Source organism: Quercus robur, chromosome 1 (genome assembly GCF_932294415.1).
Source record: "Quercus robur chromosome 1, dhQueRobu3.1, whole genome shotgun sequence".
Classification (NCBI taxonomy): Eukaryota; Viridiplantae; Streptophyta; class Magnoliopsida; order Fagales; family Fagaceae; genus Quercus; species Quercus robur.
This window is the reverse complement of record NC_065534.1, coordinates 37,845,488-37,917,576: the sequence shown is the minus strand read 5'-3', so window position 1 is coordinate 37,917,576 and position 72,089 is coordinate 37,845,488. Positions and strand designations below refer to the sequence as shown.

The 72,089-nt window shown below is 36.3% G+C and overlaps 3 protein-coding genes across 7 annotated transcripts; 1 reads left to right on the top strand and 2 right to left on the bottom strand.

The window, feature by feature from the left end:
• Positions 1–24,226: 24,226 nt before the first annotated feature.
• On the bottom strand, positions 24,227–38,122 carry LOC126689054 (gibberellin 2-beta-dioxygenase 8). The gene is made up of 3 exons (XM_050384082.1): positions 37,530–38,122; positions 24,678–24,999; positions 24,227–24,568 (listed from the first exon to the last, which is right to left on the bottom strand). The coding sequence occupies exons 1-3, from the start codon at positions 37,997–37,999 to the stop codon at positions 24,338–24,340; spliced, it is 1,023 nt and encodes a 340-aa protein (XP_050240039.1). The 5' UTR covers positions 38,000–38,122; the 3' UTR covers positions 24,227–24,337.
• Positions 38,123–44,145: 6,023 nt separating this feature from the next.
• LOC126689034 (PHD finger-like domain-containing protein 5A) lies at positions 44,146–48,056 on the top strand. Of its 5 annotated transcripts, none has more exons than XM_050384062.1 (4): positions 44,214–44,256; positions 46,705–46,810; positions 47,033–47,178; positions 47,512–48,056. In XM_050384062.1, the coding sequence occupies exon 4, from the start codon at positions 47,537–47,539 to the stop codon at positions 47,867–47,869; it is 333 nt and encodes a 110-aa protein (XP_050240019.1). In that variant the 5' UTR covers positions 44,214–44,256; positions 46,705–46,810; positions 47,033–47,178; positions 47,512–47,536; the 3' UTR covers positions 47,870–48,056. The 5 variants fall into 5 exon arrangements, with proteins under 5 accessions (XP_050240027.1, XP_050240004.1, XP_050240019.1 ...); XM_050384038.1 differs by adding an exon at positions 46,900–46,943 and having other exon boundaries at positions 47,033–48,056; XM_050384054.1 differs by lacking the exon at positions 47,033–47,178.
• Positions 48,057–51,853: 3,797 nt separating this feature from the next.
• LOC126707446 (uncharacterized) lies at positions 51,854–52,531 on the bottom strand. Its single transcript, XM_050407126.1, has 2 exons — positions 52,290–52,531; positions 51,854–52,205 (listed from the first exon to the last, which is right to left on the bottom strand). Exons 1-2 carry the CDS (start codon positions 52,529–52,531, stop codon positions 51,854–51,856), a joined length of 594 nt encoding a protein of 197 aa, XP_050263083.1.
• Positions 52,532–72,089: the final 19,558 nt, after the last annotated feature.

The following is a 72,089-nucleotide window of genomic DNA, read 5'->3' as shown; positions in this document are numbered from 1 at the left end:
ACATTCTACAAGCATTTATACTTGTAGAGTGACCACCGCACTAAGGGTGCGCGATGGTAGCCCAACTCATATATATATATATATATATATATATTGTAAGGATTGAAATTGGATTGGACCCAAAACAGGGTTAGGCTCAAACCCAAGCGGCCCAAACAATAAATTTGTAGAGCGTGGATGAAAGAACTAGATCTATTCCAGAAGAAAAACGATTAAATTTGGTAGTTTAAGACTATTAGACACAAGTAAGATTAGAAAATCTATCCTCAGAATAATTCAAGGAGTCTGTATTATATTGTCTTGTTGAACAATAAAGTTGTAGGGGCAAAGGCCCAAGATCATACAATGGGCCTTGGATCCCGTATGGGAAATTCAACCACGTCCGAGGAGAATGCGTGGGTACTAAAAGGGCTCCAGGCCCAATTCTTGTGGGCCTAAAAATGTTTAAAAGGCGGTCTGAGGAGACGAGTCTCCTCGAACGTACCAAATATGGCTCAAACGTGCACTCTGCCTGCTAGAAGGGTCCACCCCAACAAGCATTAATAACAAGGATGAGTCCCACAAGCCCGTAAGAAGGAAGAAAGCGTAGGATGCCAAGGGTAATGATTAGGCTGCAGCTGCCACATTAAATGCATGACAGCTACTTTTTTGGCTACATTAATGTGGAGAGGACTTGTGAACAGTGTTGCCTTGGCCACCACAACTCACAGAAAGACGGGGAGGATGTCCGATAGGACAGGCACTCAAGTGAAGGTCCAGATGATCAACAAGTGTAAGGCCCTGATGACTTCAAGAGGGCTATATAAGAGAGGGGAGTCCCCATGAAGAAGGGGACACAGAAAAACAGTGTTAGAACCATACCTTTTGAGCAGGAATCGATATACATCCCCCACGTCTCCTCGGACTGAATATCTAATGGACATGAAGGGGATTTTCTTACTTTCAATTGTTGCACGGCCCTATCTTAGCTAGAGTACACTTCGTTAAGGCCTAGTTCTGTAATCCACTCTCTATAAATTCATTGTTTCGGGCTCCTTGGACCAGAACCCCATACCTGTTGGGCTTGGGCCCAGAATCGTGACCCTACAAAAGTTATACAAGAGTCACAGTCCTATTCTTAGATAATCCTTTATTTTTTCTGATCCCGCCCTCTTTAATACATCTTTTCATGTTATATATTCTAGTCTTGGTGTCACCCCTACCACACACATGTAGGTTAGATTTAGGGAACTTCTTCCTGTCCTATCCAGCCTTTCCCAGAACTATCAACTAGTAGCTGTAAGGCTGCTTGATCACTGTTTAGGCATCATTTCCACATTAATACGGCCAGAGAGTTAGTTGGGAGTTATTTAATGTGGAGGTAGCAGCTTTTTGAAGATATTTGTTGCCCTTCTCCCTTCTTATCCCTTGTCTGACGTCTAACATTTAGTGATGATGTAACTTTGAAGTAAGTCCATGATGATATGACACTCGTATGGACCTCGGACACTTGTTGCCGAGATGACTTTTATCCTTGGACGCTCGGTGGACTTATCTCATATTATCTCTACTCCTCTCTTCACTCTGTTCTCCTTATAATCTTATCTGGATCTCCTCGGATGGTCTAACGTCCTCGGATCGGACCATAAGCCCAGTTAGTACTGCCTTAACAGTACTTCCTGATTAACTGGCCCCCACATATATATATATATATATTGAGAATTTTGTTCAATAGTAAATTTGGAAACCTTTTTTTTTTTTTAATTAAATACTAATTTTCTTCTTTTCTTATTAAATTTCCTAAAATAAATAAATAAATAAAAACACAACACATCCCTACCGGCTACCATCACTAGTCCACCATCATCAACCTTGGCTGACAACACTAGCAAAAGATTGCGGAAGTCATTAATACCGCCAGTCACAACCATACTCCACAACCGTACACCGCCACCTGATACACACCACTACCACCTTGTCTTCATACCCATAAATGTGTATTAATTTATGTTTGGTTCTAGTGAAAACTGAAGAAAGGAAACAGAGTGAAAGTGCTATTTTAGATTACAGTTCAGAGGCATTGTTGCACTAAGAAAATTTAGATGTCGTGACTTAATTCTTGAACTTGATTTACAGAGACCCATCTTGGTTAGAAGTTATAGTTTGATTGCTTGAAATTTTTTTGTTATTGGGGGTTTAATGAATACAGAGGTGGGAATAGGTTAATTGAGTTTAATTTATGCTTAGAAGTTATGAGAAGTTGTTTGAAGATGGGGCCAAATTGAAAAATTCTAGCTCCAGTTTTGTCTACTCTATAACCGTTATAAATGCGTGATAATGCTTTGGCTATTTGGAGATCCTCATGCAATCCTTTTCTTTTTTCTTTTTTTTCTTTTTTTCCAGTGTACCACAAATTGGTTTGTGTGGATTTGGTGGCCAAAAATTGGACGATTGGATTTCGTGGCGGTGTTTGGCTGTTGATTACGTTGGCAATTTAGTGGTGGTGATAGGTAATGGTGGCCTGTGGGACGTGTATGGTTATTTATTTATTTTGGACAAAATGGGTTTTTTCTCTTTTCGGGCAAATTAATTAGCTTTATACCCCCTTTTCCAAACTAAGTAGGGAAATGCCCCTCTTTTAAAATTCAATTTCTGATAAATTGAGTTAGGCCCTATAGTGGCGTTTTAAGGAGCCTATAGTGACGTTTTTTAAGACCTATAGTGACGTTTTTTAACTCGACCTCAATGAAATCGAGTTATAGGTAAAAAAATTGCCTATAACTCGATTTCATTGAAGTCAAGTTAAAAAATGTCACTATAGGTCTTAAAAACGTCACTATAGGCTCATTAAAACGCCACTATAGGGCTTCAAAAATATTTTTTTTTCTAACTCGATTTATCATAAATCGAGTTTTAAAAGAGGGACATTTCCCTACTTAGTTTGGGAAATGGGGTATAAAGCTAATTAATTTGCCTGAAAAGGCCAAAAGCCCCTTTTGTCCATTTATTTTAGGAAACTTAAATAGGAAAAGGCAGAAAATTAGCATTTATTCAAATAGATGAGCATGTAACAAATTTTTATTTGTAGAGCATAGAGTAAAACGGGGAAAATAGAATATAAGATTTGAACTCTTTACATTGTTTACGTTGCTTTTTTTTTTTTTGGTAATATACATTTGCCCTTTATTATCTTTAACATAAACAATTTCATTAGATACTAACAACAAAAATTACCTTTGTTGACAATTTGAGTAGCAATGTAGTTAAGCCCATGAGAGAGAAAAACCAAAAGGAGATGGGATTCACAAAACAAAAGTAAGACAACCTAAGCTAACCCTCCCATGTGTCATTGACAAAGTACAGTTTCATGCATGAGGATTGCTCTTCGTAAATACAAGCCAAGGGCGTTTTAGCTTTATAAAAATGGAGAAGGATTTGTTATATACAAGTATGTAGCAATTGCTGCATTCAGGGGTATGTGGCAACAAAAGAAAATGGACGAGAGTTTAAGGTCTACCTAGTCATATGCATTGTACATGACCCTTAAATACATGTCTTTTTTTTTTTACTGTCACATACCTTATATGTAGCAATTGCTTCATACAAGTATATACTAATACAAGTATGCAACAAAACCTTTCCCTAATAAAAATTATGTGGGTTTGGTTTAGTATTTTTTTTTTTTTTGGAGTTTATTTAGTTTATATATATATATATATATATAAGTCAAAGCTGAGAGAAAATCCAATTAAATTTCAATTTAAGTCTAATTTTTCCCTACATATATATCCAATCCAAGTGAATTATTTGTTATGAAAATCGAAAAATCCAAATCCAATTAGATTCTAAATAAGATTTTAATTGGAATCCAATTTTGCACCACATGTTTTATCTAGTTTTTTATTTTTTGTGGCAATTGAATTATTGGGTGCAAAAACTAAAGAGTCCAAATCCAATTTTTTGTAACAAGTAAATATATATAAACTAAGAAAACATTACATATTTAAAAAAAATATGGCTTAAAAAATGTTTAAGCTATAACTCTTATACCAAATATAATTTAAACCCAAATTTATGTGTGTAATTATGATTATTTTTAATTGTAGTTGTGCATATGCACAAAATAATAGACTAGTTGATTAATTAAAATTTACAACAGTACAAGTCGTATTTGTTCATAGTTGCCAAAAAACAACACGAGATATGAAAAATGTCCTTCACTCCTAACTAAGGGTGTCAAATGGGTGGGTTTGGGGTGGGCATAATTGGGTTGGGTATATAAAACTCATTTACCCATTAAAATCCATTTAACTAATTGCTTCTAACCTAAATCCAACCCAACCCAATTATTATGGGTAAACCCCAACTCACTCAATTACCCAATTATCAAAATTACCAAAATGCCATTAAAGTGAAAACCCCAACACTTTTTTGGATTCCCTTTTCCTCTCTCTCTAGTCTCCATTATTGGGATTAAAAAATTTCACATAAGCACATCCATATCAGCAATTATATTAAAAATCCAAATAAAAAAATTTTTCTTTTCTTTTCTATTTTCTCTCACTTTCTTGGCAACCAAACAGTGCAAGAAATACAAAGCCATGTCATTTCAAGCACTACACAGTGAATCCTCTCTCCCTCAAAACCATGAATGCAGTCTTCCCTTTAGCGCGGATCCTCTGCGCGCAACCCTGCACCAGCACATACTGGTCCTTCAACGGCTTAGCCAACTTGCCAATCTCGATCCAGACCCTGGTACCGGGAGCGACCTTTGACTGGAGGTCCAAAATTGGAACTTCGCCATAATTATCGGTGAACGGATCCTTCATCGAAAGCGACTAAACGCCGGAGGCCACGACGGCTTCCTGGCAGCGCTTTAGCTTCTCAAGCTTCACAGCTTCTTTCTTGCTTTGAGGTTTGGAGGATTCATCTTCTTCTTCTTCTTCTTGTTCTGGTTGTGGTTTTGGTAGCTGGGGTTCAAAGGACGACATGGATGTAGAAGCATAGAGAGAAAGAAAGGGTTTTGGTTTGAATGGGTTTGATAGAGAAGTGTTTGGAAGCCGAGAAAGAAAATGAAAACAACGTCTGAAGGTTTTTTTTTTTTTTTTTTTTTTTTTTTTTTTTTTTTTTTTTTACGGAAAGTGCTAGGTTGAATTTAGGTATTGATGGGATAGGGATAGTGAAAATTACATCTCATGTTCGTCCATATGGCTCGTCCATGAGCCTTGAGCCAAATGTTCAAATGGATCATCTGAGCAAAGGAGTCGTCCACGGGCAAAGCACATGGACAATTCACATAACACTTCGTCTATGAACAAAAGAGTCGTCCATGCATAAAGCGCATGGACGACCACATGACACTTAGAAATCCTCAGGTATAGATTCACTCATGTGTGTGGAAGACTCGAGCCACAAAATCTTGGAGCGGTTACCAAAGCCATATTCATCGCCACAGATTCCTCCTAAGTACGTAACTTCCATCAGCGGTTGTAATTCCTATAGCCGTTGAGGAAGTTATGTCTAGACTCACTAATTTCCATGAATCTTGGGGAAGTTACTAAGCCAATAATCGCTCCAAGATTCTCTATATAAGGACCAGTCTGAATCAAATCAAGGAAAGTGTGCTTTTTGAGATTTTACATCCGATAAAGTTGGAATTCCATTTCTTATGAGAAACTAACTTAGCCATCGAAGGGTGTTTGGCCGGTCCACTCCGGTCCCCTTTTGATTGTGTATTCATCATTGTAGGCCTTCCATAACCACTAGTAGCCCACCGAAGCTGGAGCATTCAACCTACTGATCCTGTGCAGCATCAGTTGGCGCCGTCTGTGAGAAGGCGATTTGTATTTTTGCACTTTGTCTTTCTATGACAAAAGGTTGAATGGTTTGAACCAGATCAAAGGCTACTAGCCCGAGCCATTAGGAGAGTAAGGATGCTTCAAGCAATCCCCATCACGATCGTCAATCAGCCCTAGTGATGCAACAGCCCTCTGTTCAACACATGCAATTTATGGCAGCCGCCATGGCGGAGTTAACCTGTCAGAATCAAGAATTGACCAGGGAGATTAATTTGAGGAAGCAACGTTACGAGACGTTACACTAAAGGTCAAGCCCAAAATCAGGAAGATAAGGGAAACGTTGAGCCTAAAAGCCAATCAAGGGGTACCACGTCAAGAAGGGTGCCACATTTGGAGAAGGAAATGGACTAGATGAGGAAGGTTATGGCAGAGATGAGGGAGAACATGAGGAGGGCAAATCCAGTAGAGGATCTAGTCCACCGAACAGATTCCCCTTTCACAGCTTCCATCAACGGACACCCCTTGCCTCCAAAGTTCAAGATACCTTCATTGGATTCGTATGATGGAGCACGTGACCCATTTGATCATATTGCTACTTTCAAGACTACCATGCACCTTTAAGAAGTCCCAGATGAGATTATGTGTAGAGCCTTCCCTACCACTCTCAAAGGACCGGCATAAGTGTGGTTCAGCAAAATACCCCCAAACACAGTGAGTTCTTTTGAAGAATTAAGTAAGTTATTTGTCAATAATTTCATTGGAGGGCAAAGGCACAAACGTTCTTCGTCCAGCTTGTTAACCATAGAACAAGGGGAGAATGAAAGCCTATGCTCCTTCATCACTTGTTTTAACAGGGAAGCCTTGACCGTGGATGAGGTAGATGACAAGCTACTCTTGGCGGCCTTCCATAATGGGGTTAATTCTGATTTATTCATCCACAAGCTTTATGAGAAGGAGTCTCAATCCATGGCCAAACTCGTCCATTCGGCCCAAAAATTTATGAATGTAAAAGACGCAATCATAGCTAAGAAAAGGAAGAGAGCTGAGAGGATGGAAGCAAACCCCGTACGACACTCTGAGCAAGGTCCTTATCCAAAGAAGGGACGAACAGAAGATAAGAAATAATAGGAAGATAGGCCCCCCAGCAAGGAATCAGAATTATACACCCTTAAATGCCCCACTCGATCAAGTGCTCATGCAGATTAAGGATGATCCTTCCTTGAAGTGGCCAGAGAAGATGAAAGGAGATCCTCACAAGCGCAATAAGAATAAATACTGTCACTTCCATAGAGATCATGGGCATGACACGGATGAGTGTTACGACTTGAAGCAGCAGATTGAGAATCTCATTAGATAAGGAAAGTTGAGGCATTTCATTGGAAGGGATCATAAAAATGAGAAGTTGAAGGGAAAGATGGAAGAATCATCACGGCCCCCACTTGGAGAGATAAGGGTTATCATAGGAGGGACTTCAGCAGGATAGTTTTCCAAGTCAAAGAAAACATATCTCAAAGTGGTGCAAAATGTCCAACTCTTTGGACGATCACCAAGGACGAGAGGGACCAACGAGTCAACTATCTCATTCACTGACGAAGAAGCTGAAAGGATCCATCATCCACATAATGATGCCATTGTCATCACTTTACTCATTGTAGATTATACAACCAGGAGAGTGTTGGTGGATAACGGAAGCTCAGCAGACATATTGTACTACCCTGCCTTCCAACAGATAAGGCTTGGGTGAGAACAATTTCGTTTAGTGTGTTCACAATTGATAGGGTTTGGAGGAATGAAGGTGCAGCCTGTGGGCACCATTACGTTACCTGTAGTTGTGGGATCATACCCACAGCAGATAACTAAGGAAGTCAATTTCCTTATGGTGGATTGTTCATCCTCATACAATGCTATTATTGAAAGACCAACTCTGAACAGTTGGAAGACAGTAACATCTACCTACTATCTATCAATCAAATTCCCTACAGAGTATGGGATAGGACAAGCACAAGGAGGTCAGTTAGTAGCTAGAGAATGTTATTTAGCCATGATGGCTTTGGACGAGCAAGTGCAGGCAATGAGTATTAAGGAGAGAAGGGTTGTTGCAGAGCTCACTGAAGTACTGGAAGATGTTCTTTTGCAAGAAGATGATCCTGAAAAATTCACCAGAAATGGAACAAGTATGAAGGAGAAAGCGAAAAAAGACCTCATCCAGTTCCTAAGGAAGAGTATCGATGTTTTTGCGTGGAGTCATGACGACATGCCAGGAATCGATCCAAGTGTAATTACTCATTGATTGAATGTGTACCCATCTTCTAAGCTTGTTCGTCAGAAGAAGAAGGTGTTTGCTCCTGAACGAGATAAGGCAATTAAGGAAGAGGTTCAGAAACTGACTACAGCACAATTTATCCGGGAAGTCTATTACCCAAATTGGTTAGCCAATGTGGTGATGGTGAAGAGGGTAAATGGCAAGTAGATGATGTGCGTAAACTTCACTAACTTGAACAAGGCTTGCCCTAAGGATAGTTATCCTTTGCCACGCATTGATCAATTGGTGGATTCTACAGTTGGCCATCAGTTGTTGAGCTTCATGGGCGCCTTCTCAGGATATAATCAAATAAAGATAGACGAGGCTGACCAGGAAAAGACCTCCTTTATTACCAGTCAAGGTTATTTTTGTTATAAGGTGATGTCCCTCGGTCTAAAGAACGCAGGGGCAACTTATCAAAGATTGGTGAATCACATGTTCCCCTCCACAGATTGGACGGAATGTGGAGGTGTACGTTGACGACATGCTTGTGAAGAGCTTAGACAAGGGAAGCCATTTGGACGATCTACAAGAAACCTTTGAAACACTTAGGCGATATAAGATGAAACTGAACCCAATTAAATGCGCATTCAGAGTATCGTCAGGAAAGTTTCTGGGATTCATGGTTTCATAAAGAGGAATTGAAGCAAATCCAGACAAGATCCAAGCCATATTGAACATGGAACCACTGAAGAACATCAAGGAAGTCCAGTCCTTCACTGGGCAAGTTACTGCTTTGAACAGGTTTGTTTTGAAAGCCACAGACAAGTGTTTACCCTTCTTCAAAGTCCTCAGGAAGGCATTCGAATGAACGAACGAGTGTCAAAAGGCCTTCCAAGATCTAAAGGACTATCTTACCACGGCTCCATTATTAAGTCCGTCCGTGCAAGGAGAGGAACTGTATCTGTACTTAGCAGTGTCCCTACATGCCGTGAATTCAACGCTGATCAGGGAGGAAGGAAAGGTGCAAAAGCCTGTGTATTACACTAGCCGAGCACTCAGAGGAGCAAAAGGAAAGTACCCACTGATAGAGAAGTTAGCTTTTGCACTAATAACAGCTTCTAGGAAGTTAAGACATTACTTCCAAGTTCATGTCATCAATGTTATGATGGACCATCTGCTCAAGAAGGCAATGAACAAGCTGGAAGCTGCAGGTTGACTGATTCAATAGGCAGTTGAGCTTAGTGAATTTGACATTCAGTATCAACCGAGAAATGCAATAAAGGCTCAAGCCCTAGCAGATTTCATTGCAAAGTTCACTCCAAGTTATGAGGACTTAGGCGGAAGAGAAGACAATAAAAAATGGGTTGTCCATGTAGATGGATTGTCTACACTGCATGCTGGAGATATAGGAGTTGTTTTGCAGTCATCAGAAGGAGAAAAATTAAAGCACAAGGTTCGCTTGCAATACCAAACAACTAACAATGAAGTGGAGTATGAAGCCCTTCTTAAAGGGTTGGAGTTGGCTAAATCTGTAGAAGCAGACTCAATACTCGTCTTGGGAGACTCTCAATTGGTCATAGGCCAAGTAAATAGGACATGTGAAGTCAAGGAAGACAGAATGAAGAGATATTTAAAGAAGGTGGTACGCCTTGTGAAGAAATTCAAAGAAGTTGATTTTGTTCAAATCCCAAGGGAAGAAAACGTAGAAGCAAATACTCTAGCAAAAGAAGCCTCCGCAAATGAAGCAATGGACGAGTTTAATGAAATACGATACATGCCAAGCATAGACCTCCCAGAAATGTTGTAGATAGAAGGTAAGGAAAATTGGATAACCCCGATAGTATCATACCTGAAGGACGGAAGGCTTTTAGAGGGGAAGGACGAAGCCAGAAAAATCGGGGTTAAATCAGTCAGGTACATCCTTATGGACGAAGTGTTATACAAAAGAGGTTTTTCCCAGCCTTTCCTAAGGTGTTTAGCTCCGGAAGAGGCGAACTACGTATTGATGGAGGTTCATGAAGGAGCATGAAGTAACCACTCAGGAGCCAAATCACTCGTCCACAAGGTCGTCCGTGCAAGATACTATTGGCCAACCATCCAAGCTGATGCTAAGGCATATGTTAAGGTATGTGATCAATGTCAACGTTTCAGTAATATTCCTAAACAGCCATCAGAGTATCTTATCCCAATGATAGCCCCTTGGCCTTTCGCACAATGGGGATTCAATATTTTGGGCCCCTTTCCAACCTAAACTAGGCAAATGAAATTTTTGGTGGTGGGAATAGATTATTTCACTAAATGGGTGGAAGCCGAACCCTTAGTAAAAATTGCAAAACAGAATTTTAAGAACTTCGTCTGGAAGAACATTTTATGCAGGTTTGGGGCACCTAGGGTATTAGTGTCTGACAATGGACAATAGTTCGACAACACACCTTTCAGGGATTTTTGTGAACAATTGGGAATCAAGAATCATTACTTCTCACCCTTCCACCCACAGGCCAACGGGCAGGCAGAAGTAGAAAACCTATCCTTGTTGAAAATCATCAAGACTCGCTTGAAGGGGCAAAAGGAGTATGGCCAGATGAATTACCAGGTGTTTTGTGGGCTTACAGAACAACAGTGAGGACCCCCATAGGGGAAACTCCTTTTAAGCTAGCCTATGGAAGTGAGGCAGTTATACCTGCAGAAGTGCACATGGCTAGCCACAGGGTGATGAAATATCAAGATGAAGAAAACAAGGAACAGCTTCGTCTAAACCTCGATCTTATAGACAAGGTGAGGATGGACGTGAAGCAGAGAACAGCGAGGTAAAAAAAATTTATGGCAAAGCAGTATGATGCCATGGGGAAAACCAAGCGCTTCAACATTGGGGATCTCGTCCTTAAAAGGATTTCTTTGGCCACCAAAAACCCGACCCATGGGAAGTTAGGACCAAATTGGGAAGGACCTTACAGGGTCATCAATTGCAAGAGGCAAGGATCCTACTACTTGGAAGCCCTGGATGGACGGAAGCTAGAGCACCCTTGGAATGTTGAACACCTAAGAACATACTATCAATAAAGGGTGACCATGGATGAACATTGCCACGGACGAGATCCTTGGACGTTTGAAGTGATGTGTTAAGTGTTATTTTCTTGTGTTTGCTTATTACTACTTTGTGTTTTAGATGTATAAGTATTTTGTGTTGCTCATGGACGAAGTTGTGTTGTATAAGTATTTTTAATTCCCTAAAGGCACTAGCTCTCAAGCATGTGCCATGACTGTGGACGAATGTTTACATAGTTTGGATTTCTAAATAAATAAATATATATATATATATATATATGATATATTTCCAAGTATATACATGATTATGTGGGAATCCTTCATCTTTGCAAATTCATTCAAAATAATCCACATAAGGCAAATAGCCAAAGATGAATAAAATCCTTGGACGCAAGGATGTGCTGTCTATGAGCTTTCCTCAAAATAAGGATAAAGCAAAGAAAATAAACCTAAGGTATATCCTTCTAAAGTTTAAGACGAGATTAAACCTAAGGAATAATCGTCTAAGCCATGGACGAATAACGTGTGTAAAAACACAAGTCCACAGACGAGTCTAACCAGCCTAACAATCCAGTACATGGACGAGCAATTGCTGGGAACGATTTAGCTAAGGACGAGTAAATGATCGTCCCAAATTTGGATAACGGATAAAGCCAGCGAAAAGGCACATCATTCATGAACGGTCTGTATTTAAATGGCGAACATGAAGAATTCATTTTACACTATTTTGGTGATGTAAGAAGAAATTCACCCATATACTCAAGACGAGGTAAAATGATTTCCTAAGTGGACGAACCACATAGCCATAGAAATGATATGGACAATGTAAATAAAGTTCATACATAAAGCTTTAGACATATTCAAACATAATGAAAGGTGAATGAAAAACATTAATCCATTCATTCATTCATTCATAGAATTTAAAGAAGGGTGGACGACCAACGTCCAAAAAACCCCTAAAAGTTATGTAAAGATAATATAACTGATTGTATATAAGGCTCATCCATAACCTTAGACGAGATAATTGTACTTTAATAATAAAATCAAATTAAGAAAAGGAGCAAAAACAAAGCCCAAAACAACGGGCACCTCCAAGAAAGATAAAATAAATTTTCTAAGGAAAATATAAAATTACTTGGATAAACCACTAGGGGCATTGCCCCCAAACTTGGGATAACCCTGGGTCACTTCGTTGTTAGCGTCGTCCATTATGTTGACGTCCTCAGAACTCGTCTGCAACAAGGAGCTTTCAGTAGCAAGGGGAAGCTTGAAAGAATCAAAGTCCAAGTCGGGAAATGTTTCCTTGGCATCAGCACGAAAGTCCTCATTGCTAGCTGCATAGTGACTGTCTAGATGATTCTTGTACTCATTAGACTTCTTGAAGGCTGCTATGGCTTCCTCACGTGCTTTCTCTAAGGACGAGACAAATCCAGAAACTTGTCCCTCGAGATAAACGATGCGAGTATCTTTTTCGATGTTATCAGCCTTAAGCTCTTCCACCTCGTTTTTTAGCTTCGTCTCACTTCCTTGTAGACGATTGATGTCTTCAGTCAACCTAAGCATGTCTTCAGTCAACCTAAGCACCTCTCCCTTTTTCAGCAGAATCTCATTGTTCAGCTCCTTAGCCTTATCCTTAGAGGTCTTAGCCTCTGAAGCGAGCTCCTTAGCCTGGCAGGTCGCTGTGTAAAATTTTGACATAGCCTGTGTATGGATGAAGGGAAGTTAGACATTTTATTTTGAAAACTTACTGAAAACACACGAGGACGAATGAAACTCATACCTTAAAGAGGTCATGGATACCAGAGCGTTCAAACTCCTTCACTGACATATTGTAGCATTCATTGACTTCATTATCAGTGACTATTCCTTTGAACGTCCTCCATGTGTAGCTCTCATCCAGCACCAAGTTAGAAGGATGCTCAAATGGCTCTGACAGATGAGGCTTACGAGGAGTCTTGGCTGGAGGGGGAGTAGGATCAGTCTGGACGGGATGAACTGTTTGGACGGGCTCCATATTGACTGGAGGTTCGTCCAGCTCTACTGTCGGGGGTGTAAACTTGGGAACCTTGGGAAGAGAAGCCTTGCCAGGTTTTTTCTTTTTAGGACCTCGATGATTGGAAAGGTCGTCCAGATCCACAGCACTAGATATAGACTTAGATTTTCTCTTCCCTATCTGGACGGAAGTTTTCTAAACGACTAGTGGTGCGATGGCATCCTCGTCCCCACTAGTTATGGTTTTTTCCTTGTTCTCCCTCATTGTAGTTATTCCTGCAACGAGGAAAATCAAGTTTTTTTAAAAATTAAAAAAAAAAAAAAAAAAAAAATGGATGATGCTTACTTCAACGAATGGTTTCCTCATGACCAAGATTCTGAGCAATAGGTACTAGGCCAAGTCCCCACGTAGCTAGACGACTGAGAGTCACTAGATCATGAAAAATTCTCCCAGGGAAGGCACGTACTTGGTCAATTCGATCCAAGTAAAAGTTTTCCAAGCGTGGACAAACAATAGCTGCATCAATAAAGAAAAAATGTTAGACGACTGAAAGTTTGAAAATATGTAGAGAAATGAAATAAAATGGAAAAGAAACATACCCTCAGGACGAAGGCGACCTAGAAGGCTGGTAAAAGGTGGGAAGGGGGCATCACCCACATCTACTGGGTCCCCAGCCCAATCTCCGGAAATAATAAAATATTCTGTTTTCCAGAGCCTGTCAGACAAGTTACGACCCTTTATTAAACTATAGTAAGAGCCCCTGGACGAGAACCGGTAGAAACCAGCAAACTTCTTTATCTCAGAGGGCTTATAACAGTAAATGAACTCGTCCACTGTGATAGGACAGTCCCCTTCTAATGCCTCACGCCACAACACTTGCATGGCAACTATTGTCCTCTATCCATTAAGGTTGAGCTGGTTAGGTCCAATACCCAACCTATGGAGAAAACCTCGACAAAAAGAATTTAGAGGAAACCTAAGGCTAGCTAAGAGATAAGAGGTGTATACTCCTAAACCAGAAGAAGGAGAACAACACCATTCTCCTTCCATGGGTAGATGAGGCTTAAGCTCTTTAGGGATCTGGTATCTATCTACAAGGGTTTTCAACTTAGTAGCATCTAAAATGGACGCTACTTCAGGGGCACAACTATAAATAATATTTTCTTCCTCCTCCTCGTCTTGAGGAGGGCTAGGTGGTTGTCTAGACGAGATAACCTCAGATCCAGAAGCCACCCTACGTTGTAATTCCTGGAATTCCTCCAAGGGAATACCAGGAATGCCAGACGAATAGTGCTCGTCTGAAGAATTACTGCTGGTTGTACTATTTTCACTACTCTCATAACTACCCTCACTCCCAGAAGAAACATCATGGTACTCGTCTATCTCCTTTTCTAAACTACTACTAGACGAAGACATGACTGAAATGAAGAAAGATTAAGATGAAAACCTAAGAAAGAAGAGGAAATACCTGACAGAACTAGGAAGAGGGCTAGACAAGGCTCTTGGACGAGATAGCAGAGAATTTTGAGAATTGTGAAGGGCAAGAGAAGGAATGCACCTATTTATAGGGCCCAGAAATGGGGTCAACGAAGCAACGCCAACCATTCAAAAGAAGACACGTGGCGATACTTTTGAAAAACGCAATCGACTCGATAGGTCAACCAACGAAGTCGCGACACGTGGCCCAAACTAGGCCTGTTCAGGTACCGACCGGCACCGATAAAACCAGCCGCGCCGAACCGATCCGACCGCTTCACAAGCCCACCATAGGTGTCCGATGCGGTGGTCGGCGGTGATTTGAACAAACCGAGGGCATCCGGTGCAGTGAGCGGTGGCTGTTTTGCACTTCAACAAGAAACCACATCGCACCGGTATATATATAAATACACACTATAATTTAACATATATGTATCAATGTTTACAGTTTTTTATTTTTATGTTTCAGTAGATTGAAGAAAAACTAGAGAAGTTAAGAAAGCAAATGTAAGGAACAGGAAGAAGAAGAAAACGGCACTGGCTTAAGGATAGGTTTTCTTTTTTATATATATACTAGTCGTTAACCCGTGCGATGCACGGGAAAACTATTAGAAAATAATAAAGCATGCATATATTAAAAGACAATTTAAGTTCATGTGTGCTTGCAAGAGATACATACCTAAATAGTAGTAATATATAAATCTCTTAAAACCTAAACCTAAACCTAAACATAAGGACTAAATATATAAACAAACTAACCTTACAAAAGCTGAACTTTATAAGCTAAAATCTATACTGTGAGTTGTAGATCTTGAATGCTATACCGTGCGTTTAGGGCTTCCTACATCTGGAGAGAGAGAGAGTTTGCAGAAATCAAAGAAAATCTCTCTATAGCTTAAGAAACACAATATACTAAAATCAAAGAGATAAAATTTTCAGAGGACAAAATATTATAGATAATTTAAAAGAATTTTGGTTTAATTCTTGAACACCGCAACTCCATAAAATTCATACTAATAATAATATTTTATGATAGTGCAGTTAGAATTTTGGTTTAATTCTTGAACACTGAATTGGAAATTGATTATATAACTATTCAATGGTGAACAAAGTACTATGTATTAATTAATATATAAACAAAACTAACCTTACAAAAATTGAACTTTATAAGCTAAAATCTATACCATGCATTGTAGATCTTGAATGCTTTAGGGCTTCCTACGTCTGGAGAAAGAGAGTTTGCAGAAACCGTGACTTTATATTTCTTAACTTGAGAGAGGGGTAAGGTTGCTAGGGTTTTGTAGATCTTGAATGCTTTAGGGCTTCCTACGTTTGAAGAAAGAGAGAGTTTGCAGAAACCGTGGCTTTATATTTCTTAACTTGAGAGAGAGGTAAGGTTGCTAGGGTTTTAAGGAGTTATAATTTTTATTTATTTTTTATTTTTTAAATATTGTGCTGACGTGGAAAATTGTGGTGCCAGCAAAGGCTTCGGTTTTATATATATATATATATATATATATAGATAAAATCTGGCACTGAAACTACGTCGTTTTAGGACCTGATATTAAATTCTAATATCAGCCCCAAAACAACATAGTTTTATCATTAGATCTAAAAAATAAAAAAATAAAACCCTAAATTTATTTACCCACCCTCTCCGTATCTCTAACTCTCATCCGCCTGCCTCCTCCAGTCCCAACCACAAAAGTCTTCACCTCTCCTCTCTCTCTCTCTCTCTCTCTCCCCTCAACGTCCACCGCTTGCTGCCGCCACAATCTAGTGCTTGATGCCGGGTTTTTTGGAGTTTCACCCTCTCCTCTCTCCTCTTTGTCACAACACAAAACCCACTACCATTTCAGCTTTTTATCTTCAAGCACCTCTGTTTTTGCTGCCACCCAGGTCAACTCTTCAAGTTGCTGTCTCTGCCTCCATTGCCTGGTGGCCAATTACTCTATTAGACTTTGCAAGTGAGTCAATCGATGGTTAGATTCAAGAATGTTGAGCTTGTTTGGGTTTTAATATTTTGGTTTGTAATGAATTTTGAATCTTTTGATATTTAGATTTGATCTAAGTTTTGATTTGTGGTTTGAATCCTTGAGTTTTCTGGGTTTGATTTGGGTTTTAGATCTCTCTTCCTCTGTGTGTGTGTGATAGACAGGTGGACACCGACCACTATGTCGACTAGAACTGCCATTGATGCTGCCGGAGAACCGTTCCGCAGGCATGGCGGTGGCTTGGGATTTTAGGAAACTGAAGATTTCGGTGCGGTGTAGAAACGGCCACAAAAACCTGCCGCACCACACCGTGTACAGCCCTAGCCCTAGCCCAGACTAAAAAAAAAATTGGTCAAAACCACAAGGCTGTGCATTAAATCCCAATAATGTCTTTGGACGAGGGGGCAACTGATGGGATAGGGATAGTGAAAATTACATCTCATGTTCGTCCATACGGCTCGTCCATGAGCCTTGAGCCAAATGTTCAAATGAACCGTCTGAGCAAAGGAGTCGTCCATGGGCAAAGCACATGGACAATTCACATAACACTCCGTCTGTGAACAAAAGAGTCGTCCATGCACAAAGCGCATGGACGACCACATAACACTTAGAAATCCTCAGGTTTAGATTCACTCACATGTGTGGAAGACTCGAGCCACAAAATCTTGGAGTGGTTACCAAAGCCATATTCATCGCCACAGATTCCTCCTAAGTACATAACTTCCATCAGCGGTTGTAATTCCTATAGTCGTTGAGGAAGTTATGTCTGGACTCACCAATTTCCACGAATCTTGGGGAAGTTACTAAGCCAATAACCGCTCCAAGATTCTCTATATAAGGACCTGTCTGAATCAAATCAAGGTAAGTGTGCTTTCTGAGATTTTACATCCAATGAAGTTGGAATTCCATTTCTTGTGAGAAACTAATTTAGCCATCGGAGGGTGTTTGGCCGGTCCACTCCAGTCCCCTTTTGATTGTGTATTCATCATTGTAGGCCTTCCACAACCACTAGTAGCCCACCAAAGCCTGAGCATTCAGCCTACTGATCCTGTGCAGCATCAGGTATATTGTTTTTGGGTTAAATGGGGCTCAATGGGTTTTTAGTTAAAACCGAATAATTACTGGGTCTAATTGGGTTGATGCCCATTTAACCCAACTAATAATTGGGTAAATTTGGGTTCAATTAGAGTGGGTGGGTTTGGGTGGGCAAATGAGTTTGGGCTTATTTTGCCACCCCTACTCCTAACAGATTTCAATCCTACCCTTACACAATTAACCAACTATGTTATGATAGCTGTCCATTAATGAAGCATGTGAGTGGACATGATTTTCTTGTGCTTATACATCAATTAGTCGATGTCTTGTGCAAATGCAATGTATGGAAAAGTTTAACATAATATTTTTTTTTCTATGTTTTTTCTAAATGTGAAGTTCAATAGTTATAATAGTTATTAATAGACATTTATTTTATGATTAGATTTGTATATGAAATTATATATTCTAGTATTAGACATTTTTTATAATTATGTTTGCTTATGAAACTATATATTGTACTATTTAAAGAAAATATAGAAAATATAATATGTTAAGATTCTAATGGAATAGAAGTTTAAATTTAATTAAAATAATTACATGTAAAATTGTAAAGCCTTAAAAACTTATGTGTTACAATTAAGGATGGCAATGGGGAAGGGCAGGGCTGAAAGATGGGATCTTCACCTCGCTTCACATGGTTTTGTCTTGCCCCATCTCCGCCTTGCCCCGTATAAGGGGGAAAACTTTCTTGCCTCTTCTTCATCCCTTAGGGCCTCAACCCGACCTATAAAATTCTAATTCATGTTAATTTGTCCCACAAATATTACATTTTTTTTTTTAATAAAACATGTTTCACTAATATAAATATATTTGAAATTACACCTAAATTTATCTCATCAAATCAAACTAATTTTTAACTAGAATTGTGGGAGGACAAGAATTCGAGAATATGGACAAATTGGGACAAGACCAATGTCAGGAGAACAAACCTCGGAAAACTAGGAAGAGAACAAGACAGATAAAGCATCCATCACCTCCACATTGAATGCTTTGAACCCACTTAACTGGCCGCATTAATGAGAAAATGACCCTTGAATGGTGACAACACAACTCATAACCTGGTGCAGAAGCCTTCTAGTATGGCCCTAATGGGACAAGTATTGAGGGAAATAAACCCTAACCCTCCAAGTGGAGGGCTAAGATGCAACTTAGGCAACTATATAAGGCAAAAAATCCTCTATGAGAAGGGGGATCACCATTGTAACCTGAGAGCAATTGTAATCACTTTCTCGGACCAAACCCAAGGAGTATAATATAAGCCCTCTGAGGCTATCTTTAACAAATTTTCGCACAAGTATACTTAATGTTAATTTTACCAATTCGGGTTAGTACTTTTCATCTAAATGGGGGCATTTAAGGCATCCCACCTCTAAAAATTAATTGTGTGAGCAAAAGTAACAAACTTGACACATTTTTGCTTTGACTTATTTTTGCCCCCCCCCCCCCCCCCACCCCAAGAACTTAATAACATTATCCAAGTGTTTAACAAGACAATATCACAATGAAAACAAAAATCATAATATTCGTGCATCTAAATAAGCGAGTATTGATTTGTTTGTTTAAATGTAGGGATTTAGGGTATGAAAAATTTACAATTATAGCCCTTATTAACATGAGGCAAGGCAGGGATAGGGTGGGGAGGAGCAAGGCGTGGTTAAAATATCTAAACTCATCCCCACCCCGCTTCATGACATGAGCTAAAATCTTCCCCCATCCCACCACTTTTACAAGGTAAGGAAAATTTGTGCTGGGCGAAGCAAAGCTGCGCAAAATTGCCATCCCCAGCACAATATTATAATGCCAACCAAAAGTCAAATATCTTTGCTATATGTAGATATGATTTTAATTGAAAATTGGCTCTACACCACAAGACACTTCATCTTCTTGATCTTGATTTGTCATCTTTAACATTCCCTCAAGGTAAGGAGTACAATTTTCTTTTCTTTTATTTATTTATTTTATTTTATTTTTTGTTGAGGAAAAGGAGTACAAATTATGGATTCCCATCTTGCTAACAAGAACCGAAAATAGAAGAAACCCCAAGGTTTTGGTCATTATATTTGCTATTTGCAGTGGTGGCTCTAGGAATTTTTGTTAGAGTATTCCTTAAGAAACATAAATTACACAATCTAATAAAAAGTGAAATTCATATATTGACAACAACAACAACAACAACAAAAAAAAAAAAAAAACGTAAATACATAAAGTTTACAATTTCCTTCTACGAGTTTTCATATTTTGAAATCGTTGCATGATAGTCTCATTATCAATGCTACAAGCTACATCTCTTTCAATATACACAACCAAGCAATCATTCATCCACTGATCTCCCATTCGATTACACAGTTCATTCTTTATATATTTCATTGCTGAAAAACTTCTTTCTACTGTTGCAGTAGCGACAGGAATGGTCAAAACTAACTTCACAAGCAAAGAGAGTAATGGATAAATCTCATGCATTCCTATGTTCACTAAATTTTTAGCAAGTTCACTAACTCCTTGAAGCTCTAAAAAAAAGTCATTGCTGCGTATATCAAAAATGTAATTCTGAAGTTGAGAGTCAAGTACCAAGATATTTGTCCCAAGAAAACCAAATGGATAGAACTTTGCTAGACGTATCAATTTTTCCTTATCAAAAATCACAAATGAATTACTTAGATTCAAGAAACCATACAAAGTAGCAAATCAGTATTTGCCTCTAAAAAATAGTTGTTAAGCTCTCGAAATTGCATATCTATGACTGTGTAGAATAACTTAACACGATAATGATGTAAATTTGTATTTTGTTGGGTGTTGTGTCGCGGCCTCCCACTAACTACAAATATTTCATCCATGTTCAAGATAGGAATATCATGTGTGGTACAAAATGAAAACACTTTAGTCAATAAAGATATCCATTCATCATCTCTCATCACTTGCAATCATTCCTTAGACACTTTAACAAGATCTATAGCATTTACTATATCTTTTTTTTTTTTTTGCAAAGCTATTAACAACTCATCAAGTGTAGAGCAAAGACAAATTCAAAAGATAGAATTAACCTCATAATAGATCGAGCTTCAACTTTTTGGTTGAAAATGCCATCTTCTTCAATAATCTCAAGTACATCAATAACAACAGAGAACATCAAAATCAAGTTGAGAATAGTCCCATAATATGATCCCCAATGTGTATCACTAGGACGTTTAAGATTTGTCTCTTGATTCAAACCTTGCCCACTTCTACGTACATCATTCTCTAATTCTTCTTTAATTTTGGCAAATTGTGCATCTCGAAGAGTATCTCGTCTCTTACAAGAGCCTCTAACAACAGTTACTAAATTACTAACCACATAAAAAAATTCAGCAATGTTAATGTGATTTTTAGCAATGGCAATAAGTGTTAATTGAAGTTGATGAGCCAAATAATGGACATAAAATGCTGACTTATTCTCTTTCAAAATTAAAGTTTTGAGACCATTGATATCACCTTGCATATTACTAGCCCCGTCATAACCTTACCCACGTAGTTTCGATAAACTCAAATAATGTTCACAAAGTAAATATTCGATAGCATATTTGAGTGACAAAGCGGTGGTACTTGCTACATGTACAATACCAAGAAACCACTCTATAATAATTCATTTTTTTTCACATAACGAAGAACGAGTGCCATTTGCTCTTTCACTGAGATATCACGTGACTCATCAACTAATATTGAAAAAAAAAAAACCCATTGTCAAGATCCTTGATGATGGCTTTGGATGTTTCACGTGCAATTGCATTCACATTGTCTTTTTGAATTTCATGGTGAGTAAGTTTGCAATTTTTTGGAGCTTTTTGCAACACTTCATTGATAGATTCATTATGATCCCCTAAAAATTGTAGAAGTTCAAGAAAATTTCCTTTATCACTTGAACCTTGAGATTCATCGTGACCACGAAAAGCTAATCCCTGGCATAAAAAGAATTTTATGCAATCAACTATTGCATTTAATTGAACCCGATATTCAATTTTATCTTGATTTGATTGCTTAACCAAAACACTATGAATGTGTTGCTTTTCCGTCATTAGATCTTCACTCTTCTTGACAGCTTGGTTATGAGCACTATTAACTCCTCCAACATAGGAATTTAACTTCTCTTTCTAATTCCAAAGTTTGAATCCCTTCATTACAAAAGTCTCACCTCCTCCTTGCTTACAACATCTTGCCCAAATAAGTAGCAATATAAACAAAATACTACATCCGTGTCTATACTATATTCCAACTACTTTCTATTTACATACCGTTCGGATCTAAATCGATGAGACTTTCTAGAAAAATCTGTTAGAGGGTAATCATCGTTTTGGAAAGCAGGTTGACAAGGGCCTTTTTGTAAATAATATCTTCTTATTTCATCATGATTATTAGGATGATATGATGATATCTTTTCTCTTAGCCCAGGATCTGAAGGAAGATTTTCTAAGTTAAAGCCAACACGAATTCGCTTAGAAGATGAAGATGAATCTTGGGTATGTGGTTTTCTTATCAAATATTTGTCCATAATTCTAGTAAAAGAATAAATAATAAACTATAAGTTCATTTGAAATATTAATAAAATTATTAATTATTATTGTTTAGTTGTTTTATTAATTTGTTGGTCTTTTATAAACTATAATTTGTTATATTATTGTTTCATTAATTGTATTATTAATTGTTGTTTAGCCTAGCATAATTTAATTTGTTTGTCTTTTATAATGTATTTGTTAATTAAATTATTAATTATTGTTTATTAGTTGCTTCCCCCAATTAATTATTACTTAATTAAATAATTGTTTATTAGTTGCACTAGCACACACCCCATGTGCATTTACTTCCCCCAATTCAAATATCTCACCCCGACCCCATGCCCCCATCCACCCCCACTCAACACACAAGCCCCATGGCCTCCAATCACAAGAGTCAATCAAATAAATTCACAATCATAAATCACAATACACTAAAAGACAATTAATTGTATCTCACAAACACCAACACCAACGGATAAAGCCAAAAACAGGGGAAAATATTAATAAAGTTATAGAGTAAAGCTAAGCAATCAGCCAATCATAGTTCAAAGAGATTCAGATAAAGTCTAAAAGAGAGAGACAGGGTCTCATTTCATTTCACTTTCATTCTTCAAATAAAGAGAGAGAGACTGAGATAGAGAGAAACCCATTAACCCAATAACATGTATATGTAAGAGAGAAAAAGAGAGAGAAGTTAAGTGTAAAGATAAAATACCTTGAGGTTGAGGGAGTAGGGAGGCCTAAGGCTGAGGGGCAGCACCGTCGGGCAGCACGTTGAGGCGAGGAAGACCGATCTCCAATCTGATCGGACCAATCTCCGATCTTCGATGTTTGATGTGTTCTGGTCCTTTTGGAGCTCAAGTTTGAAGCCCGATGTGATGACCGATGTGCTTTGTTACTTGAGGCAGAGGCGTTGTCCGTTGATTGTTGTTGTCCGTTGGTTTCAGATTTTAGTATATTGGGTTAGGTTTTTTTCTTTAGGTTAGGTTTCTTTCTTTCTTTCAACATCTATTAGTGTTTGGTTGCACCCTCCATTGGTTTCTAATTTTAGTATATTGGTTTTTGGTTGGTTTGTTTGTTTATTTGTTTGTTTGTTTGTTTTTTTTTTTGAGAATCCGTGTGTTTGCTGCCATCTGTAATCTGTTGGGTTTGCTTTACCTTTTTTTTTTCTTTCTTTAGATTGAGTTTGCTTTACCATCTGTTGTTTAGGATTGATGTTGGGCTTTTTTTTTTTCCTGGTGGATTTGCTCTGCTACAATTTTTTTTTTTTTTTTTTCAAATTTTAGTTCAAAATTTTTTTTTTGGGCTTTTTTTTTTTTTGCTTGAAAGTAGAACAAATAAAATTTTTTTTTATTTGAGGGTGTTCCTAATTTTTTTTAAAGGGTAAACAAATAAAAAAAATTAATTATTATATATAATTTTTTTTTTCTAGGTCAGAGTATTCATGGGAACACCCTAGACTGAACGTGGCGCCACCACTGGCTATTTGATTGGAGCAAGAAACATGCAACGTTCGAATAATTCCCTCTTGAATTTTGTCCATGACCAAATGACAATCCATCTCAATATACGGCGCTCCCTCGTGAAACACAAGGTTATAGCTGCTATGTGAAAGGCAACTTGATTGTCACAGAACAACAAAACAGTCCATGACTGTAGAGGTGTGATATAGACAAGTCAGGAACTAGATATAATAACCAAATTCACTCACAAATAGTTAAAGTCATTGCTCTATACTTCACTTCTGCAAATGACCATAACACTATTTTGCTTCTTGGATTTCCAAGATATAAGAAAATTGCTCATGAAAGACACAGTACCCGGTGATGGACCTCCTCGTCTTAGGGACAACTGACCCAAACCCAATCTTAAGTCAGAAAAGGCTTTGAGCTACAATTTGGATAAAAAAAAAAAAGGGAAATAATGATCCTTGACCTGGATTTCCTTTGATGTACTGTAAAATTTGATTAACAGCTCGAATGTGGGGTTCCCTTGGTTGGTCTCATTGGCTTATTTAATTTAGAAAATAAATTGTATAACCCAAAAACATAAAGAATTAAGGCAACTTATCCATGTAAACCAAAAAAGTAAAAAGTAAATAGAAATGGAAATTAATTTTGTTTTCAACAAAGAGAAGAAAAAAAAAATTAGAGCTCACAAACAAGGATTTTTGAAGCCCATTATACTTACAAAGCCTCAGAAAGCTTGAAACTTTCAAGGCCTAACTTAAACCCGTGGGTTTTAATGTCTTCTTGTACTTGTGCCCGGAAATCATTGTAAGTAAAAGGTTTGTATTTTGAGCTCCGAATCACGCTATCTTCATCTGGGAACACAAAGTAGCATATTGAAATCCGTTCTTTATGTTTGTTCAGCTTAACTCTGTGTTTCACGCTCTTGTAATTGTCATTGCTTATTGCCTACAATCAATTTAGTCATCAATGAAAACTGAAGAAATATATGTACATATAATGAATAGAATGAACGAGTGTAATTTGTATATAATATCTGAATTAATGCAATAAGGACCTGCATCATATCTCCAAGATTGACAATTAATGCGTTGCAAATAGGTTTTACTTGGAACCATTCATCGTCTCTGAGGACTTCAAGTCCACCCACTTCACATTCGTACAATATGGACAATACCGAGCTGTCTGTGTGCACATCAATTCCCCATGCAGTGTCTGGTATAGAGCAGCTTGGATAACGGTAAACACGTATGTTACCAGTGGATTCTGATAGATTGGACTTGGATTGTTCTTCATCTAGTTTGAGCTTCATTGCCATTGCTTCGTATATGGTCTTAGCAAGTCTAGCCAAGTGCTTTCCATAATCTTCTAGTAGCAGTCTTGTGAAGCACACAAAAATAACTCAAAAATATAAATAAATACATACAAAAAAAAAAATTACGTAAATGAGTTAACTACATTAAATATATATATATATATATATATATATATATATAGAGTATTGTTATGTTCACAACAAATCATAAATAACAAATTGTTATTGATCGCATTAGTTCAATTAAACCAAAAAAGAAAAAGAAAAAATGTTTATTGAGATTTTTTTTTTTTTAATAAATATCAAGGTTTTCTAATTGAATTCCAATTTGAAATCTAATTGGACTCTCTCTCTCATCAAATCGTGAAAATCAAAAGAAAGAAAAAGCAAAATTAAATTGGGTCATTTAAAATAATTAGAACCTAAATCTTACAAACTTTTGATTCTTTGGTTTATACAATAATAAAGTAACTCAACAATTTTCAATAACAAACTCACAACAAATAATATGAATGTTTATTTATTGTGCAATGCATTCAAATGAATAATATACAACAATAAATATTTATAAATATTTGGTCAACTATGAATCTTCAACAAATTAATTAGAGTCATTCATATATATGTATTTTTCTCTATCATCCTATCATATCCAAAAATATACGCTTTGTTACCTTTGTAACTAACATTTGTTTTTTCAATACTTATACTAGTGTTTTTTTCTTTTTCTTTTTCTTTTCTGATGGGAATACTTATACTAGTGTTATTTTAGGTCTTTCTATACCTCTCTCTTCGGTCACCTGATTTGAATCAAATCACTCTTCCTCATGAGAACATTAATTTCAATTGCACCAAAACACCCTAAGCAACTCTCTCCCATCTTAAATGGATAATAAAGTAAATATGGTAAGTAAAATTAAATTCATGATATATAGTAAATTAATAAGATATATATCGCTAATATATGGCTTAGTTAAGGCACATATATTTTAATTTCTTTAAAGCATTTTGTGCCACCATGATAGAATATTTAACATACCGTCTCAATCGGAGCAACAGTCTCACTAATGTGCCACCACAATAAACAAAAGAGTCCAGACATGGATATTCCATAGGCTATATGGGTCTACAATATACTATAAATTGCAAAAGCTTCATCAACAGATAAACGCCCTTCGTTCCCCCATCTTCGTCCAAAAAAAAAAAATTATAACATACCCGAGACATCCACACATAAATCCTATCTATCTCTTTAAAACTGTGTGTTCATTTGAATAAAATCCTAAATACACATTCAAGAGCGGTAGGATTCCTGGAAGAAGGGATTGAACCTGAGTTTAGGCAATTGAGGACTGCCTTTGATACATCCTCACCAATAGATGGCCAAAATTTTTGGTAGAACAAAGGAGGTAAGCCATCTGGTCCAGGTGCCTTTAGTGGTGCCATTTGTTGAATTGCTTCCTCCACCTCTGCCTGGATAAACTCTGCATCTAACATTGCATTTTGGTCCTCCGTAATAACTGTGGGGACTGTCATCAGAACTTCTTCCAAGTTTGATGGTGAGGCCAAGGTAAAAAGGTTCTGGTAGTAATCTATCAAAATCCTTGATATCTCCTCCTCATCTGTGCATACCCTTCCCGCCTCATTCTTCAATTCTTCAATTCTATTCCTCTTATATCTATGTGAGGCCTTATTATGGAAAAATTTTGTGTTTTGATCACCCTCTTGTAACCACAAAGCCCTTGACCTTTGTTTCCACATCTTTTCCTCCTTTATCAACAAGCCATTTATCTCCCATTTCAACCGATTCACCGTTTCCATTGTACCCTCCCTGATTACTCTCTGTTCTGCCTGCCGGAGCTGCTGCTTCTTTTCTTTTAGTGCATTGGTAATATTCCCAAAGGAGGTCCGGCTCCACTGTTTAAGCTTTGCTTGACACACCTTTATTTTACCTTCCACTTGGACCATCAGGTTACCTGGACAAACCCTCCTCCAAGCAAGATCCACAACCTCACCACACCTCTCATCCTCCAACCACATGTGCTCAAACCTCCATGGTTTTTGTGCTTCATTTGGACCCCTTTTAGAAGGATGATCAATGGCTTATGATCGGAGGAGCCACATTCTAAGTGCACAACCTTTGTTGCCGGAAACTTTTCTATCCAATCAATGGTAGCAACTGCACGATCAAGCCTTTCCCATATTGTATTGCCCCCTCTAGAGCCTCTATACCACGTGTACTTCCCTCCCACATAACCCAAATCCTTAAACTCGCATTCATCAAGAACCTCCCTAAAAGCTTCCATCTGTCTAATTGGCCTAAGCCTTCCACCCAATTTTTCATCTGCCTACAAAATTTCATTAAAGTCACCCGCGCACAACCATGGAAGGGTGAATTTGTTTTTTAATCTCCTCAGTTTATCCCAAGACTCATTGCGAATTCTAGTATCTGGCTCTCCATAAAACCCAGTAAACCTCCATTCATCTTCCATCCCTTTATTCAAGATCACATCAATGTGGTTAGGGGAGTATGTGTCTAGGGAGATATTACACTCCTCTTTCCAAAAAAAGGCACCCCCCCTCCTCGACTTATTCTTGAGACTTCTATCAACCCTTTAAATTTGTATCGAACTTTTATTTCCTCCAGCCTAACTTTGTCAAGCCATGTTTCGGCTAGGAACACGACTAAGGGATCTTGTGCCCGGATTAAGTCACCAAGCTCTTGATCTGTCTGTGGGTTCCCAAGCCCACGACAGTTCCAACATAAGATGCTCATTGCCTCTAGCAGGGCTGAACATCAAACCCCGCCAATTCAATTGTAGTAACTTGATCATCATGAGAAACCTGCTTCTTCTTTTTGGTTAACTCAAGATTCACCAAATCAGTACCTGGACGTTTCAGAGATTTCAATGGAGGAAGCACAACTAGGCTATTTGTTTTCTTGCGCACTACTCTCTTCCACGTAGAGCTTGCACTCACGGCCACCCCAGACAAACTTTCCTGCTCCTTATTTTTTTCATCTATCACGTGAGATTCAAAACTATTAGGGTTTTCTTCATTAAGTGCCACGTGCTGCACTTCTTCCTTCAATTTTCCACACGCCTCCTGCTCCTGGAAATAGTTATCTGTCATAATCCCACAATAATTGGACTTTCCCTTAATAACACTATCCGTTTCCCCAAGTATCACTGAACCAGTAGTAGATTCCTTCTCCAAGTCAAACTTATTTAATTCCAAATCAATCTCACGTAATTTTTCATTAAATAGTTCCCCTTGAAAACCGGCACCCTTCCCCAACTGAAATAATTCTGCCTCATCACCCGTTGAACCTACAGCAATCTCACATAATTTTTCATTAAATAATTTCCCTTGAAAGCCGGCACCCTTCCCCAACTGAATTGATTCTGCCTCATCACCCGTTGAACCTTCTTTATGAGTAACGTCCATAACGTCTTCATCCATAATTTGTGCATTTACTGCCTTCATCTTGCTCCCCAGCGCCTCCTCCACCGGAATTCTTCCTTGCTCCGCCGCACCTACCTTTCCACATGCTTCACCGAGATTGCCACTGGAAAAATTCTCCTTCTGTTTCTTGTTCCTGTCTAATTCCTTCTTCTTTGCTTCGTAGAACCCCGGGACTACTAGCACGGAGTTGTTGTGTGCCGGTAAAGATGATGCACGCAACCATGAGCCATACTCCTGATCTTCCTTCATTAGAGTGCCACTGCTCTATATCCAACGGTCGCAATCTCTATCAACGTGATTCAACCGACCACACCAATAGCAAACATTTGGCAACCGCTCATACTTGAAGGTTACCCAGCCCCTTGATCCATTGCCAAGTTTAAAAATTCGTCCACGGCAGAGAGGAAGGTTTACATCAACCTTTACTCGCACCCGCATGATAGTACCACGATCCACCTCACCTAGGCTAGTCTCCTTGTCTACTACACCCACCGCTTCACAGAGTTTCTCAAACACCTCTCTACTCAAGTATTTGGCTGGAATGTCATGAACTTGCACCCACAAAGAAACATGATCAAAAGCCAAGTCCTGTATTGGGATGCTATAGTCATATCGTTTTAGCATCACTAGATGTTTGTCGAAGCCCCAAGGTTCACCCTCTATAATTTTCTCCACCTCCTCTTCATTGTCAAAAATAAAAAGGATGATGTGATCTCCTACCCTCCGTACCTTAAACCCGTTCTTTGGTCTCTAGATATGATTAAAAGTTCTCACAACAGATTCTGTGTTCAGAGCTCGTTTTGTCAAGAATTTTGCTGCAATGGTTACGTTATTCGAGCTCTTATTGTCGTCGAGTTGGACCTCTCTGCCTTCCCTATCATCCAAGGATAAATTCCCCCATTTTATGAACAGATTTTCCATGATTCTTCTCCTAGCCTCCGTAATCCCCGACTCACACAGTGTTTCCCAAAACCCCCGAAAAAACAACCCACAAAACCTTCAGCAACAGTGTTACTGGAGGTACTCTCTGCCTTACACGAAAGGAACAGCAATTCTACAGAATTCTGCCCTATTTCTCTATGTCAAGTTATTTATAAAATTGTATCTAAGGTTGCTGCAAATAGGCTCAAAAAAGCTCTGCCTCTTATTATTTCTGACTCACAGAGTGCTTTCCAGTCTAATAAAGCTATTTCAGATAACATTCTGGTGGCTTTTGAGTTGCTCCACCATATGAAGACTAAAAAGTCTAAGAAAGCAGGTTTTATGACTCTCAAGTTGGACATGAGCAAGGCGTATGACAGGGTGGAGTGGCTTTTTCTGGTGGAAATTATGAGGAAGATGGGGTTTTGTGATAGGTGGCTGAAGCTCATTCATGAGTGCATTAGCACAGTGTCCTACTCAATATTGGTAAATGGAGAACCTAAGGGTGAAATTTTCCCTTCTAAGGAAATTCGCAAAGGGGACCCATTGTCACCATACTTGTTCCTATTATGCTCGGAAGGGTTAAATAGAATGATTCAGAAGGCTGCAAGGGACGACATTATCAGAGGCTTCTCATTATGCAAAAATGGGCCAAAGATTACTCACCTATTTTTTGCAGATGACAACTTACTATTTTGCCGTGCAAGGAAGGAAGATTTACAAGCCATCCAACATATCCTAACTAGCTATGAGCATGCATCTGGCCAGAAAATAAACCGGGAGAAGACAACGCTCTTCTTTAGTAAAGCTGTGTCCAATGACATGAAGAGAGAAATCATGGGTCTTTTAGGGGTTGCAGAAATAAAGGAGTATGAGAAGTACCTTGGGCTGCCTGCTGTTGTGGGGAAAAATAAAAAGGCGAGCTTAAATTACATTAAGGAAAGGGTGTGGGCGAAGCTTCAAGGGTGGAAGAGGAAACTTTTATCTCAAGTGGGGAGAGAAGTCTTACTAAAAGCAGTGGTTCAAGCGATCCATACATTTGCAATGACTTGCTTCAAATTGCCGGTGGGTTGTGCAAAGAGATTGAAATGCAAATACGAAAATTTTGGTGGGGAGAGCAAGGTGGCCAGCGGAAAATCCATTGGAAAAGTTGGAAAACCTTGTGCAAATCAAAAGCGGATGGGGGAATGGGATTCAAGGACTTGGTTAGGTTTAATGAAGCTATGCTAGCTAAACAAATTTGGAGATTACAAACTGAAAAAGAGTCCCTACTGTACAAGGTATTCAGCACCAAGTATCTCCCCTCAGGATCGGTTTTTGAAGCAAAATGCTCCACGGGTTCCTTTGCTTGGCAAAGCTTGCTCAAAGCTAGGCATGTTATTGAAAAAGGAATGATGTGGAGAGTGGGAGATGGAACGCAGATTAGGGTGTTCCATGACAAATGGATTCTTGGATGCTTCCCGAATGGAGCTGTACCACGCACACCAGGCTCTGAGGATGAGTCTACTGTTTCCTCACTCATTAATCCGACCACAATGAAGTGGAATGAGGAGCTAATTGACTTCAAAGTTGCACCTTTCTTGGCTCAGCAAATTAAAGCCATTCCGTTATGTAAATCGGTGATGAGGGACTGCTTAGTGTGGCCACAAACTAGGGACGGAAATTACTCGGTGAAGACGGGATATCAGTTATTGGAAGAGCTTGAAAACAGAGGAGAAGCGTCGGGGTCAAACAGCAGCAATTTGAGAAGTTTTTGGAAGGGAATTTGGAAGATGAGGATCCCAAATAAAATAAAAAACTTCTGTTGGCGAGCTTGTACCGAGTCCTTACCAACCTTGGCGAACCTCCATCGACGAAACGTGGTAAACTCCCCTGTGTGCAACAGCTGCGGCTTGAACAGAGAAACCGTGTTGCATGCACTATGGGAATGTGCCCAAACTCAGTGCTGCTGGGGTCGTGAATTTAGTAGAGTGAGACAAGCTCAGATGCAGCTGGGCTCCTTCAGTGATCTGGTGTCCGCTGTAAAACAAAATGAGGAAGACGTAGAGCTGTTCACAGTGATTGCATGGTTTGTCTGGTGCAGAAGAAATAAACACCACTTCAAGGAGCAATGTTTACCACCTGAGAAGATAGTTGACGTGGCAGAAGCTATTTTAAAAGAATTTCAGGTAAAACCCAAGAACATGCCACTGAGATTACAACCACAGCCACAACGTTGGACACCACCGGAACCTGGGATGTACAAAGCAAACTACGACGGGGCTTACTTTGCAAAGGAAGAAGCAGCAGGAATCGGTGTCGTAGTGCGGAATGAACTGGGACAGGTGATGGCGTCCTTAGCAGAGAAGCTCGTCATGCCTCAAACGGTGGAGATTCTTGAGGCGATGGCAGCTAGGAGGGCTATGATCTTCATGGAGGAATTGGGTTTGTGTAGGGTCATTTTTGAAGGTGATTCAGAGACTGTTGTAAAGGCCCTAACAGGGGGCTGCCCAGACAGGTCCAGTATTGGGCACATTGTTAAAGACTGCAAGTCATTAATGGGTTGGTTTCAATCCTGTTCTTTCTCTCACGTGAGGCGGCAGGGCAACGGAGTAGCTCATGCTTTAGCTAGGAGAGCAAGAAAGTCTTCCCCTTTGTCCGTTTGGATGGAATCTGTTCCGCTAGACATTTCCTATTTGGTATATGTTGATGTAACGACTTAAAGTTGATTATTATCTTAATAAAAGTGGATTCACTCCTTTCTCAAAAAAAAAAAAAGAGCGGTAGGATTCCCCATTACACTATTAAATAATTTGCAAGTTACAAGTTGGGAATTAATTTAAAACATAATTAATTAAGAAATAAATCAGAAGATAGCAAGGTTAGTAGGGTATAAATATTTTGTAATTACTACTTAATTTAGATATAATACTTCTTAATAAATTTTTGCAACACTAAAAGTGTGAACAGAAAAAAATAATAATAATAGGAATAACTTAATATATTGGGAAAAGAGGTATTGTTATGTCTCATGAATGTGCACTTTGTACTGAAGCTTCACTTAGACAATGATCTCTACTAAAAAAATAGTAGTAGTATACAATTCTCTAAAGGAAATAAAGAAGTATAACTCACACATAACAATCAATGGGTTAATATGAGGTTTTCAAGTCGGCACGTTTTAGCACCATACATAAGGTTTGTTTAGGAACTGTTTGTTTAATTTTTTGCAAAAAGTATGATAAATTTCTTTTAAAAAAATAGTAAAAGAAAAGTCGTATGGGACCTATGAGGCCCGCAAATGGTGCCTGTGTTAAAAAAAAGTAAACTAAGTGAGCGTTATGAGAATTGAGTCTGCGTCCAGCGTTTTTGTGTTTCACGTTTTCCACTTTTTTTTTTACCCTGTATGTGAACAGTAACCTCACATGGGTTCACTGTACAGAGGACAAAAATCACTGTTTACATACTGTTCATTACTGTTCACAGCACTGTTTACGTACTAAAAAATATTAAAAATGGATCCCACGGTACTATTCACACATTTAAAAATTATTTTGTTACAATATTTTCAGTTTTCAATTTTTAGTTTCAACAACAATAAGTTCAATCCAAACTGACCTTAAAAAGTAATTCAAGTAGGCCACAAACACCTGCAAATGACGTTTTGCCCTTCAAAAAGTAGCAAGTGGGCCTTGCAAATAATGAGTGTGTCATGTGGCCAACTTGAAATAAGTAAGCTTTTTCAGCTATTCCCAAACCCAGCCTTAATCTCAATTTTAAGAGTACTATTAAGGATATAAATTCTCATAAGAGGTGACACCACTCTCACATTCACATTGTTGAAATTGTCAATATTGCTCTTATAATTCTGACACTCCACTCATAAACACACATCTCATCAAGATTGATAAGAATCTTTATATAATGATAATACTACTTGCAAATAAAAAATGAAGAATTAATTCACAACATATTGAAGAAATAAATCGTAAGATAATAGAATTAGTGGTGGGATAAATATTTTGTAACAATTATTTAATTTGAAGGGATCTTAATACTTCAAAAATTATTTAAACAACAAAATTATGAACGTAATTATTTTATACTTTATTAAATTATTCTAACACAAAGGAGTACTTGGATTGTTGTGATATGATTGTGGTTTTTAAAGGATTAATTAAATTAAACATTTGAATATCAATACAATTGATTGATAATGACCAAGAATATCATCCTACTTTTTCATAACTAGGATGTTAAAAGTATCTTTTGGAAACCAACAGATGTGCTAATGCTTTTGCCAAGAAAGGTTGTTCTCAAATTAATGGTTGAATTTTTTATTATGTATTATTTTTTTTGTATAAGAAACCTCCTCCTCCTAATGTTTTATTTTTTTATAGAGTTTGATAACTATGAGACTTTTTTTTGTAAGAACATTAACATCAGGTATGCTAAATGCTAAATTTGTAGCATTTAGCATACCAAACACCAAAAACCATATTTCATCAAGTGTGCCAAATGTTAAAAAAAAAAAAAAAATTAGCATTTGTGTTCACACACTTCTACTGATAGAAGTGTATGAACACCAATGCTAAAAAAATCTTTTTTTTTATTCGCTTTCTTTCTTCTTGCTCTCACTCGGTCTTAGACAAACAGTTCCTCTTCTTCTCTCTCACTCTCTTTTTCTTTTCTCTCTCAATGGAAATCATTCTCTCTCTCACTCGTCGTGGAGATCGAACTTAGATTGAAGGAGAGGTGATCCAAGAAAAAGAAGCAACCCACGACAGCGACCCACGATGCAATCCAAAACCGTGACCCATCACGACAGCGACCCAAGTTCTCAGATTCTTAATCATCTCTCTCTTTTAATCTCTCTTTTGTTAAAGGATTTAGTTTTTTTTTTTTTTAATTTTTTATTTATTTGCAGTTTTGAAATTTAAAATTTGTTGGAGGATTTTGATGGTTTTGGTTTTAGTTGTGGTTGTGATTTGTGGTGACTAATGTCATCGTTGGTGGCAATCAACTTGCTCGTTCGTGGACATGGGTTTCAATAAAATTGTATTTTGCTCCCCTCAACAATATCTTTGATATTTTTAAAAGCTATAAAAAAAATATTGGCCCAACAACAAAACTTAAGTCCAAACAACACCCAAAACAAACACATGTAAAAAAAAAAAAAAAAACCTAAACCGATTCTAACTAGCTTGCCTAAAAGCAACCACATTAGTGGTTGCATAATCTTGCAAAATAGAAAAAGTAAGGCATTTTACACATTTTGATTAAAAAAACATCCACACCAATGAGTTTAAAATTGTGCATAAATGCACAAGTGTTACAGTAACCGTGCATATATGCAAGGTTACTATAACTCTTGCATTTGATATTTTATTATTTTTTCCTCTCTCCACCTCACTCTTTCTATTTCTCTCCAGTTTGACTTTCACCTCACGCTCTCTTCCTCCACTAATCTTCGCTGCTCTCGCTGTTGCTAATCGCTAATGGTTTTGATTAGTGGGTTTGATGATTATGATGAGTGGGTTTTGATGATTTTGATATGTGGGTATTGATCGGGTTGATGGTGGCTAGGATTTTAATGGGTGGGTTGTTGATGATGGAGGCCCGGGTATTGATCGTTGATGGTGGCTGGGTATTGATCGGGTTGATAGTGTCTGGGTTTTGATGATTTTGATCTGTGGATATTGATCGGGTTGATGGTGGCTGGGATTTTGATGGGTGGGTTGATGATGAGGCTGGCTTGATGATGGTGGTTGTGTGGATTGATGATGGAGGTTGGGTATTGATTGGGTTGATGGTGGTTGGGTTTAGAATATTTTATTGAATAAATGTGTAGAATAGACAAATTGATGTAGGTGTTTTGTAAAAATGAGTGTGTAAAAAATAATAAAAGCATGTTTTTTCTTGTAAAATGGACAGAAATTATACATCAACTAATGTAGATGCTCTAAGAGTAGGAGAACCCCCATACAAATCTCACAACACGCAACAAGACACAAATAATAAAACGGGGAAAAGAAAAATAACTTATTAAATACTAAGACCTGAGAGTGGGAAGGGTTGGGCAGCTGGTAGCTAGGGACAAACTAGACCAGAAGCACCACGCTGCCACCACCAGTCCACTGCAGCATCGCCCAAATGTGGTAATTATAACTAATCTGTCTCTTTTTTTGGAAAATAATATTTTATTCCTCTCATATCCGAATCTTTAGTGCTTGGTTGATTAACTTGATTTGATAATATGAGTTGTGAAAATAGAAAGAGAGGCAGTCAGGCGGAGATGAGATTGAGAGAGTTGAGAGCTCCACACCACTCACCGAAAATAGAAGAGAGAAACTGAGAAAGAGAGAGAGGCAAACTCATTTTTCTCTCTCTCTTTAATAAAGCTAAAAGTGCTTTTTTTTTTCTTTTTTTTTTTTTAAATAATAGTTGTGACTTGTGAGTCTTGTACATGCCATGTGCTGTTTTGTTTGATTGTGTTTTTGCCTGTTAGTGTGACTTTGTGTATTTTAAAAAATTAAAGAGATTTTTTTTTGGGTAAAAAATTAAAAAGATTATTTGCAACTTTGAAATTTATTGGTTAGCAGTTGAGTGCTTATGTGCATAGTTCTGTTGGTAATGATTTGTAGATTATTGAAGATATAATGACATAATAATTTCAAATTAGTACGGACTTAATTATAGACGATTTCGAAGGTTTAAAAAAACGGCGAGTTCCATTTCCATAAATAATTTTATTGTAATATATTAAAAAAGAATAATTTTGTGTATTTGTCTTTGTTGATGGTTTATTAATATTAAATGAATGCTTATTTGGAGTTTCATAATTTTTCTTTTTTGTTTATACTTTTACCCCCTTAACTCCAATTCCTAGCTCCATCCCTGACTGGATTTGGTTGGGTTTGTTTTGAATTATGTTCTGGATTGTGAAAGAAGTGGTGGTTATGGCAGTGGTTATTAATGGTGGCTGTTGGGTCATCTCTCTGTTGCTCGCTGGTTGTGTTTTGTTTTGGTTTTAGTTAATCTATACTATTATTTTAGGGATTTCCACTGTTTGGAATTGACATTTTGTTGGTTCAAAAAAATCCATGTACTCCTAGATTTAAGTAGAATACTTAGTATTCTAAAATAAAAAATAAAAACTCTTGTTAATTGGAAATTATCATGTCATTATACTCTTATTCTAGTATTTTAAACTAAGCATTTCAAAGTAACAAGGGAATTTACTAAGCATTTCACACACACAAATGGGGATGAGTTTGATTTACTTCTAATACTTTTTTAATTAAAATTTTCTTTTATTTTAATGAGAAACTGTCACATCACATACTAATTAAATAAAAGGTAGAAGTTAAAATTCATTATCACTTACTATTGCATATTTGAAATAATAAAAAATATACAATTATAAAAGTAGTAGAGGTAAGCCAAATCTACTAATTATTCTAAATATTTTGTCATTTTGTTAGTTTTTATTTTTTTATTATTTTTTTTTTAATAATATGCGTATGTTACCACCAAAAAGAAAAAAAAAAAGTGTTCTACTTTACAAAGATCTGGACAATTCAATCGGTACGACTCTTCCATGCAATTATTGCCAATCAAAAAGGTGTGCAAATTTAGAAATTGTTAGGAATAAAGAAATCATGGAACAGTTTTAAATATACAAACACGTTTGAGTAAATTAAATTAATTATGAAAAAATGAATAACAATTTACATTTATACTATATTTTGTGTGGCAATAAAATTAATTTACAGTTGTTTATTTATTTTTTATTAATATTGATAAATATTTTTTTGATTAATTTTGATTTTAATCCAAAATTGAAATCTTGATTTTGTCACTGCTTGTAATCATGTTTATTTTGTAATTAAAAAAAAAAAAGAAAAAAAAAAGACTTTATGTTTTAAAAATTGCAGCATTTTTATTATATATATTTAAACTTACCACTAATATTATTACAAACAATTTAACCCGTAAACATATATAATTTCTTGTCAAAATTTTATTTTATTTTATATATATATATATATATATATATATATAAACGACTCTCCTTTACAAAGTATATGGAAAGTCCAATCAATTTGACTCCTCCATGCAATTATTGCCACAAAAAAGGTATGCAAATTTTAGAATAGACCATCATCCATGATCTAACCAAAAATTTAGAAGAAAAAAAAAAAATACACAATAAAATGAAGTGTGTACCTGAAAGAGGCAAGCACAGGATGTAGGGGTTGCAGTTGGGAGAGTTGACTAATTGGAATATTGAAGCCTTCAACCCAATTGATTTTCTGGGGACCTCTTGAAAGGGGTGCGCCAGACGGTGTCAGGGCGGGGGTGCCCCAAAAGTATGACGTTGGGGTGGTGAATAAGGCCTGTTTGGATTGAAAGGGAAGAGAATAAAGCGTTTTGGCATGGTCTTGAAGTTGGTTCAAAAGGGATGGAGGAACCCCATGATTGACCAAACGAAAGAGACCCCAATCTTTACAAGCCTCCCCTAGCTCATCAAGGCTTAGGCTTTGGAGATCAATGACAGGTATAGGGTCCGAATCTTGGACTACTGGTTTGATGATGATGCTATCAACCGTGTCAACCTTCTGATGATGATCAGACGACAAGTACTCCTCCTGGTTGTTCAGCTCACTAAAGAGAGGAGGATAGGATTCAAGGTTCATTTCAGATTCAGATTCAGGGATAGATATGTTTAATTTCTATCCCGCACTGCACTTCAGCCAAAAAGATGCTATTATTATATTATATACGTCACAACACAACTCCCACAAAAGGACTAGACTACACATACAAAATACAAAGTTCTAGTGGAACTTTGTTTATTATATTTCCAAGAGAGTCTTGGGGACCACTCTATTTTAAATTATGACACTTGTCCTTTCGGGTCCCTCTCTTCTTTTGGCTGAGCATTCATAGTTTGATACCATCTTTCAAATGCTAGTACAAGTCTCGTGAATAACTCCTAAATCTGCTTCTTGCTTGGCTGGAATTTGAGTAGCCATGTTCAACCCAAAAAGACCAAAAAAATAAAATAAAAAAGGCAATATAATAGAAAATGTAAGACAGTGAACTTCACTTCGGGCTAGTCTCTTTTTCTTTTCTTTTTTTTTTTTTTTTTTTAATTTGAAAGTAAGGAAAATTTGAATTTTAAATATTTCCATTAAAAATATCAAGAGATGTAAACTGGTTGAATTTTAAGGTTTTTAACTAGTTAGTCAAGTTTTAATGTTAATAGGTTTAGTGTGGAAGAGCATTAGCATTGGGGTGTCTAAAACACCCAAAAAAAAAAACTATTTTGAAACCCCAAACCACAAAATCCAATTTTTTATCCAGGTGTCTATTTGTTAAAATTTTACATACTTGCTACAGTAAAGCTCAACTAATAGAAATTATTGAGACTAGTTATATTCATTTTATACTCTCTCTCTCTCTCTCTCTCTCTCTCTCTCTAGACCCAAACCTAGTTATTGGGTAGCCATGTTCAACCAAAATTAACTCAATAGAAGTAAATCACCGTCACACGCCATGTTCAACCAAACCTAGTTATTGGGTAGCCATGTTCAACCAAAACCTAGTTATATTCATTTTGGTTGTTGTGGCACTATCGGTGAGTTTTCAATTTGGTTTGGATGGCGTGTGACAGTGATGGTGGGGGTTGCGATTGTTGGGTTTTAATGGTTGGGTTGCAATTGTAGGTGGTGGCTGTTAGCATTAAAATTAGTTTGGTAAGACTGTTAGCACTGAGTTTTGATCGGTCAACATTGGATTTTTTTTTTTTTTTTTTTTTTTTTTTTTTTTTTGGGTTTGCTATAGTGGTGATCGGTGGTGGTTATTTTTGGTTGTTGTGGTTAGAGATGAAGCCAAAACTTGGAGTTAGGAGGGCAATTTTGCTACTGGCTGCATGTGGCAACTCCAGCTTCCCACTCTGTTGCAACCACTGAGGTTTTTTTTTTTTTTTGGTGTCTTTATTGTGTGTGTCTGCTGCTGGGTAAGGACAAAAATATTTTTTCTTCTTCTTCTTCTTTGTGTCTCTATTGGGCTTAATTTTTTTAGCTTTACTATTAGTAATTTTTGTTGGGCTAATTTTTTTTTGGGCTTGTATATTTTGTTTTAGATTTATAAAATTTTTTTATGAGCTTTTAAATGAGAAAAATGTTAGAACTACAAATTTTTTTTTACAAATTGTTGATGTAGTGAGTGGTTATTGGTAACTAAAAAGGTGATGTAAGTGGTTGGCTTAGATGTGAACTAATAAAAATTTGTTACCTCAATAGTTTGTAAAAATAATGTAGGAAAGTTTGTGGTTAGTTTTTTTGTTTTTGTTTTGTTGTTATGGGTGTTGTTTCATTGAAATTATTATTTTTATATATTTTAATGGGTTGAAATTATTGTAATTTGGGTTATAAAATACTAAACTAGTTTGTTAAAATAGATAAAAATAACTTTTTATATTATAAAAAATATATATTTTTTATAAACATGGATACTAATGCTTGAATATGTCTAAATTGGAAGCGTATAAATTTATTAATGTAAAAAAAAAAAATTATCTACTTCGTAGTTCGTACAAATAATATGGTTTAATAAAAAATAAAAAATAAAAGCAAAAGTATGAACTGCAAGTCTGCTACGAGAGGGGACTGGGGACAAGATCTCGCTTATGGTAGGCTAGAATTTGTATGCATGCGACAACAAACTTGAAAGGAAAAATAGCCCTGGTTTATCCTTTCCAAATTAGACTGTTTGTGATAAACTTGTACCACTATATCACTTTTTTAATAGTTAATTAATTATTGTTGTTAGTTTGCTCTAAATTCAAACATATAGCCTATAGGATAACTTCAACGTTTCTAAATAATTCCTCACTATATATAGATAAAAGATTTTTAAGATTTGAAACCCCCCCCCCACCCACCAAAAAAAAAAATTAGTTCTAACTTGATATTTTTAATAGAATCAAAATAGTGTATTAGATTCAATTAAAAAAAAAAGTGTATTAGATCTTGCAAAATTAGATTCGTACGTGATAGCCCAAGATTTTTGACTTGAAGTAAAAGCTAGGTTGACTTGTGATTTGACATTTTTTTTAAATAAAAAAAATACTGTATAAACTAACCAATCATTTTAAGTGCTAAATCAAGTAAAGATAATATGACATCAATTATCTAAATGCAATACCACCGCACAACTTTGATGCGATAGTTACTCTATAAGTATAAGAGCTTGTGGGATGTGAGGGGCAAAGACCGGAGTTTAAGTTTCCTGAAAAGAGTTTCACACACATATATACTTAGATTAGACTAAAATAGAATTTATATCTTAAAAAAAAAAAAAAAAAAAAAAAAAACATGTTGAATCAAATAACAATTACCAATTTTTCTATTTTTTATTTTTTATAGTTTGACAATGGGGCAATAAAATTCAAAGAAATCAAGTTTACAAACTATCAATTAGCTTAGTTTAAAACAACATCTTTCTCTCAAAAAAATAAAGATTAAAACAATATCTCTACATCATATAGTGTGATAAAAGGCTCTCAAAGCATTGGTTTAAACCCCAAATTTTAGCAACAAAACTCATAAGATCATTGCCAGTTTTAGTCTTATCTACTATAAGTGAACAACATCTCTTTTACTGTATTCAAGCGAAACAAAGTCTAAATCTAAGAGGAAAAAAGTCGAAGGAATGCGTCAGTATCACTGGAGAATACCACTAGAGTTATGGGCACTTGTTGTTCTTTTGTTTTTCAAAATTTCTAAAAATTTTTATGGAGTTTTTTAATGTAATAATAAAAAAATAAAAAATAAAATAAAAACTACATCGTTTTTAGGCACTTGACAAAAAATCACCTAATTTTATGGTGATAATATTATTAGTAAACTTTGAATTGTGTAAACTAAATCTATGTATTATTTAAGTTTTTTTTTTTTTTTTTTTTTTTTTTTTTTTTTTTTTGCATGTGAAAAAAATATAGGTGTTGATGGCCATTTTGGGAAGCCCAAGTGGAAAGGAGAGGCCCAACAACACGGATAAAAAAGAGTTGGCAAATGGATAGAAAGCCTATTAAGCCCAAACGGCAGGAATAATGGGTCACAAGCCCATGAGATAAACAAATGGGTCTTGAGGAGGTAAATGGGCTTAAAGGGGCCCGGAAAGAGAGAAAAAGTAAACCATGGATAGTATATGACATGGAAAAGTGAGAATGAGTCACGACAGGCCCAAAGTAATGAAAGTAAGAAAGTAAGGGGTTGATGGCAAGCCCATAAACCCCAAGGATGAGGGATAATGTAATTGGGCCGGGGAAACCCAAAAAATTCAGTAAAAGCTCATGGGAATGCAAAGTTAAGAAAAGGACTAAGGAAACCCAAGGAAAGTAAACAGGTCTAGGACGCCCAAGGGAAAATAAATGGGACACAGGAGCCCCCAGTGATGTAATAAAAGAACCAATATTCGTACTGGGCCATTGGGAGAAGAATAAACAGTAGGCCCAAAGAGGCCCAGCAAGATTGAGGCAAACAACTTCACAGCAGGAATAATAGAGTGGTATGGCAAGAGATGGTAGCAAGAAAAAGGGTGGGCTGAAGAAAAGCAAAGCCCATTGTCGAGTAAGGCCCAGCCCCTAAGTGGAGCAAGCCATAAAAGAAAGGGAAACCAGAAAATAGTCAAAAACAGACGGCAGACTGTGCAGGCCAACCACCGCAAACGCATAAGCAGCAGGCAAATTTTGGACATACATGGAAAAGAGACACGCGCAAGGCCCAGATCTCATCAACCTGTACCCAGCCAATATAGGACACGATAAGGTCATGGGTTAGATGTAAGAGGGCATGGTTTGGCAGTGGGGAGAGGGGAAAAACCTATTTTGAGGTTCCTGCTAGGGCTCTTTTGGGGGAAGTGTCCTGCTGGGATGACACACCACCCAAAAGAGCAAAGCTAAGTTAAAACCACTAGGTACATGCCATGAGGGATAGGGAGAAAGAAGAAAGAAGGCACCCACACCATAGTAAGAAAGGGTGCCACGACAAACAAACAAACAAAATAGTTTTCTTTTGTCTGGTGATGGGGAGTGGCACACAGACGGACCAATGGTGGTCGGCAAGTACACCCAGACCAGACAAAGGTGGTTAAGGGCTAAAATAGTAAAATTTGGTCACGGCAGGCACTATAAAGAGGCCCTTGCCATATACAGGGAGGAGGGACACAAGCGCTACGGTATTTGGAATTTGAAAACCAAGAAATAGAAAACAAGTATTGAGAAAAAGAAGTAGTAAGAAAAAAGATAAGAAAGGGGAATATTAGAAGAGAATGAAAGAAAAAGATAGAGAGTTAGAGCGGCAGGCATGCACCAATAGGTTGATTCCCTCTCTCCTTCTCAAAGTCCTACTCTCTACCAAAAACAAAGGGTTCTCTTGTGCACCAACCATTCAGGTCCGCTTTCCTCAAAGTGATTAATTTCCGCGGCAGGATCTCCTTGGGAGATTATTCACTTTGAGAAGAGGCGTTCTTCCCTCTCTGGTTTTGGTCCTACGGATCAAATTTAATCTGATTTCTTCCCTTTTTCAATCAACCCATATACTACCCACTTGTTTCCCTTACTTTTCTTATAAAAATAATTGTTGTTAAACTGTGATTGTCCTTTCTTAAGTAGGGATTATTTGTTTACCTTAATAAAGATGTCAAAGTATTTTACTTTATCTTATTATTATCATATCTGCTTGCCACAACTCATCTGAAACAGTTCTGTCCACCTTAAGTGTGCTCCTAGCAGACGAGGCATAGTTTGTGCACAAGTCGGACCAAATTGAGTTCCAGTTGGACCGGTCTCAACTCCCTTACTCAGAATATTTAGGCCTAGTACCGCAGGAGGCAGTCCAACCCGATTTAACCAAAAAGGCCCACTACAACAAGCAAGCTCATAATCCAATTAACCCGACTCATAACCATTACTCGATCTACTTGCAACCCGTTTAGGATGACTCTTTTGTTACCCGAATCTAATTTAATATAATAAAGTTCCTAACCTTTTTACTTAAAAAAGAAAAGTTTTCAAATGTGAGTCGCACCGATTATTTTGTATAGTAATCCTCTTTCCTATATTTTTTTATAGGAGTGGCAAAATCTGACACAACCTGCGAACGTGACACGACTAATCCGTTTATAAACAGGTCATGAGTTGAGGCCAAACGGGTTTAGGTCATATTCGGGTCGACACGGCTAACCTGTTTAATAAATAGATCGTATTTGTGTTCAACATGTGAACTTGTCTGACTAGTTTAGCTTATAAATATATTAGCTTTTGTTATTATTATTTTGTTATTATTGCTTAATTTTTGTTGTAATTATATGTTTATTACTATATTTTATGGTTGTAATTGTATTTTAATTATATATGGGAACTGATAATAGGTTATTCAAATAAAGTATGACCTAATAATCAAACAAGTTATTAAATGGATAATTTGTATTGGTCTTTACATGATTTGTTAATTAAACAGTTTAAATGTGTTGTGTTGTGTTGGATCAACTTGTTTAATAAACAAATTATGTTAGGGTTGAGGATTCTTAACGCGTTTACTAAACAAATCGAGTTTGGATCAACCCATATAGCCAACCTGTGAACACGACACGAACCCGATCTGTGAACACAAACCTGATCTGTGAACACAAACGGCTACCCACTCATTCTTTACAGCTTAGTTGATGCTGGGAGAACTATGTATTTTAGACTTTGTTCGGTTTTTTATATATTTCCCCTTTAAAAAAAAAAAAAAAAAAAAAAAAAGAAGACAAATTTGGGCTTGTAGCGTTAAAAGACCCGGCCCAGTTTCTCAAGGGTTATATATTAGTAGTTTAGAACACAAAAAAGATATTACAAGCAAAACAGCCCTCTTCACGGTAGAGCCTCCGAGAAACTTCGCAGGTTAGCTGTGGCCATATTCTAATCTTTTGTTTTCTCCTACTTTTTTTTTTTTTTTTTTTTTGGGTTTTACTAATTTGATTGCTTGTCTCGCTCTCTTGTTCTTGTGAATTGGATTATTAGAGTGTTAACTTTCATAAGAAACTAGTTTCTAACCGTGTCTAAAAAAAAATTCGAGAAATTAGGTGCAGAATATCAAAGATTTAACAAAACCCTAAAACGCATTGTATTGGTGTATGTTTAAATACTTCGCTGCCTGATGTGTATTATTTCGTCCTGAATCTTTAGCTCATTAGTTTTTAGAGGATAACTATAATATAAATGTCTGCTTAGTTTGTTTAAATTGCATTTTATATTTCTTCAAAAAATGTAATGGATAGGATGAGTACCAAGTGTTTGATGAAATCCCACAAAGAACTGTATGATAAAAACATGGTTATGTTTGACTAAAATATGACGAATTGTATCTATTTTATTAAATATTGTTGAGGAAAATAAGTAGGAGCACTTGGGGTTTGAATGGAGCGTTTTATGGGAATGATATGATGCTGCGATTTTCTCCATCATTATATTAATTATCTTGATTTTTGATCCTTTGGCTGTGTAACTCTGACATTGCCTTCTGCCACCGTTTTGATAAGTTATATAAAACAGAAGAAGCTATTTGATTATAGAATACTTACTATTTGGCCTCTAAAGGTTGATTCTTGACAATGAGTTACACCCTGTCCTCAAACATGCTTATTAACATTGGAATACTTTTTATTTTTCAAATTCTAATTTAGACTTCTGATTCAATTTTCTCTCTCTCTCTCTCTCTCTCAGATTTAATTTTATTGTTAGATTGCAATTAATTACTTAGTATCTTAGAAAAAAAAAAGGCAAGAATCTTTTATGCAATCTAACTCTAATTTTCTTATTGTATGTCTATTACTTGATTTGGGTCAATAGACTGGATTATGGTTTCCTTATGAATAAGAGTTTTGAGCCCTATATTAAGATGTAGATGTGGGTTCGTTTAGGAATCGCTTATTTTGTTGAAACTGAAAACTTTTTGCTGAAAGTATGTAGAAAAAAGCTAAAAGCTGACTTTTGGAGCAATGGATGCACTTAACAATGCAATGGGACCCACTTTAGGAGCGAAAATAAACTAAAAAGTAAAATAAGCTAACTTTTTTCTCAAATCCCAAACGCAACCGTAGTATGGTTTTTTCATCGTTGAATAGAATTATTTAGGTCTTTTCTGGAGACTACGGGTGCAATTACTTTGTCGTAGACAAAAGTAAGTTTTAGGGCTCTTTTTATTCCCTACGCCAAATATAAAGAAAAAAAAAAAAAAATAGGGGGTTTGATGAACTGTCATAAATTTTGATGATAGCCTATGTATTAGTAAGCTGCATCTTGTGGTTTGTCATTATGTTTGGTTAAGTTGTATCTTTCTGGGGCTTTTTTTTTTTTTTTTTTTTTTTTTTTCCCTTATAATAATTCTTAATATTTAGACATTGTACAGTATATTTCCTGTATACTTTGGTGGCTCATTTTTTCTGATTTATATAATCTTATTACTTATCAAAAAAGAAAAGTATCTTAGACATTGTAACTTCGTATATGGATAGTTGCGATCTGCAGAATGGGGATGTGCTGGGGATTTGACTTGGCTTTTTGATTACTAGAAACATGATTGTTTTGGTCAAATATAGGGAAACCATAGAATTAACTGGCTTACTCTCATTTAATTAATTTTTGGTGTAGGCCTTTTGATTTTTGATTTATTTATTTTATTGGTTGAAACCTGAGGACTTGAGAACATCCTTGCTTGGCATTAGTGACCCAAATTTCAGGTGGTTTCTTTATTATGGTGCATTTTACGTGTCAACAAAAAGAATAGCCTATTCCTCCATATCTCATATGGGTTTCATAATTGTAGGAACTGGCTCTTGGATCATGGTGATTGATTTAAGTAGTTGCTGCTGTTGATGGTAGATTGACCCTTAGTTTGGTTGGGGATGGGACAAACTTTTGACTTGTTGGTATTGGGTGTATGAGGAATAAACTGCTTCTTTAACTAGCTTTTGTCCTGCCAATGAGCTCTAGCTGAACTAGCACCTCCTCCCCTTTTAAGTTCTAGAGGAGGGTGAGGTTGTGGGTACAAGACCGATTGAGTATGTATTTAACTTAGCAATTAAAAAAAAAAAAAGAAAAAACCTAGTTTTTGTCCTGATTTTCTTGCTAACTTGGTTTGTTAGTGATGTACTTTTGGTGCTGAGTGATGCATACTTTGAAGGGGATTTTTTCTGTCATTCTTGAATTTGGCTGAAAAGTTGAGGCATATTTGAATATTAATATAACAAATACTCGTTAGTCTCATTGTTCAATTTCTTCATTCTTGATATATGTTTGAAATTGTTTTGCCAAGACACTATAATTGCTTTTCTCTTATTTCCTTTTCAGTCATTTGTCAGCAAACATTTATCTTGACACTAGTTTGAATCTGCCATACTCCTTTTCCCCCCCTTTTGGATTTTGGGGTCTTTACTGGTGGTCTGCAGCAGGATTCGTAAGGAACATTAACTTATTGAACTATATTTGGAAGATATATCATTTATGCATGTGATTTTAATACACTTAATTCAATTTCTTGTCTAGTTGTATTTTCTGGTTCATAGAGGAGGGAAATGGAAATCAAAGTGGTAATTTACTTGATGGAATGTGACATGCTGCTGCATCTATTACTTGCCATGCATATAATTTTAATTTTTTTTCATTTTGTTTTAAATAGGGCATGGATTTCCAGTGGCTCAGGAGAAGGGCCTGAGCTTGAAATCAAAGCCAGATTCATGAGCTTTGAGTGGAGTGGGAAGTTTGGATGGCCAAAACATTTTCAGCCTCCCTGTGAATTTCAGTTGGACTGTTTTGTGACATCTAGTTGTTCCTCTACTTCTGTTTGACAAAAATTTGGTTTGAATGGATAATTATGGGAATTTTAGATGAAAAATTGGAAGTTTTATATTGAGTTATGTCCTGAGATGATGGTCAGCTGTCTAAATCCAAGCAGTCAATGTTGCTCTATATGTTTCGATGCTAAACATTAATATTGCAAACTGGGATTTTGTTCTCCAGAGGCCATGCTCTTTCCTTATTCCTAATTATAAATTAATTTTGACAATGTTTGCCTTTTTTTTGTTTGTATATATTCTAGATCAAATATGCCAGGCATGGATTTTTAATGCGTTTTAGTGTTTACTTATTCCTGTTCAGGAACTAAGAATTTGTTGCTGAAAGCATGGCCAAGCATCATCCAGATTTGATTATGTGCCGAAAGCAGCCAGGAATTGCTATTGGGCGACTTTGTGAGAAATGTGATGGGAAGTGTGTGATCTGTGATTCCTATGTCCGCCCTTGCACACTTGTTCGAGTTTGTGATGAATGCAACTATGGGTCCTTTCAGGGTCGGTGTGTTATCTGTGGAGGAGTGGGAATTTCTGATGCCTACTACTGCAAAGAGTGTACGCAGCAGGAGAAAGATAGGGATGGATGTCCAAAAATTGTTAATTTAGGGAGTGCCAAAACAGACCTATTCTATGAACGTAAGAAATATGGTTTTAAGAAAAGATGATGAGCGCTGGATAGACGTGTCTGGAACTTATTAATTGCTTTTATTTAGTGTGAGACTTCGAATATTGATATGTAAGCAGTGCTTTTAGAATGCTTTTATGTACTAAACTATTGATGAAGATGACATAATAGTTTTTGAAATGCTGGATATATGTTAAAAAGTCGTCGAGTGTTTGTTTTCTTACCCATTACCAAGTTTGTTGTCTTTATACCAATTATTTTGACTTATACAAGATATGTTGCTTGGTGAATGCTTGCTGTCGTTCTGAGTCTTCTGACTACTAGGATTGTTTCTTTTCGTATAGGAAGGTGAACTTTTATCTGAGAGGAGACTAACTTAAACTTAAACCTTTAAATGATCGGTCTCTTTGGTAATACAGGTTTCTTCGTTAAATGATCTGTTACTCTCAAGTTAAAGATAAGTTAAGTTGGTGGCAAAATTGAGTGACATAAAGGGTAGACCTGGCAAAATTGGACTTTGATCCATTAACCTGACCCAAAGGAAAATACCTAATTTGAACTCGAGAATTTTTTAACCGGTGTAGAAATAGGTTGACTCATGCTGGACCTATTTTTTCTCAAGTGGGGTCAACTGGTTGGACTTGTGGACGTTTTAAAAAAATAGTTCATATATGCTAGCAAATCACTTCAAATTCTAAACCATAGAAAGGTAACATGACATCAACTATCCAAAGGTAATGATTATGTTGAATCAAATTGAATCAAATAAAAGCCTGAATCAAATAAAAACCACCAAAAAGTTTTTGGTTGATCAATGGGTAACTAGATTTAGAGAAATTAAACTTAAAATATAAATTTTTAGAGTTTCAAGTAGCTTAGATTGAAACCTCTCTTCATCTTTTGGTATGATAAAAGGCTCGGAGTATGGGTCTAAATCCCAAATTTTTGCAATGCAACTCATCAAATCCTTGTGATTGTTAGTCTCTTTTATATCTGAGAGGACAAGAGTTGAAGGAATGCACTACTATCACCCAAGAATGCCATCAGAGTTATGCAAACTCATTGGTTTTTTTTATTATTTATTTTTAAATGTAGGAAAATTTTCAAAAACTGTCATTTTTGGACACTTAATGACAAATCAACTTACTTTTATGGTGATAATATCATTAGTGAATTTTGAATTGTGTAAGCTTCATAATTTATGTATTATTTAATTTTTAATTTTTGAGTGTTTTGTTATTTTTGATATTTAGGGGTTGTTAGGATTTTGTGTTTCTATCACCCATAACTCTGTTTTCATCACCCATAACTCAAAATATGTGGGCCCCATGACTGAATGGTTTGTTTGGGGATGTTTTCAGTTTTTGTTTCCATCGCTTAATTCTCTGATTTTTGAGTAATGAGTTATGGAAACTGAAAACACATTTTAGGTGTTTTCAAAGACAAGTTTTCTACATTAATGTTGAGGCTTGGAATGAAGCCCACATCGTATGGGAGCCGTTCCAAACCCCTATTTTCTCACTATATAAAGCCATACATAGCACTTTTTCAAAATACAGAGAAAATCCTAAGGGAAAACCTAACATTCACAAGAAATAGTGAATCAAAGAGGGAGTTTTTCACAAAACATCCTCAAGTCAATTTTATTTGATTGGGACCTTTCTTGGTCTTGATCCTCGAGTTTTGAAATTTACTAATCATTTTTGTTTGGTTGTGAATAGATTGACTGAGGGGAACAGTCAAAATTAAGCTTAAAAAGCTTCTTATTTGAGATATTGAGTTCTAAAACTTTTCTTTCCATTTCTTCATTTTGATAGTGTTTTGATCTGTTTTATTGCTTTGTTTATATGTTAATACGTTTGTCTAGTTTAGGTTTATGTAGTTTTCGTGTTTTAAAGCATGCTAGGTTATTAGAATTTTCGTTTTAAGTTTTGCTTTGTTTTTGTGTTCTTATTTTCTGGGTTAGGGTTCTTCAGGGCATGTCTGCGTGCGCATGCTTCTCTTCTGCATGCGTATGCAAGCTCGAAGTATGCATTCGTATACAACTAGCCTACGTACGCAGGCCTATGTATGCGCACGCATACTCGTGCCTAGAAACCCTAATTTGATTTTTTTTGCTTCTGTTTCTTTGTTTCTTTCATATCTTATGCCTCTGTTTGGTCCCTTTGTTATGTTTTCTAAGTCTTTGTTCCTTTGTTTAGTTGTTTGTTTGTCTTTAACATGCTAGATTAGGGTTTCCTTCCTTTTCTTATTTTAATACCATGAACATGCATATAACATGATCATGCATTGATACCGTAAGTGTTGTGATATAGTGAGGTAGGGCATGCATTCACATGAATATGCATTTATTTGAATATGATTTTTTTGTTTGAATGATGAACATGGATCAGGTTTGCAATAACATGTTTGTTTGATTCTTTATGTGTTTCTTACTTTATATACGAAGTATGCTTATTGTTGCCATGCCTATGTTCTACCCTTGACCATGATATGATGATTTGAGATGAGATGCTTTGATGAGAAAATGTTAGGGCTTCTCTTGGTTGATAAGTATGATAGATGAATGCTAGGGTTTGTAATGTGATAACATGATAGATGTATGTTAGGTTTGGGATAAAATGCCATGTTGTATGCTTAGATGTATGCTTGTGTGTGTGTGTGTTAAGATGCAATGTTGAATGTGCTTTTAATAGGATTAAGACGTAGGACATAATGAGTGGAAGCCGACCACGAGTTGGGTGGTTTTGGGTGCCTAACACTTTTCCAAAATCGTACCTAAACTCCGAACTCATCTTTGGTAGTAAGACTAGTCCTTCTACGTAAGGGCACTACATTCATGGTTCTTAGACCATAAAACTAGGTGGCGACTCCTTATTTCTTTCTTCGCCCCGGTTCACTTGGTCGAGGTGTACTCCCTCATTGCGCCCACAACGAGTACGCGCTGCTATGAGCTTACACGCACTCCACACCAAGCACAGCTTCGTCACGTGCACATCATGTATGCCACGTGCCCCACGCTCCAGAACCATTTCACGTCAAGCCATGTCAGCCTTAAGGTGACGTCATCCTACCATATCAGCATCTTGCATCATTAGATTACGTCAACACACGTCATCCTTTGACTTTGACTAACTTTTGATCGTTGACCCAGCACTATTGACCATTGACTTTTTGACCAAAAGTCAATTTTTCAACAAGGCATATCTTACTCAGTTTTTCATGTAGATTCTGATTATTTTGCTTTATTTCTACGTTTGAGGTCTCTAACCCCCTCTTTGTGGTCATTTTCTTCATGATGGCTCAATAAAACGAACGAGACATTATTTGTCCTATCACTGTTATCTTGGATGGTCTTACTAGCTATCATGCATGGTCTCAAAATATGACTGTCTTTCTCAAGGGTCGCAAACTATGGAGGTATGTAACTGGTTCGATTCCCAAGCTAGTGCGACTATCTCAACCTAAAGTCACTACTAACTGTAAACATTTTGTACCCCTTATAACTCGGGTTCCCATTCCCTAATGATGATCAAGCACTAAGGCCTAAGGCCAGTTTAGAGCCCAATCAAATATCAAATTAACTTAAAGAGTATTAAAATGGAAAATATAACTTTTAAATGAGTAAAAATCTATTTTTGGAAATAAATGACCAAAGAGGCCCTCGGCCCACATATGTGGGTAGCAGCCTGCATACGTGGGCTAAAGCATACATACGCAGGCATGATCCTGTGTACGCAGCTAGGGTTTTTTTTTTTTATTTTTTTATTTTTTTATTTTTTTTTAGGGTGAAAAAAACTGAGCTTTATTAATGTAAACGTGCTAAATCAGCTTGTACAATAGAAAAAATGTGTGACGGAACATCCTCCATCCACACTACAAAATTTGGTATGCTTAGAGCATATTTAGCCAGACTATGACCTACACCATTGCCATCTTTTTTAGTATGAAAATATAGCAATTCATCAAAGTTTTGGGCAAACCTTCTAACATCCTCAATCAGTAAACCCGTAGGTGTTAGGGCCTATGAATTCTCTTGCAAAGCTTGTATCACTTCCATTGAATCTCCCTCCAAAATAACCCATCGAAAACCAAGATTTGTTGCAAGGGATAGTGTCGTTGCTGTTGCCAAGGATTCAATCTCCACTGCCTTGTAAGGTTGGTGTTTTATCTTTGCACATGAGGCCAGCACCAAACCATTTACATCATGAATCACTACTCCTATACCGACCTTCTTCTTTTTTGGACACGTCGCTCCATCGAAATTTATTTTCACCATGTCCGTTGGAGGAGGAAACCATTGGTTTTGTGCTGATTGGATTGCACGTTGCCTCTGAAACTTTAGTCCTTGTCTTGTCATGTGAAACTCATCCAAACTAATTCTTGCAGCAGCGACAATTTAATGAAGGTCAATAATAGAAGCTTGTACCCGAGCTTTGTTTCTTTGATTCCACACTGACCATGCGGTGATTGCAAAAAGATCCAGTTGTTTACCCTCTGCTATTATCCATGAAACCAAGTCTTTAAAATCTGCAAAACCGACGGAGTTTCGGAATTCCCATAAAGCTTGATTTGCCCAGATCGTGTCCAACTCAGTGCAAGTCCACAAGGCATGGAGTGGGTCTTCAACTTCAGCTTGGCAATGGTCACAGATTGAATTACCAATGATTGTGCGTCTCATCAAGGCTTGTTTCGTTGGCATGGCTCAGAAGTAGGAAAAATTGAAGTTTTTTGCAATAATGGATGAGGTTTGGAATGAATCACACACCGTCTGGGAGCCATTCCAAACCCCATTTTCCCCACTATATAAAGCTTTACATGGTACATTTTCAAAACACACAGAAATCCCATGAGAAAATCCTAAGATTCGCTATAAAATAGTGAATCAAAATGGAGTTTTTCACAAAATACCCTCAAGTCAATTTTATTTGATTGAGACCTTTTCTGACCCCAATCCTTTTAGTTTAACATTAATAATCGCTTTTTTAATGACTTGTGATAGATTTGACCGAGGGGAACGGTAAAAATCAAAGCTTGGGAACTTCTTTTTGAGGTATCAAGCTTTAACTCTTTCTCTTTCTTTTCTGCTTTTCTTTCTACGTTTTGATCTTGTTTTCTGCGTAGCTTTTGTTTATGTATGCTTGTTTACATTAGTTTTATAGTTCTTTATATTTGTGAACATGTTTAGTTGTTAGAATTAGGGTTTTAGTTCATGCTCTATTTTTTGCTTAGTTCATTTAAGGGTTTTGAACAACCTTGCGTGTGTGTGCCATGAGCATGCATACGCAGATCAAATTTTGCGTATGCATGTCTTTGTTTGCGTACATAGGCCTTTGCCTAGAAACCCTAATTCTTTTGTTTCTTTCTTTGCTTCATATAATATGTTTCTGTTTTGGGTTTCTTTTCACATATTTTATACTTTATGCATTTTATGATGGGTCTGTATGAGGATTTTGAGTCCGCTTAGGCTTCTTTGCTTAGCCAATCTCTTACTTCTTCTCTTGATGCTGTAGTTAAGGAGCTCATCTTTGAGGAGAATCGTCAGCCTACTTATCACATGTCATCCTCTAACCATATGTTGGCTACACCCTCTCTTCCCCCACAACCTCCCATTGTCGCATTCACTGCTCCTCCATAAATAAACTCTAGGCATCCCACCTGTCAGTTTTCCAAAGGTACTCATTGTGAGTTTTGCCATGCCAAAGGCTATGATATCTCTACTTGCCGCAAACTGCAGAAATTCATGTAAAAGCAGAACAAAGCTCATCTTCCTCGAGCAGCCGCTATGTGTCCCTCAGATCTATTGGTTTCTATAGGTCCATCTTTGGCTTCCTCACTTACTATAGCTGATATTGAGACAATAGTTCAATAGGTTTTATTTTGAACTTCCACTGCCTTTTCTATCACATCAGGTAAACATTCTTGGTTCTTTGATAAGGCACCCTTAGCACATCCCATCTCTATTTACACTGTTGAAGGAACTCTAATGCTTGTTAGTTATAAAGGAACAATCTCCCCCAATTGTTTATCTCTTAGTGACACTTTTCATATTCCAAAGTTGTCCCTCAATTTGTTTTTTGTTGGTCAACTTTGTGAATTAGGAGTACATATTCTATTTACTAATAATGGTGTGGATGTGCAGGATCCCCGGACAGGTCAAGTGCTTGGGACAGGCCGTAAGGTTGGCGTATGTTTGAGGTTCACGACTTGAAGATTCTTTCATAGGTTGTTTCTACTAATAATACTACTACTGTGACCCTCTCACCTGATTTAGGGCATGCTCGTCTTGATCATACATCATTATCTCATCTCCAATTGTTATCTTCTCAAGGTCATTTAGGTTCAGTTCAGTTTCCAAAATTTGATTGTACTTTTTGTCATTTTGGCAAACAAACAAAATTGTCATTTAATAATAGTGACTTTTTTTCTTTTGCACCTTTTGATCTTATACATTCTGATATTTGGGGTCCTGCACTAGTTCCCATTAAGGGGGGCTCTCAATATTTTGTTATATTTATGGATGATTTTTCTAGATATACTTAGATTTATCTGCTTCATCATAGGTTTAAACTTGTGTCCATATTCCAGAAATTTCATAAAATGATTGAAACTCAGTTCAATCGTACCAATTAAGATCTTTCGGTCAAATAATGCTCAAGAATATAATGATTAATCTTTCCTATTCTTTTTAGATAGCAATGGTACCCTCCCTCACTGGTCTTGTCCCTACACCTTTCAATAAAATGGTCGTGCAGAACGAAAACATCATCACATTCTTGATGTTGTGTGCACCCTTCTCATCTCTGCCTTTATTCTTGAGCGCTTTTGGGGTGAGGATGCACTCACTGCTGTTTACACCATTAATCGTATTCCTTCACCCACCACACACAACAAATCACCTTTCAAGCTCCTCTATGGTAAAAACCCTAACTACTCCTCTCTTCGGGTTTTTTGTTGTGCTTGTTTTGTCTCTCTTCCTCCTTATGAACAGACAAAGCTCTAGCCTCCTGCTCGTCTCTATTGCTTCCTTGGCTATGGTGTATCCCAAATTGGATTTCGTTGCTATGATCCCATAAATCATAGCCTTCGTGTCTCTCGTCACGTTGAGTTCTGGGAACATCGACCTTTCACAAGTCTTTAGCAGTTTCCTACGTCCTCTTTCTCAGAGTCTCCCATTTTTACTGATCTTTTTCTCCCTCTTTATCATGAACTTGTGGAGGATTCTTCAACATTGGCTGCCTCTCCAAACGACTCATCTCAAGTTTTGTCCCTGGCATATGACTCGCCTGTCCTGGATCCTGTGGCACCACCGTCTCCTAAGCCTCTTGTTGGTCCTGACATTCGTCACTCTACTCAGGTAAGTGTTCCTCCTCTTTATCTCACTGATTATCACTACTCTTTTACTCTTGCCACCTTCTATGAGCCTCACACCTATCGTGAGGCCTATACTGACCCTCTTTGGCAACAAGCTATGTCTGAAGAACTAGATGTCCTTCACAAAAATCACACTTGGGATATGATTGGTTTGCCTCCTTGTCAGTCTATAGTAGGTTGTAGGTGGGTTTATAATATCAAGATCAAGGCTGATGGATCTGTTGAACAATACAAAGCTTGCTTAATTGCTAAGGGCTTTACTCAAGAATATGGCATTGATTATGAGGAAACATTTGCTCTAGTTGATCGCCTTACATCTGTTAGATGTCTCATTGCTGTGACCGCCATTTGCCATTGGCCTCTTTATCGGATGGATGTTAAGAACGCTTTTCTCAATGGAGACCTCCAAGAAGAAATGTACATGCAATCACCCTTTGGCTATACTCACTCAAGCCATCAAGTTTATTGCCTTCGTCGTGCTTTTTATGGCCTTAAGTAGGCTTCTCGGGCTTAGTTTGAAAAGTTTAGCTTAATTGTTGCTCAGCAGGGTTTCACTTTTGAGTCCTCACAACATTGCTCTCTTTGTTTGAAAATCCTCTGTTGGTCTCACTCTTATTCTTCTTTATGTTGATAACATGATTTTTACTGGAGATGACTCTGCAGGTATCTGCTCTCTTTAGCGCTTCCTTAGTCAGCATTTTGAGATGAAAGATTTGGGCACTCTCAGCTATTTTCTTAGGCTTGAGGTTACCTCATCCTCCAATGGATACTATCTTTCCAAAGCTAAATATGCTTCTGATCTTCTCTCCAAAGCCGGTATCACAAACAATAAGACTGTTTCCACTCCCTTGGAATTTAATGCCAAGCTCACACCTTTAGATTGTGAACCCATATCAGATGCTATTTGTTACCATCAGTTGGTTGGCAGTTTGATCTATCTTATAGTCACTCGCCCAGATATTTCACATGCCATGAGTATGGTTAGCAAGTTCATTACGCCCATTGTTTTGTCCACTATGCTGCCATTCTTCAGATTCTTTGATATGTCAAAGACACACTTTATCATGGTATTCACTACTCCTCTCAGTCTTCTCTTGAGCTCCATGCTTATTCAGATGTGGATTGGACAGGTGATCCGATTAACCGATACTCCATCACAAGTTTTTGTTTCTTTTGGGTACTTCTCTTGTCTTTTAGCGTAGCAAGAAGCAGGACATGCATGGTTTCTCATTCCAATACCGAGGCTGAGTATCGTGCCCTTGCTAACACCATTGTGAGCTTGTCTGGCTTCAATGGCTCTTAGCTGACATGGATGCTTCACAGCCCACTGGTCACTCCTCTTTATTGTGATAATCGTAGTGCTATCTTCCATGAATGCACTAAGCACATTAAGATCGACTACCACATCACTCGCCAGCATCTCAAGAAAGACAATCTCTAGTTGTTCTCCATCTCCTCTGCCGACTAATCTGCTAAAATCTTCACCTAGACTCACCTGCCTAGTCGTCTTCAAGATCTTATATCCAAACTCTAGTTAGATTCCTCTTTGCCACCTCGAGTTCGAGGGGGGATGTTAGTATATAGCTTAGTCTAACCTAGCCCATCGAACTTAGTCCAGTATACTGTACTTGTAGTATACTCATATTACTTGTACTTCACACATACTTAGCATATATAAGACTCTTTATTATACAGTGTTACACACACAAAATATATATCAATATAAAGACTATTTAATATTTCTCTCTCACACTTTATATTCTTAACACATGTTTTCCCCTAGGATGGGATTGATCTTTCATGCAACACTTGGTTTCTAACATTCCAAATGAGATTTAGAGCAAGTGCACCAAATAGTAGAAATTACTCCCTTTGCTCCTCATCAAAATGAAGGTCTCAAGGAGGATTTATAAGATACTCTATTAGTTGACCAGGGAATTGAAACTGAATTAATATATATTGTCCATTCTGATACCCCTACTGACTTGCAAACCAAATCACCGTGTCCCCTCACATATTTTTGACAATGAGTGAATAGGTTTAAGGTTGTTTCTAACTCAGGCCCACAGAAAGGACAATGTAGCTCTAGATTAGGCAATAAGTCCGAGGCGACCCCCATCGGTGCATTTTGAGTCTTTCATGAAGCTTGGTCTTCCATATCTTGTTCGTTAAAGGATCTTTCATAGGATTATCTCTTGAAGCTTCCCTATCTGTATGTCAACCTTACAGAGAAATTGCCAATTCCTGTTTTAACCCAAGCCTACTGGTCTTCTTGTCCATAACTCCACTAAAAGAACATATTCCTAATTGCCTTAGCGAAGACATGTCTTTTGAGTTCTTTATTATTTAGTTGTAATAATTTCATCGATAATTGACGTAACGTAATTTAGCATCAATAAAGTAAAAGCCCAAATCTTCATTAAGGCATTATCAAACCATATCCTTTTGAGTAGACATGGCAAAACGGACGGGTCAGGTCTGGTTCAGGTTGGGTCAATCGGGTTACGGGTCACGGATCAAAAACGGGTCATTTTAAGCAGGTTAAAAATGGGTTCGGGTCAATAGGGTTGCAGGTTGGGTTGGGATGACCCGTATTTTTCACATGATTTTTTTTTTTTTTTTTTTTTTAAGAAAACAACATGTATTTGCTATTTGGAAGGTTATGCAACAAATTACTTAATGTAAAATGCATTATTTTGAATTCAAAACTTATATTAAAAATGAACTTAGTTAAACTTATTAATACTTATTCAATAATTTTAAAATTATACAAATCCTAACATTGTTATCTAAAACAAAATAGCACAAAGATAAGTAAAACAAATACACAAGTTTTATTTCTACATAATATCAACATCCCAAAACATAAAACAAAATTACAAATAACTTATTGGATAACTCATTTGATAAAGAATAAAAACATATAAGAAATTTACAATCTTGAAAATTAATTTTATAATCTATTATCAATTGTGGTTGACACTCTATTTCAATTTGAGATATACATTAAAGTTTGATTGCTTACTTATTTATATATGGTTTTTTTATGAATATCATATCATTATTAAACAACACATACTCTAGGAAATATCATAATTTATTTTGAAAAACCATTTATTTTGGACATAAATTGTTAAAAAATAGGTCTAAGCATTCATAATTTATGCTAATTTGATACTTTGGCTTCACTATTTTCACACTTGTGAATGTTTCTCACACATGTCTACAATTTTAAATCTATATTTTTAACTCTACAGATTATCTTGACATGTACTTTACTCATTACAAAATGCTCAATCACATGCATTTATCTTTTAATTAATTTGCATGCAGTTATGTAAATGTATCAATTGTTTCCTTAAAACTCACAATAAACAATTAAACCAATATTGTCTTAATTTTACTCTTTTTTTTACCAAAAAAAAAAGTTCTAAAAAAATGGTTCGGGTTTGGGTTAGGTCGTGGGTTAGGTCAGGTTGACCCACAAAAAACACGGGTCGAGTCACGAGTCAACCCATTTTTGCTTTAGGTCAAAAAAATTGGGTTCAAGTCAGATATTTTTCAGGTCGGGTCGGGTCAAAAAATTCTCCCCTTTTTCCATGTCTACTTTTGAGCATGTCAAAATCACGAGATAACAAATCTTCCAAAGGCCATCGATGATCGATGCTTTTGAAAGGTAACTAACGCACCCACAATCACATCCATCCTTTTAATTGAAACAGTTACAAACACAAGTTACAGTCCTTACTAGTGACAAATTCATCAACTCATTAGTCATTACTCTCAAGAAAATATATATAGTTTCGACCATGTGGCTTAACCTACCGCTAGTACCCATGAGTTCAATCTTTTGCAATCTCCGTAGTTATCTTTTTGGTGGTTCATGTCCCACATCCGTATAAAGGTTAAAACAAAGGATTATGCAGTTCTATTAAGTCAAAGTGAATTAAAATAATCACTAGAGTTGAATTAAAATAATTTGCTTTATATGTTTATCCCCTACGATTGGATTCACATTTTTTCTTGAATATCTGACTGAACTCATTGCAGACTTGCAGTTTATGTAGATGCTGACAATCTAAAAGTGTCTTTGCAAGTTAACATATATTCAATCCACATCAAAGTCACATGGATCATTTAAAACAAAGAGAAGACTTTTATTTTTTTCATAAGATTTTATTTCCATGGATCTAAATATTTCAAGAAACAAGGTGGATTGTTTTATTTTATTTTTTAATGTATTGATTTACAGACCCATAGAATTAATATTAAGATGTTTTCTTGTTCCATGGACACCTACCAAATAAGAAAAATTAGCTTATAAACTCTTTAAGGGATGATGATTAATGAATCAATTTTGTTTGTATTTAATCTTTCGATCGAAGTCAAGAATTTTGCAATTTAATTGATTGTCGTGACTATCGAAGTATCAAAAAAAAAAAAAAAAAATTCAATAAACGGGCCTTGATTGGGCAGAGGACCATGTGGATGCTGTTGGTCTTCTAATTTTTAAGGGTGTATAGTGCATCAGTGCGCCATCAGTATCATGGACTGGACCGTGTGAGAGCCATACCATGCACTAAAAAAATGTCCTACAAATATGATTGCAACTTTTGAATTACAAAAGCAAGCTGTTTCCTTTTCTGTGAAAGTAAGCGACACCATCCCCGTTGACCAAAATGGACCGCTAGGATGCACTTAGTTCTGCGCACAGAGCCGTTCATTCGTCGAACGTGGCAACCACATATGGCAATTGTCAACTCTTTATTTTTGCAAATCGCATTATTTTAGCCTCGTGTTGTCGTACCAAACAGACAGAAGATTTGGTTCTATAAATACAGACCATATTCTTGGACCCAAAAACAACGCATTAAAATCCTCAACCATAGAGAGCGAGATGGCTATTGGAGCTCGATTGTGCTTGTGTCTCTTGTTTGCCTTTGTGATTATGTGTTCAGCTCGAAACACCATTTTACTTTCAGGTATGTACCATTCTTTCTTTCCTTCAATGACAAAACTCTCTCTCTCTTTCTCTCTCATATTGCTATATATCAACCAAAAATACAAGTCATGCATCCATTTATGATAAAATTCACCTTCCTCTCTTTATCTATGGAAAGAAAAAGAACCCATTTGTGAAATATTATTGTTCTCAACTTGCATATTTTACCAAAACCCCACATTGCATTCTTGGAATCCGTCTTTACGGGGTTGGGATTCTAGGAAACCCTACACTATCGAAGTTTGTAGCCCCAGAACTCAAAAATTAAAAAAATAAAAATCCAGTTTGCACCGAGCACCGTTAAGATGGCCGTTTTTTACGTTTGGATCAATGGGCATTATATGTTATCGTAATGTGTGCATTAGGCCAGCTGGATTCCATGTACTTGGTCGCATCCATGTCCGTTTCCCTCTACTAATCTCGTTTATATGCAAGTGCACACTGACCACCTTTTAATAATCATTTAAGCTCCTTAATTTAGTATAGTTAATTGGTATTAGCATCAATAAGTATTGGGGTCACAAAATCTTTCATAATCTTTTTCCAATGCTGTGATTAGTTCATAAAATTGGTGTCAATAAATAGGCCTATACAAAAGCATAACTTATCACCTAGCAATTATGAAAGAGATCGTAAACTATTTTGTATCCCTAGCATTACATTATTATTAAAGACATGATTGCTTAAAAGGCAAATACTAAAGTCACAAATTATTTTACAATTTTTTTTAAAAAAATCTGATGTGGTGAGTGATTATTAATTAGTAAGTAAAAATGTGATGTTAGTGGTATGAGCGATTTCTCCCCAATAAAACATGTTTTTTTAAGAATCAATAATATATTATATTTTTTCTTTAAATATGATTGAATTTCAAGTTTCAACCTAAAAATTCATGGGAAATGTACTTGTTTAAAAAGTCAAGTTTAACCTTATATAAATTTAAAATTTATGTCAAACTATTAAGTAATGGCAGATGCATTTATTTCAATGTCTTAAAAAAATTCAAAAAATTTGTATACATTTATAACTTTACATGCTTTGAAAAGATATGGATGGATCTAAAAAGTCATGGGAAATGTAAGAGATAAGAAAATTTTTTCAATTTTCTACATAATACTAACTTCAATGCAGAATTGCAAGAGTTGAATTAAATAAATTGAGTAATTTGATTATTTGTCTCTACATTTGTCTAATATAAATCTTCATTTCCTTTGGACTTAAAAATTAAACTTCCATAATTTTTTTCACAATATCTTTGGTTTTCTTTCTGAAAGGTATGTTATTTTTCAAAATATTATGTACGTCTTAAATATTTTGTTTAGATTTTATGTATACATTTTTACTTATGTAGCATTATAATGTGTTTAGACTTATTTTTTCTTATTATGTGCCAAATTAGATTTTTGGTTTTCTGTATGATGCATATACTTGGTAAGGATTTGTAGTTATTTTGGCTGTATTTAGTTCAATTAAAATTTGGAGGTTAAATTGTGATATTATTCCATCACTATGGCTTTATTTTTTCTGTTGTTGCATCATAAAATTATAGGAATTTTTATAGTTAATTGATATATAAAGCATAAATCATACAAGAAAGACACTTAAAAACTAACAGATTTGTAAGTGACAATGTGAACTGTGATCTGGTGACATTTCTTGATTGCATAAATTAGAGGAAATTTCCCCCCAATGTATTTAGTTTGAATTTAGTTTTAGTAAAAAACTTCATAGATTAATTGTGACAAACAATAATAATATTCATAAAATCAATGGGTTATAAATAATATCTTACAAAATTTATTAAAATGCACCGTGCACCGTGTAGGATATCGGCTAGTTATAAATAAAAAAATAAAAACAACAACTATAATCGGTATGCTCTAAAGAACTTGTTTAACTCCACTACTTATTTGAGGAAAAACGAGAGAAGAATCTTTAACATTTATAAACTTTTATATGATGAATAAAATAGAGGCATCTCTAACGAAATGTGGGAATAATATATGTACAGGGAATGAAATGGTGCAGTTGGCCTCGGAGGGAAGGTCTCTAGTGATGACTGACGACTACAGCGAGCCATCAGCAAACCGTGGGCACGATCCCTCTAGAAATAGGGGTGGCGGTGGCGGCCGGAAAGGATGAGATTGCCCTTGCCTTTTTCATTTCATTTATGGTTTGCTATATATTTACTCCAAAATAATCTTCACATGCTCTACCTTGTAGAGCTGATGAATGAATACACCGAGGATCAAATAAACAATATATGATATGTCTTCCGTAAGACTTCAATATTCATTGCTTTTTTTTTTTTTTTTTTTTTTGAGGGGATAAATTTTGTATTTTATTTTTTCCTTTAAAGTTTGACCATTAATTAAGTAATTTTCTCCCGGAAGTTCCCTGTAACATTAGGTAGTCTATGTTGTGATTCAACTTCAATTGTTCTTTAAAATGATACTCGAATTGTATTTAAAATAAATAAATAAATAAATAAAACTTGAAAATTTCTCATAGATGTAATCCCGTATATTTTTTATTTGACAAAGAGTTGGATATAATATCCCATCTCATCCACTTATATCATCTCATATTAAAATATATTTTAATTAGTAATATGTCTATGTGATGCACATACTCATTAAAATTTTAAATGTAAGAGAAAATTTTGCTAGCATCAAGAGTCTAACAATAAAAGAGTTATATGTGATGCACAAATTAAATTAAAATTTATATGTAAGAGAAATTTTCTTGCAAATATCATTGAAAGTCAACAATAAAATAGTTAATGATTTTCTTTTTTGAAAAGATAAATGACTTTTTTTATGGAGAAAAGATAAATGACCTACTGTTATATGATGGGAGGCTATATCATCATGTAGACCAATTTTTTTTTTTTTAAAAAAAAAAAAACTAAATATTATGATAAATGATTAAAATAATTTAAATTAAATAATAAAATTTCTTTTAAATTTTTTTAACCTTTTGATAAAATTTTAATCAAAATAGAAATTTAGATTTTAATGGGTTTATAGTTTAATGAAAAATCTTTTGTTAATAGGGAGAATATATATATATATATATATATATAAAGAAGAAAGGGGAGGGTAACTATTTGGTGCAATCGCAAAGTGTACATCATAACTTTAAATTATTTTAATTATGTATCCACTTGGAGTACTATATCAGTTGTATTCCGGAAATTCATGGAAAACAAAATTTCAAAATATTTTCGCAATCCCTCAAGACTAGGCAGTGAGTGAAAATAGCTAAATACCATGTTTTGGCAAAGTTTGTGGCAATCTAGTACTGTTTTGGAAATATTTAGCAATCTACCACTTTTTTAGCACTCGAGTTTTACAAAATCGAGTTCTAAATAGTACTCGAGTTCATTGAACTCGAGTTCCTAGTGAGTTTGCCAGAATGGCACTAGCTGAGCTGGATTTTGGGCATTAAAAAATGCCATCTGGTACTCTGAGGTTCTTAAACTCGAGTACTGTGTGCCCTAAACTCGAGTTCTCAGGACTCGAGTACTGTGTTAGTGTAATACACAGTACTCAAGCTCCCTAAACACAAGTATGGCTCGGGTTCAAGGACTAATTTGTGGTCCACCATACTCGAATTCAGTGAACTTAGGTTTGGCTCGGTAACTTACCCCATCAAACTCGAGTTCATAGAACTCGAGTACTATGTAAATTTTTTCAATCTCACTTAGTATAACTAGGGCTATCCAAGAGACCCGCCGACCCACTCAACTTGGCCAACCCGCCCAAGTCCACCCCGCCGCCACCCGATCCGAAGACTCTAGCGGTCGAAAGCGGGTTCCGAACTGTCTAACTTGACCCCAGCGGGTCGGTTGTCAATTTTTCATTTCAAAACCTGTGAAACCTGACCCGAATTGATACCTTTAATGTTTCTGGCGAAGTATTAAGCATTCTAGTTTTTAATCCCGCTCTCACACTCTCCCTCTCCGTCTCAGTTTTTAATCTCACTCACTAGTTGCATATTTCTTTTGCTTATATTTGTTCTGGGGATGGAGGAAGCACACACAACTTCTATTATTGTGTTGATACGCCATGAAAATCTAATAGTCTTGTTTACAAGTCTTAATTTTCGATGTATCAGAAATCCTAGATCTACCACACATTTTGGACAATCATCCTTTTGGTTGAACCAAAATCAAGCTTTGATACTAAATAGGCCAAAACAAATTTAACATTTAAAGTTTGAACATGGAAATGGCTAACAATTTCTTTAACAAGCCTAAATTGCCATTAACAAGAATTTTCTCAACTTTGTTAACCCACTAAATATTAAATTGTACATATTATATGAAACTATCACAAAAGTTTTACAAAGTTGTATAGACGCCTCCTTTACTTGCAAGATGCTGTGATAAAAAATCCCAAGAATACAATAGGATTTTTATTTTTTTGGTTTCTCCTTAGGATTTTACAAAAGTTGAACTATTGGAATTTTCTCTCGCAATTTCTATGTAACAGTAACACGAACAATCATCACCCCTGTAGCTGGTCCTGTTATCCTTACTTTGACTATTGGTACCTCAATTGCCTCTAGTTCAAGAGATCCACCAGTTGCTCCTACTAGATAGGGCCTGATTTCTTCAAGAACCTAAAATGGACAAGACAAGTATGACAAACAAAACATTGGAACAAGCACCTAAAAAATAGAGAAAGAGGAGGATGAATTTGCAACCCCGCCATTGGAGTAAGGAACATAAAAGCAAGCTTTGGCAACAACTCAAGAACAAAAGCTAAATATGTTATAGATGGTAGGGAGTCCACATAGCAGTTCAACCATCAAAGAATGGATTCAGTAGATTTAGTAGAAATTTTGAAATTCACAATTTAAGATCACACTCAACCCAAAAGAGAATCCTAGCTTTTGGTTAAGCTAAAGCCTACAACTCATTAGCAATATACTAATTTCAATTTTTTGTGGCCAAAAGTTAAAATAAACTTATATTTAAGTACAGTCTGTCACATAAAAACATAGAGCTAGTCTATCCATACAATCAATTGTATAGGAATTTGAATGAAAATATTCTGAAATTGCTCAAATATTACCTGAGTAGGGTCCACTTCGCTTGACTAGCTTCTTTTGTTCGAGCATACGAGGAAACCATAATATTCTTTGCCTGCAAAGTGCAAAAGAAGCTCTATTTCAAAGGAATGCTATATTGTGCATGAATGGAAGAACTAAAAGCAAAGAATCTTGCTGGCAATAGTCTTCTCATGACATCAAGTACAATGGTTTTACGAATCACATTAGCCTGCCAAGAAAATATGTATTTACATTAGACTTTGCTAAAATACTTCTTTTAAGCATAACTTGCCTAATACAAAATTTATGAGACAGCAAACAATTAACCTGGACATTATTGTTCATGTAACCTGGATATCGCAGAGTGGTTGTACTGGTAGACAATACAGTGGAGACCAGAGAATTTGTTTGAGAAAATCTAGGATTTGATAAATGAAGACGTTCCACAGCAATTCTATTCTGCAGTGTTATCAAGAACAACAATGCAATCAGCATTTAATGTAAGTCGCTTAAGTGTCAAAAGTGAGTTGTAGGGCTGGACCACCACATCACTCGTCTCCATCTGGCTCGGAAATACACAATATGTCTGAACCTGTTTTTTGCTGAAGCGATCATTTAGAGTTTCCAACAAATATGAACCCATACTTGCACCATTTTAAGTGAGGTCACACAAAAAAATACAGAAGGAAGCACTTCAAGCATTCATGCACATGCAACTGTGCAAATACTACAAAATACAAAAGTAAAAGATACCCATCATTGGGTTAAAATTTAATGATAATAATTGTCCATGAGGTTCTCATAATTCCATTTTTTATTCATCTTTAAATGCTAAGTGCAATCTGAATTTAGTCCAACACCCAGCACAAAGCATTTCAGTTCATTCTCTACATTTGAAATTAGGAATCAGCTCTAATTTCCATTAAAATAATGCTAAAGAGTAAATGTAAGATTTACTTTAGTTACTCAGCAATGCTGTAAAAGGATAAGTGTTGTCCCCAAATATACAAAATATTTTAAAACCTTGGTTTTATAGGTGAATAGTAAAGACAGAGTAGTAAGAACCTGAGCTTGTTCCTCCGGCAATAGAGTGACATAAACAATTAGTATGCAATTTTTGTGACAGAACAAATGGCAATGCTAATGACTTTTTGTATGCATCTTATAGGGAAAGTAGCCTATAGTATAAATGCCATATTGGGTCCTTAAAATTTTATCCAATTTTCCCAAGTTTCAAAAATAACAATTGAATGGTATATAGTATGCATTTTGATCTAATGGCATATATCATACATTTTGTTTTAAGTTGCATTTAGAAGGATGCCACAGTTCAAACTTAGCATACCTAGTCCGCAAGACCACCACTCATTGGTACCTCGTTCCGTCTAGGGCATGTTCTTCAGCTATGCCCCTCTTGGTTACACAACCCACATTGCACCTTCCTCCCTTCCTCCTTCCATGGTGTGGTTCTTGGCCGTTTCCCGCCCCATCCATCTCAATACTGATTCGTGTTGAGACAGGGTGACCTTTCTCTCGAATCAGTTGGGGGTTAGGGATGACCCTTCAAGTTTTTTCAGGATTCGGCCATGATAATCTATCTCTCAACGCAAGGAAAACAGGAGCATAGCTGCGGAATAGTGCGTTCACGCTATAGGACGGGTCAATATACTACTCTGCCTCGTGTTGATATCTAATACAAATTGCAATGACATGTGAACATGGTATCTTGTACAGTTTCCATTTCTGACATGTGCAAGTTCTTTGTAGCAAATTAACTCCATGTGTGTGATCCCCCCCACTAGCAATCCTTGGATTATGCAATGTATCTACTTGATATGATTGTTGTTGTGCACTCAATCTCGTTACGCTGTGATGCTCTGCCTTTTCCTTATTTCTCATGAAGATATCCAAAGCATATTTACACCATTTTTTCCCCAAATTCAATTGCGCTATGCTCTAATTGCGACGATTATTGAAGTAAGCATTCAATTTGAACCATGTGTATTTCACCATTGCCGTAAGAGGCAGGCTGCGATCACCCTTTATAACACTATTGAAGCACTCGGAGATGTTTGTGGTCATCGTCCTATAACGGCAACCCTTATTGAAAGCTAGAGTCCATTTGTCTTTGGGCACATCCTTAGGATATTGGTGCGCATCCCGGTTGACTTTTTCAATTAATTCGAATGTGGCATTAAATTTCGCTCTTGTTTAGCACTTGCTGCTGCCCTCCATACTAGATTCTTTAAAGTTTCATCGTTTCATCTAGTGTTGACGTTATTGCATAGATGATGAAGGCAGTAACGATGTTCTATCATGGGAAGTTGCAAAAAGTCTCAACTAGTGTCTCTAAAGATAGCTTGTATCCTAGGGTGTTTGTTTGATATGACACATAAATCGCTTTAGTTGGTAACATACCTTTCTATACAAGTCAAGAACCAACCCTAAGTCTCTATGCTTTCGCTCTCAATAACGACGAAGGCTAGTGGATAAATCTTATTATTAGCATCAATCACTATTGCAATCATTAATTTCCCTTTATATTTTCTGTAGAGGTGGGTTGCATCAATGCTGATCACAGGCCTATAGTGCTTGAACCCAAAAATAGATGGACGAAACACCCAAAATACGGACTTAAATGTACAGGTTCCCCGTTCGTAATTATGTCCACTAGTAACTTATATTTTGTACTCGGACTTGCATCCTTAAGTCCTGCCAAAAAACACGGCAACTCTGTATACGACTCCTTAAAATCCCTGTGTATAGCTGCAACGACCTTTTGTTTGCCGTCCCATACCTTATAGGTGAACCATAATAATTACATTAGAAATGAATACAAGTTAAATAATTAAAACTGAAGAAAACAAATCAAGACTTCTAAAGCTATAAGATGAAGATAATATTTTTTCTCTCTCCTTTTATTGTTTTTTCTTATTTTCTTTTTATTAAAACTATAGATGTTTGTTTAATTGAAATGTCAAGAATGAAGATGCTTATCAGATATGATCCATGTGTCACATGCATTTAGTGATTCACAAAACATTTAGAGTGTCACATGCATTAATGATTCACGAAACAGGTTTCTGCCATATACTTCAAATCACCACCTAGCCTTTATTCTTTTTTTTTTTTTTTTCAATCTCAATTTTCATAATATAAGGTATTCATGGGTCTTGGGAAAAAAGATCATTCTTATATTTCCATGAAGATTGATGTCTCCACATTGTATAGAATACATTGTAGTGAGATACATCGTATTTTAAGTCTGCCAAAACAAGGTGGCGTAAGAATTTTATCTTATACGCCGAGTCTTCTCGTATATAGCGCTCAAGTACGTATGCTAGGAATGCCAAATCAAGCATCCGACCATCATGAACATTCCGAATTTTGTCGCACATGTGGGCTCTTGCATTTTGTGATCTTCCAAATATTGTCTCCCTTGCAACAAATTGCACAGACTGACCATGGACAGGAATCATCCTCGTAACTCATCATAAGCCTCTCTGAGTCTGAATGCTCAGTTTTGAAGCTAAAATTCTCCCACACTGCGTACCAGGTCAACGCATGTCACACTGCCGATTCAGTTGGGAATACCATCCCTTTCATTTACTGCTCCCCAGGCTACCAACTTGATACTGCCGTTTGCATAACCGGTCATAGATTAAACATATTATCCTAAGTGTTTTTAGTGAACCATTTTGGCATAAGATCAGGACCAGGGCATGTGTCTTTATTCTCTCCTACATGCACCTCTTTGATATGATCAACATCCTCATGTTCACCCACGGCATCGATGAGCTCCTCGAACTCATCTCTAGTAACATCAATATGGGTTGCATTGTCACCAAGTCTGTGATCATCTTCATTTTCGGATGTGCTCCCATGCACCTCGTCATGAGATAAATGCTTTCTTTCATGCACTTCCTGGTACCCTTCCTCCTTCTTAATTAAGTTCACATGCGGAAATGTCTGCCACGGTTCACTGCCATACCCATCTCCTATGTTCTCTACATACCATTGATAAGACTGTAACGGTATTGAGTCAATGTACTTATCTACAATTTCATCCAAAATGGTATGTTGTGAATCCTATCCAGCATCTACTATAACGGGCTCAATAGTGACTTAGAGATCCGAAGCAATGAATCCCTTCACTAGCATTTGTTTAATAAATTCCCACATCAGCTTCACTTTGGCACCGCCCGATGACTGTAGTGAATTGTAGAAAACTTGGATGTCTACAACCCGTTGAGGTGCTTGATACACAATGGAAATGTTATGCCTAGAGTGGTCCAACCCCATCGCCGTCAATATTCTTTATTGCAATTTCCTAAGGCTTATCCCACGCTTCACCTTAACACATTTGTGCTTTTAGTTCGAGCCTTGGTATGACAACCCATGCAACTCATGATAATACATTTCTCCATCGTAGTACACATAGAAATAGTGAAAACCATCATTGACCTGTTCTGAATATTGTGGTTGTCATAATCTATAACCACTTAAATAAATTAGGCATATGATAAAAAAATATATTATATTTAAACTCAACCTTCTCGACTTTGTGTATATATATATAAATAATTGAATCTCGATCATTCAAATAATTTATACATATAGACATAATATGCACTTAACCATATATATATTTTATACACATAAATAATTAATACTCAACCATTTCAACTTTATTTTACTAAGCCAATTTTTTTGTTGAGTAATGAATTCATATTACTATGAACACCCGTATTACTATAAAAGTCAATAGAACATCATATTACCTTTATCTATCAACCATATGAGTTTTATACAATTAAGCCACACATGAACTATACTTTTCACGAATTGGGAATTCAACTAACATTTATTAATATACATGTACATGCATACATACATATATACATACATATATATATATATATATATATATATATATATATAGTTTTAGCACTTGCTTATTCTAAAGGTGTTGTTAGATTGAGCCCATATTCGATTATGGAGGACTAAATTAGTGACTTGGTTTTATGACCTTTATAGTTTCTGGATTTAGGCATTGCAGATCTTAATATTGGTCTCTATCCAATGTAATGAGTTAGCATGCTTTTGTTGCTACGAAATGCTAATATTTTCAAAGGATTTGCTAAATTTTCATGTGTTTACACCCCACTAGGTTTATGTGTATAACTTACAAATTAAAAGGAATTGCATATTTTTCATCTAACAAGCAATTAGTTTTTCATGTTTCCTTGATATGGTGGTTCTAAATAAAATAATCTTACTATGCGTGCTCTCTATTTGATATCATATGGCCAAGCTTGATTCTATTATATTTGTACTCTATTTATTTTGACAAAAAAGTTATATATATATATATATATATATATATATATATATATCAGCAGTTGTACATAGTTAATATTGCAAAACTGATTACATGAAATACACCTCATGCATAAAAATTTTATATGAACCACATACAAACACAATCTGACTAAGCATTTAACTATTACCTCTATATACTAATCATAGCAGGGTTGACCCAAAGGTGGAAATGGATAGCACGTTGGTCTTGGATGGAGACACCGACATTGACAACCCAAGACTTGTAGATGGTGATCCAACTACTAGTAAGGCTTCTACTTCTTCAGACCAGTAAGGCTTCTGCCTCGTCAGAGGAAACAAAGTTGGAAAGGTAGATACTAAAAATAGTTAAGAGCTAGCGAGGGGCTAGAATGTTAAGAGGTACTTGAGTATAACAAACTCGAGTTCTTAAAAAAAACAATACTCGAGTTTAGTACTCTCGAGTACCATTCATTATGCATTAATTGAGATGGTAGACGTCAGTAAGTTGGTGTGTGTAATAAGTATAGAACTCGAGTTCTGTACTTCCTAAGTACTCGAGTTTGGTACACTCAAGTTCCTTTAATTAAATGTCCCCTTCTCTCGAACAACCACTTTGGCAATTTCTACCCAACAATAACTTCATAAACTAAAAACTACTATGGTGGAGTATTAGTCACAATTTATGTGAATTTTTTATTAATTTAACAGAAAATTGTAAAATTTATGATTAAATTTAATACCACATCAAATTATATCACTTACCCAAGTCAAAAAAAAGATACTAGTTTGACGCAAATACAAATTCTAAAACCCAATTTTTATTTAACAGCATTGCATGGTGACGCTATTTTTTTCTTAATGGTTTGAATCACAAAGCAACTCTTGTAACTTCCCCATCTACCTTCCAAGCCTGTTAACAAATGAAAGTTTGTTTCTTGAGAGAGAGAGAGAGAGAGATCATCTTATTGTACCATCGTTTGACTGGCAAGTCAGAACACTTGACCTACAATACAATGTATATAACAATCACCACAAATGGGGAGAGCCATTTAATAAAAGTGGTAAATTCATCAGTAGCACCAAGAATAATGTCGCTTTCATAAGAACATCGTTAAAATGATCCCTGGTTTTGGGTCTTAGCAATATCCTTTCTCTAGTAGCTTTTATTGAGTATTTTTATTGTTTGTTTGTTTTTAATTCCCATTACTTTGTACTTCTTTATAATATTTTATACATATCATTTGTCCCATAAGGAAGTTTCTATTTACTCCATAAAAAATAATGACTAAATAAATCAAAAATTGACATAAACTAAAGTTCATAAAAATCAACTTATGAAAAACATAGGGCAAATAAGATGACATAAACTGAAAAATCCACGTTCCTAGTTCCATTTCATGTGTAAGTTGGATAAATAACATTTTTATTTTTATTTTTATAATATTTTGAAAATAAATAATAAAAATTATCAAAAGAATTTACT

Bases quoted from the DNA above. Each gene is read 5' to 3' on its own strand.
- LOC126689054 (XM_050384082.1), bottom strand. From the start codon at position 37,999: ATGAACCTTGAATCCTATCCTCCTCTCTTTAGTGAGCTGAACAACCAG. The intron at 25,000-37,529 runs GTACACACTTCA...GTGCTTCACAAG, and splicing joins CCTGTGCTTGCCTCTTTCAG to ACTGCTACTAGAAGATTATG. The intron at 24,569-24,677 runs GTCCTTATTGCA...AATTGATTGTAG, and splicing joins ATCTTGGAGATATGATGCAG to GCAATAAGCAATGACAATTA.
- LOC126689034 (XM_050384070.1), top strand. From the start codon at position 47,537: ATGGCCAAGCATCATCCAGATTTGATTATGTGCCGAAAGCAGCCAGGA.
- LOC126707446 (XM_050407126.1), bottom strand. From the start codon at position 52,531: ATGCCAACGAAACAAGCCTTGATGAGACGCACAATCATTGGTAATTCA. The intron at 52,206-52,289 runs GTCAGTGTGGAA...TGCAAGAATTAG, and splicing joins CTTTTTGCAATCACCGCATG to TTTGGATGAGTTTCACATGA.